This window comes from Triticum aestivum, chromosome 1A, assembly GCF_018294505.1.
Source record: "Triticum aestivum cultivar Chinese Spring chromosome 1A, IWGSC CS RefSeq v2.1, whole genome shotgun sequence".
Taxonomy (NCBI): Eukaryota; Viridiplantae; Streptophyta; class Magnoliopsida; order Poales; family Poaceae; genus Triticum; species Triticum aestivum.
This window is the reverse complement of record NC_057794.1, coordinates 551,257,033-551,327,576: the sequence shown is the minus strand read 5'-3', so window position 1 is coordinate 551,327,576 and position 70,544 is coordinate 551,257,033. Positions and strand designations below refer to the sequence as shown.

The 70,544-nt window shown below is 48.7% G+C and overlaps 4 protein-coding genes and 1 pseudogene across 5 annotated transcripts in view; 3 read left to right on the top strand and 2 right to left on the bottom strand.

Annotated features, from left to right (window-relative positions):
- Positions 1-784, bottom strand: part of LOC123066371 (putative disease resistance protein RGA3) — a 7,343-nt pseudogene extending 6,559 nt beyond the window's left edge. The window contains exon 1 of the transcript XR_006431326.1: positions 1-784. This exon is cut by the window's left edge and continues 3,612 nt beyond it. The product of XR_006431326.1 is annotated as a putative disease resistance protein RGA3 (transcript).
- Positions 785-34,879: 34,095 nt separating this feature from the next.
- LOC123066352 (phytochrome-associated serine/threonine-protein phosphatase) lies at positions 34,880-38,601 on the top strand. Its single transcript, XM_044489448.1, has 10 exons — positions 34,880-35,153; positions 35,325-35,471; positions 35,557-35,624; positions 36,158-36,215; positions 36,409-36,519; positions 36,601-36,651; positions 36,906-37,049; positions 37,125-37,220; positions 37,308-37,379; positions 38,152-38,601. Exons 1-10 carry the CDS (start codon positions 34,908-34,910, stop codon positions 38,233-38,235), a joined length of 1,077 nt encoding a protein of 358 aa, XP_044345383.1. The 5' UTR covers positions 34,880-34,907; the 3' UTR covers positions 38,236-38,601.
- A 594-nt stretch (positions 38,602-39,195) lies between these two features.
- On the top strand, positions 39,196-41,373 carry LOC123066339 (protein PLASTID MOVEMENT IMPAIRED 2-like). Its single transcript, XM_044489439.1, has 2 exons — positions 39,196-39,505; positions 39,579-41,373. The coding sequence occupies exons 1-2, from the start codon at positions 39,344-39,346 to the stop codon at positions 41,319-41,321; spliced, it is 1,905 nt and encodes a 634-aa protein (XP_044345374.1). The 5' UTR covers positions 39,196-39,343; the 3' UTR covers positions 41,322-41,373.
- On the bottom strand, positions 41,374-44,235 carry LOC123066362 (E3 ubiquitin-protein ligase MBR2). The gene is made up of 5 exons (XM_044489460.1): positions 43,615-44,235; positions 43,310-43,471; positions 42,038-42,133; positions 41,790-41,939; positions 41,374-41,695 (listed from the first exon to the last, which is right to left on the bottom strand). The coding sequence occupies exons 1-5, from the start codon at positions 44,122-44,124 to the stop codon at positions 41,564-41,566; spliced, it is 1,050 nt and encodes a 349-aa protein (XP_044345395.1). The 5' UTR covers positions 44,125-44,235; the 3' UTR covers positions 41,374-41,563.
- A 501-nt stretch (positions 44,236-44,736) lies between these two features.
- LOC123180601 (protein ANTAGONIST OF LIKE HETEROCHROMATIN PROTEIN 1-like) lies at positions 44,737-46,759 on the top strand. Its single transcript, XM_044592681.1, has 3 exons — positions 44,737-44,839; positions 45,353-45,849; positions 45,942-46,759. The coding sequence occupies exons 2-3, from the start codon at positions 45,373-45,375 to the stop codon at positions 46,203-46,205; spliced, it is 741 nt and encodes a 246-aa protein (XP_044448616.1). The 5' UTR covers positions 44,737-44,839; positions 45,353-45,372; the 3' UTR covers positions 46,206-46,759.
- The last annotated feature ends 23,785 nt before the right edge of the window (positions 46,760-70,544 follow it).

The window sequence follows — 70,544 nt, the reverse complement described above, 5'->3', positions numbered from 1 at the left end:
ATGTGTGCCACTTGTGATATCATTGACAATTTTCTCAAAAATGTCTCTCCTCCCGTGCAGTGTATCTTGTATAATTGTGGACCCTACGTGTGGCCGTTTTAGGGTGACGGCTGTGCTGCTGCTTGGAACTTTGTTGAGCAAATCAGAGATGGGATCACACAAAGAGTGTATGTCATTTATCACTGACTTAATTTTTCTGGACATGGTGACTCTGTCGAAATGTAACTTATCGACATCGCCATCATCATCAGCACTAGCAGTAACAGAGTTGGTTGCATAGTGGTGTGGGCTATTGGCAACAGCAGTAGGAGCAGAATCATCATCTTGCGCACGCGAGCAAGAAGAGCATGGGAACCAGTTACCGATGGTGTGGCGAGCAGCATGGCCACCATGGCGAGCATGGCCGCGGAGGCTATCGCCGAGATCCGGCGCCGCATAGTTGGTGCCGTCGAGCTGGTCCTGGATCTTGAAGTAGTGGAGCTCATCCAGCGAGTCCTCCGCCTCGTCGGCCTTCTTGCTCAGCTCCTCCAACAAGGCCTGCAGGGCGGTGACGTTGCTCACGTCCCTCCCCTCGGCCACTTGCAGCAGCCCTTGTGTGTGCAACAGTTTTGTTTTGATCTGCTGGGAGTTGTGGCCGAGCTCAAGGCTGTGGACATACGCGGCCACCAGGTCTTCAGACAGCTTCGTGAGCAACTTGCCAAGGAGCGAGCTCGCCGCGCCGACAGCCACCTCCATCCGCACTCCGGTTCACCTTGTCGAGGATTGGAGTGGTTGGGACTTGGGAATTGGGAGTAATCCGGAGGGCAGCTATATATGTCACCTATTTATACACTGGTCGTCAACCTATAAGTCTATAACCACGGAGCTTCTACTCTACCACTCCTCGCATGTCTGGTATAATCCACTAAAAAATAAACTACACATTTACTTTATGTCTAATTACAATCCCAGTGAGAGCACTCCATGCTTAATTTACCAAAAGCAGTGAGAAGATAAGATTTGGATCTCCTTGCAGATCAGGTAAGGCATCTACTTTAGCCACCTGCCATTCCACTTCCCACCCGCCAAGGCTTTATTGGTCGCAAATATTTAACTAACAAAAGCTTAAAATTTTCATATTGTCCATAGTTGTGTGTAGGACCAAGACGACGACTATAAGAGGACCTTTGGAAAACTTGTCTTTGCAAAGTGCTTGAAGCAGCAGCATATACGCGTGCAGCCAAATGATGTAGGGTAATTTAGCTTTGCTTTAATGATCAGCTAAAGTCACCAAAAGCAGGGAGGAACACTATAATTAGATTTTAGCCTTTAAAATAAACTACACTTTCTTTACTAAAAGCGGTGATGAGATACGATTTGGAGCTGCTGGTGCACTGCTAGCTACCTCCTTGCAGGTCAGGTAAGGCATCTGTCAGCTCCGCCACAGTGGGGATCAAACCCGCACAGCCGCGGCGCTCGCAATCCGCAATCCAACCGACCCAGCTCGCCGCCAACTCCCATCTCACCCCTCCACCAGGTTTCGCCGTTCTTCCAACCAAGCTTTGCAGTTGCCATAGCTATTACAACCGCAACATCAGCCACCATAGTCGTTACAGCCAAGATCTGGTTCACATCAAAGTATAGGAAAGCAGTTGCGGAGTAGCTGATCGTCCCAGCCTCTAGTAGCCGGATTTATCAAATCCGTCATTCGTGTCAAAAGTGAATGTCTAGAGTGTTGCGGGTTAATTCGCATGTTCCAAACTGTTGTGCCCTAGGAATTACTGCTACTTGTGTGCCTTCGAATATTTGATTGCATCAGGGGACATTAACATACGTAGAAGATGGAGTGAATTGCAAGAAACCACCACATTTGGGGCTTATCTTGCAGAAAACAACGTGGTCGCTAATCATTTGCAAAAGTCACCGCGGATTCAGTAACAGTTTTGCAGATTGCACTGAACATGTAATTCCACGCGGTTGAGGGCGTTTCCGACATGGGGGGCCCAATATGCGTGACGTGGCGTAACAGACGCGCTGACGGCGCCGTTTGAGCGTACATCTTGTCGAGCCGGACCGACCGACCGACGGCGCCCGACCAGACCAGATCTGCTCCGTCCTCTCCCTCCAGCTCCAATCCATGGCGACGACGAAACCTAGCGGCGGGGGAGTTGCTACCGGTGGGGATGCTCCGAGCGGCGGCGCTGGAGATCCACCAGAGTTCTGCGGGAGCTCCAATCCGTCGAGCGCGCTGCCTCTTCCCCAACCGCCGTCGCCGCCGAAGTCATTGGAATACGCGACGGCTACTGCGTTCGCCCAGGTGGTGAAGGCCAATCCGACGGGCAGCCACCATTTTGCCTCCTCCTTCGGCGGTGTGGAGTAAGTCATCCTCCTCCTCCTTTGTCATTTCCCCGGTTGGTATTCTAGGGTTAGGGTTGTAGTGTTAGGGTTCTATGGTTGGTGTTCTTGGGTAGTTGTAGTACGGCTAAGGTTGTAGTGTTAGGGTTCTAGCATTAGGGTTAGTGTTAGTTGTTAACTAAATTTTCAGTAAACTGTTAACTGTGTACTGAATTTATTGAACATTGTATATTGTTAACTGAATTTTTTGAAGACTGTTAAGTGGATTTTAACACTGTTAACTGAGTTTCTGTTGCCAACAATTTTAACTCTATTAACTGAATATTGTGAACACTGTTAATTGTTAACTGAATTTATTGATAATTGTATGCTGTTAACTGGATTTTAACACTCTAAACAAAATTTATGTTGCCACCAATGAGACCTCTTAACAATAATTGTGAACACTGTTAAATGCATTTTATCTGAATTTGTAGCTTGGATGATGAAGAATGGGAAGTGAGGTTCCATTTCCTAGACAGAGATAACTTGGAAAGAACAATCTGTTTATCAGACATAACCTTCTGGAATCTCATTGCCCTAATAGAGGTAGAAGGCTATAGTTCAAGGGATTTTATGTATTATGTTAGAGATCCATGAGTTGGTGTGTTAGGAATGGAAGAATTAACTGATGATGACAAGGTGGAAGAAATGTTGGATGACATAGCTAGTAAAGGAAAGAATGTTGTTAACATTATAGTTATGAGAAGTGATGCACCTAGACCAGTTGATTTGAACATTCGACATGCTTATGAAGAGCAGGTTCCTTTGTCAGAAATAGGTGTACCAGTTGTCTATGAGGTAGACAATTCAGGAGTTCTTTTCCCCAGTCCAGTGAAACCCCAACCACAGCCAGTCCAAGTAATGAACACACAGGAGAGCTCTTGTTTGTTGAAGCAAAAGGGCCCAAGTGAACCTGAGTTTGCTTTGGACAATGGTAATGAGAGGCATGAGTATTTCATGGAGATAGACTAAGAGCAAGAGCACATTGAGCAGATGATGGAGCAGAAAAGAAATGAAGAAATTCAGAGGTACGGGAGTAATATGATACAAAGAGAGAAGTACAAGGCAGCAAAAAGAAAACTCCCACAGCTGCTTGCTGAGGAGTTCACTGATAGTGAAAGTGAGGATGAAGATCTTGAAGATGAGGACATATTGGCTAGGTTGGAGGCAATGAAGAGGCATAGGGGTGATCCACTACATCACTTTGAAGGAGACACTGATGTAGAAGAGCTATATGGACCAGATGAGGAGGAGGAGAATGAAGGAAGAGATGAGGAGGAAGGACAAGAGGAGCCAGTACATGAGGGCTTGAGAGGAGGAAGCGGTGTAGGAGGAAGCAGTTTAGGAGGTAGCAGCAGCACAGGAGGAAGTAAGAGGAGGGGGAAGGGGCCAACAACAAGATCCCATGCAAGTTTGGATCAAATCATAGAGCAAGACTGGGCACCTTCATCTGATGAGGAGAGCAACCCAGGTGACTTAAGTCAGGAAGAGAATGATTGTGCTCGGCTTCCACCATTTAAGCTACCAAATGGTAGGAAGAGCAGGGCCAAAAAGAATAAAGTTAGGGTTTGGTATGATGAGGAGAGGGAAAACCCACAAGAACAATTTGTCAAGCAACTTTGTTTCCTAGATGTCCAACAGTTCAGGAGGGCACTCCTAACATTTCACATCTCACAAAATAGGAACTACTCATTTCATAGGAATTGCTCAGATAGAGTTATTGTAGTTTGTAGTACAGATGACTGTCCTTTTTTCATTGCTACTTCCAAAATTGCACATGAGAAGACATTTTGCATGAAGAAAATGAACTTGTACCACAACTATCCTGCTGTTGGAGAGAGCACCAAAGTCACTGCAAGATGGTTGGCACATGAGTGTGAGCAACAGTTAAGGTCTGACATAAACACACCAGTCCAGGCAATAATTGACAATTTGAAGAAGAAAACATGGAATTGAAGTGTCCATTCACATGGCCTACAGGGCAAGGAAAGCAGCTAAGGAAGTTGTCCAAGGAGATCAGAGGGCACAATACACTAGGATAAGGGATTACCTCCAAGTTGTGCTGGATACCAATCCTGGAAGTAGATGCATTGTGACAACAAAGTATTTAAAGCTTCATCCTAGCAAAAACCCTAGATTTCATGGCTTGTTCATGTGCCTCAATGCTTGCAAAGAGGGCTTCCTAAATGGTTGCAGACCCTTCATAGGTACTTGCATAATTATTTTCCCAACATATTTGCCATTGCTTTTGTTTATGTTTGGTGCTAATGTGTTATGTTTGGTTGTAGGTGTTGATGGTTGCTTTGTTAAGTTGACAACAGGGAAACAAATATTGGCTACAACTGGAAGAGATGGTAATAACAACATCTTTCCCATTGCATTTGCTATTGTTGACAAGGAGGACACTGTCAGCTGGTCCTGGTTTCTAACCCAGCTCAAGTATGCTCTTGGTGGTGAGTCAGGGAAGTATGACAAGTACACTATCATATCTGATAGACAAAAGGTACCTCATACATCATAATTCTTATTTTTACTGAAGTTTTACCATGCTTAGTACTGTCAAATAGTGTGTTGTTATACTATATTTTGAACACTAGTTATTTAAACAGGGCCTTCTTAAAGCCATAAACAATGTCTTCCCAAATTGCCCTCAAAGATACTTCCTTAGACATATTTATCAGAACTTTCAAACAGCTGGCTTTAGAGGTGAAGAGTTAAAGAAGTATATGGATCGGGCTAGTTATTCATATACTGAGCATGGTTTTGAACAAGCAATGGAAGGCATGAAAAGAGAGTGTGAGGCAGCTTGGAAATGGCTTAGAAAGATACCCAAGCATACATGGGCTAGACATGCCATGGACAAGAATTGTAAAACTGATTTGGTTGTTAACAATATTAGTGAAGTGTTCAACAAAATGATACTTGATGTGAGAGGGAAACCAATTAAAACCATGGTTGATGGCATCAGAACAAAATTGCTAGTTAAGTTCAATGCCAATAGGACCAAGACTGAGACAGCCAAGTGGCAGATATGCCCAACATATGCTGAGAAGTTAGAAGAAGCAAAACACCATGCTAGATATTGTCAGTCAATCAAAGCAGGACCTGATCTATACCAGGTTAGCAATGGAGAAAGCACATATGCAGTAAATCTGCAAGTGCACACATGTGGGTGTAGCAAATGGGACATGACTGGTGTTCCTTGCAAGCATGGTGTTTCTACAATTAACAAGGCAAAACTTCATCCAGAAGATTTTGTTAGTGATTTCTTCAAGAAACCAATGTACCAAGCAGCCTACAATCCAATTGTGTATCCTGTGCCTGGGCCTGATCTATGGCCAAATACTGGGACCCCTGACATAGAGCCACCAGTTTTCAGAGACAAGCCAGGAAAGAAGCAGACTAAGAGGAGAAAGAATCAGTTTGAGAAGCCAGCTCCCAAAGATACTTCAAGGATGGCAACAATAACCTGCAGTAATTGCAACTTGACAGGGCATAGGTACACTAGCTGCCATAAAAATCTGAAGCCAGCCCTAGCAATGAGAAGGAACCAACACCAGGTTAAATCTTGTTTATATATGTTGCCACTGCAGGTTAAATCTTGTGTATATTTAATAATATGTTCTAATCTGTCTATATGTTCTCACTGCAGGAAAACAGGAGAGTTGATGCACCAATGGCAGCTCCATCTGCTCCACCAGCAGCAAGGGCAAGAGCTCCTGCTGCAACCAGTGCAACACCAAGGACAGCTGAAAGGATCGATATGGTTGACTAGAGGGGGGTGAATAGGCAACTAACAATTTTTAGCTTTTCTTTAGCAATTTAAACTTTGCATCAAAGTAGGTTGTCTAGATATGCAACTAGGTGAGCAACCTATATGATGCAATATGGATAGGAACACAAGCAAGCAAGATATATGAACCAAATAAGCTTCCACAAGTAAAGGCACGACATAACCAAGAGTGGAGACGGTGGAGGCGAGGATGTGTTGCCGAAGTTCCTTCCCTTTGAGAGGAAGTGCGTCTCCATTGGAGCGGTGTGGAGGCACAATGCTCCCCAAGAAGCCACTAGGGCCACCGTAATCTCCTCACGCCCTCACACAATGCGAGATGTCGTGATTCCACTATTGGTGCCCTTGGAGGTGGCGACCGAACCTTTACAAACGAGGTTGGGGCAATCTCCACAACTCAATTGGAGGCTCCCAACGACACCATGAAGCTTCACCACAATGGACTATGGCTTCACGGTGACCTCAACCGTCTAGGATGCTCAAACACCCAAGAGTAACAAGATCCGCAAGGGATTAGTGGGGGGAATCAAATATCTCTTGGTGGAAGTGTAGATCGGGGCCTTCTCAACCACTCCCGAGCAAATCAACAAGTTTGGTTGGCTAGGGAGTGAGATCGGGCGAAAATGGAGCTTCGAGAAATAATGGAGCTTAATGGTGGAAGAGTTAAGTCAACGGGGAAGAAGGGGACCCCTTATATAGTGTGTGGAAAAGATCCAACCGTTACCCACCAACCAGCCCACGGCCAGCGGTACTACCGCGCCTGGCCAGCGGTACTACCGCAAGGCCGCACGGTACTACTTCTTGCAACCAAGCGGTACTACCGCACGGCTGTGCGGTACTACCATACCGACCCACGGTACTGCCGCAACCCCAGCACAGAACCGATAAACAGATGCACAGAAGCTGGGGGCGGAACTTCCGCACGCGCGGTACTACCGCGCCCCCCATGCGGTACTACCGCGAGGCAAAAGTCCCAGCTAGGGGAGAAGGGAAACTTCCGTGCCTACTTCCGCAAAGAAACGGAAGTAGCAAAAACCCGACACAGTAGTACTGCCGAGGGGCGGTACTACTGCCTGACCGCATAGCGCGGTACTACCGCACGGCGAAAGCGGTACTACCGCGGTAGGTGCGGATGTAAAAAGATTACATCCGCTCCTACTACCGCAAAGGGGCGGCACTAGCCTGGTGGGCAGCGGTAGTGCGGCTCCAGGGGAGTGGTACTACCATGGGCACCTGCGGTACTACCGCGCCACCGTGCGGTACTACCGCAGATGCCTACAGTACTACCTTTGACCCAGGAGCAGTACTACCGCAACCAACAACGGCAGCCAGACAAGGGAGGCAAGAAAACAGAGAAAGCTCCAAGGAAGAAGGAGGGGATAAGAAGGAGACGTGTGCGTGATGATTCCACCCAAACCTTTCCAACACGGACCCCCTCTTAATAGTACGGCTTTCCTATGACTCAAATCCACCAAAAAGAAATGTAGAAAAGACGCCGTCTTCGTCAGTCTTCGAGGGGCACCCAATCGTCTTGTGCCTAGCAAAGAAGTGTCTGGAATACTCATGGCACACGATTAGTCCGCAAATGCGTTGTCATCAATCACCAAAACACTTAGGGATAAATATGTCCTTACAATCTCCCCCTTTTTGGTGGATTGATGACAAAACGGGATTTGCACAAAGAAAATACTATTAAGTAAATGCAAACCCCTCCTCTCTATAATATAGACGGGCTCCCCCTAGATGTGTGCCACCTAGATGAGTGCTATGGACTGCATGGCACATGAATAATAGGAACATAGCTCCCCCTATATTATAGAGACAAGGCATATCTATCACTAGACAAGATAGTACAAACATAAGTTAACTAAGATAGATAGAGTGCATATGTCTTACACCATATGTAGGATAGGTCTCGAAGGCACAAACCAAACAAAAGCAAACGAGGCAAACGAGGTCCAAACGACAAAGCAGACAAACACTCCAAGCACGACACAACGCAAATCCCTACACTCTCTCCCCCTTTGGCATCGAGACACCAAAAAGGCAAAGAGGACACCTACACAAACGGGGTGGCTCAGGCAGAGAAGTCGTCCCACTGCTCCTCGTGCTCCTCGTCAGACTCAGCGGCGGGGATAGTCTCCTCGAGGTCATCCTATGAACTGGTCCACTTGTATCCCTGCTTTGACATCCAGGCAGCCTCAGGTGTGATGACGTCCTCAGACCCGCCAGACACATCCTCTCCAAAGAGCCTCAACCTTCTTGTCACGGCGGCGACTCTCCTTGTCAGCCACGTGAGCCCTGTACTGTCCCTTCGCCTGCATGCAGAAGAGAGTCTTCATCTTGTCCTTTAGCTTCTTGGCCCATGACGGCTCAGAGGAAGAAGTGGTGGACCTAGCAGCACGGTCCTTAGCAACATTCTCAGCAGCAGCAGCCTCCCCCTCACCAACAGCCCTCCTAGCAGAAGAGGCCTCAGCACGGGTAGTGGTGTTGGCCCAGTTGGGCTTGACGCGGAGGCTGATGGACTCATGGCGAATCCAGTCTGGAGCAAGGAACTCATCACCTGGGTACATCTTCTCCCAAGTGGTGGAGAGCAGCAGAAACAGGTACAGTCCATAGATAGGTACCTTGCGAGTGAACACCGCAAACCGAAGCTCACACCACATGATGTGTGAGACATCAAGTGGCTGAGTCTGAGAAGAACGTGCCTCTGCACATAAGAGCAACATGTCCACTAGATATGCATGTACCTTGTCCTTGTCGCTAATGCGTGGGAACAGAGTGTTGCGGAAGATGCGATGCATGATATCCAGAAAGGAGTTTAACACCCAAGATGACTTGCCATTGGGGAGTACCTTCTCAACAAGGAAGGGCTGAAGCAGGTTCTTGTTGGCAGACTCAGAGTTGGCATGGGGGCGAACGCCAACGGGGGTGTGAAGCCCGTCATCAGGAATGTGCAGCAGATCCATGAACTCTTTCCATGTAGCAGACAGCTGACGGCCATTGGTCATCCAGGTCATCCTCCGCTCCTCCCCGGGATGAAAGTACACTGAGGCAAAGAACTAACAGATGAGCTCAGGGTCATAGTCAAGGTGAAAGGAGATCACCGGCTCAATAGCAAACTGCTCCACCAAGTCCAGAGCATCTCCAAAATAGTCACGAAACTTGTCCTTCCGCAGGTGATGCATGTCTATCCACTTGACATCCACGTAGGTATTCTGCTTGTTCTTGATCACATCCAGATAGATGAGAGCCTGTTGCTTGGTCCAGAACAACTCGGTGCCTCTGAGGATAGCCCGAGGATTCACATAGGGATTGATCTTCTGGTGCTCGACATACTCAGTGATTGAAATCTCGTCCATGCCCTTAGCAGGTTCCTTTTGCTTGCTGGCAGTGGTCTTGACATTGCGCTTGGGGGCATTGGAGCCCTCTAGGGCTTCATCTTGGGGGTTGCGCAGACGCTTGGAGCCAGTGTCACGACTGGGATTGGAACGGCGAGAGCCACCACCTGAGACACAGAACGCAAAAACACCCACAACAGCCAAGAGAGATTAATGCAAAGACCACAACAACGTAAGTGAAACAAGCAGAAAGCACACATGATAAATGCCTAGAGAGAGATTTGATCCCTGCGGTAGTACGGCCAAGTGCTGCGGAGCTAAGATAGTAGTACGGCTCTTAGACGCGGTAGTACCGTGCAAGATCACGGTAGTACCAGGTGTAGGAGCGGTAGTGCGACCTTAGCGCCGCGGCCGGCGTGGTAGTACCACGTCTGCAGAGCGGTAGTACCGCACTGTATGGTAGTACCGCACCTGACGGGCGGTAGTACCGCAAGGGCGGTAGCACCGCACATTAGGCACGGTAGTACCGCACCGCGTCAGATCTGAACGGGTTCAAATCTGAAAAAGCCCGCGAAACCACGACGGTACTACGGTTGGACAAAGCTACCACAAGACATCATATCAAGTATGTTTCCTACGCATCACGACTCTCCTACATCCTACTCTTGCACAGATTTGGCCTAAAATCTCAAGAACAACAAGTTTCTCCCCAAAAACCTAGAAGCAAGAGAACAACCAAGAAAAAGAGGTATTTGGGGAAAAACCTTGGTCCATGGCAAGAGGAAGTGGTGGGGAACGATCCCACCGGTCGGAATCCGAGGAGAGTGGCCGGAGACGGAGATCCGGTGAGGGCCTCCGGCGCCGTTCTTGAGAGAGAGAGAGAGACGTGGAGAGAGAGACAAATGAATGGGTATGGGGAGTTGGAACTCCCCTGCCCAAGTCATAACCCCCACGCGCCCTCGACGGCACGGTAGTACCGTTCCCAGACACGGTAGTACCGTGAGCTCAAGAAGATGCACGTTTCGAGCACACGAAAAACTGGATCTTTGCACAAAACACTCCGAGCCAACACAACACCACAAGACCACGCAACACACAAAACCAGAAAGGCACACGACAAACAAACCAACCACGAGACACCACCTCTCCAAAAGAGAGGGTGGTGGCCGTAGCCACCTATGTTTGAGTCAATTGGTATGGCACCGCGAAGAATTATCCTTGGGTCCATGACCAAAACTCGTCTTTGAAGCACAAGTACCATCAAACATGGCTAATGTGAAAGACTTGACAGATTTATGCATAATGGGGGGAGGGAGAGTTCATTGAGAGAACATCACTCCCCCTATGTCCATGCCTACATCTAAATAGGACAACACGTCGAGTATGGTGGGGTGTGCAAGGGTTCAAGCAACATTGCTTGAATCGATGATATTTACCTCATGCCTTAACTCGCGAAATCTTGCTTCATCCAAGGGCTTCGTGAAGATATCTGCAAGGTTATCATGAGTGTTGACGTAGTTGAGCTCGATCTCTCCTCGCCTAATGTGATCCCGGATGAAGTGATACCGGATCTCAATATGCTTCGTCTTGAAGTGATGCACCGGGTTGAGAGAGATCTTGATGGCACTTTCATTGTCACACCAAAGAGGCACTTTGTCACAAGTGACACCGTAATCCTTTAAAGTTTGCCTCATCCATAAGAGTTGTGCACAACCACTACCGGCCGCCACATACTCCGCTTCGGTGGACGAGAGAGACACACAACTTTGCTTTTTGGAAGACCAACTTACCAAAGAGCAACCAAGGAATTGGCACCCTCCGGAAGTGGACTTCCTATCCACTTTGTCTCCCGCCCAATCGGAATCCGAGTACCCTACAAGCTTGAAGTTTGATCCTCTTGGGTACCATAAGCCAAAGTTTGGGGTATGAGCCAAATATCGAAAGATTCGTTTGACCGCCACATAGTGACTTTCCTTATATGCGGCTTGAAACCGTGCACAACACATGATGTCCAGTCTAGATGCACAAAGGTAAAGCAAGGATCCAATCATGGAATGATATACCTTTTGATCCACCACTTTACCATTGGGATCTAAGTCAAGTTGGCACTTGGTGGGCATTGGAGTGGAAGCCGGCTTGACATCACTTAGCTTGAATCTCTTGAGCATGTCTTGAGTGTATTTGGATTGATTGATGAATGAGGACATCTCGAACTTTGAGGTCATGAGAGCGGCAAATTCCTCATTGAAAGCTTTGTTAGGAGAACCAAAGATAATATCATCAACATATAATTGGCACACAAACAACTCCCCTTTGACCTTCTTAGTAAAAAGAGTGGGGTCGATTAGCCCAACTTCAAAACCACGGTCTTGTAACAACTCGGTAAGGTGGTCATACCACGCACGTGGGGCTTGTTTAAGGCCATAGAGTGCCTTATCGAGTTGATACACATGATCGGGAAAGTAGGGATCCTCGAACCCCGGGGGTTGCTTGACGTAAACCAATTCATTAATAGGACCATTAAGAAAAGCACTCTTCACATCCATTTGTTGTAACTTAAAGTTGTGATGAGAAGCATATGCAATCAACATGCGAATGGATTCAAGACGAGCTACGGGAGCAAAGGTTTCACCGTAGTCGATACCCTCGACTTGGGAGTAGCCTTGTGCTACCAGACGAGCCTTATTGCGAATGATAATCCCATGGGAATCTTGCTTGTTCTTAAATATCCACTTGGTTCCTATGACACTGTGATTCCCGGTTGGTCTTGGCACCAATCTCCACACTTTGTTGCACTCGAAGTTGTTGAGTTCTTCATGCATGGCATTGAGCCAATCCGGATCTTCTAGCGCCTCATAGACCTTGTGGGGTTCCACACAAGAGACAAACGCGTGATGCTCATAATAATTTGCTAATTGTCTACGAGTGCTTACCCCTTTCTTAAGCTTCCAAGCACATTCTTCATGAGATGATCCTTGGTGGAGAGCTTGGAAGCAACCTTGGCGGCACGACGCTCTAATTCCTCCTCGGTGGTGAGTTGAGGAGCGGTTACTTGATCATCTTGTGCGCCGTCATGAACTTGTTCTTGATCTTGAACTTGCTCGGGGGAGAGAACTTGACCTTGGGCATCACTTGGTGTGTCCACACTGTCTTGAGTATGATCTTGCCCTTGGTCTTGTTCATGAGGTTGAGGGCCTTCACTTTGTTCTTCGGAAGCGTGTGGGCCTTGGGTTGGTGATGGCTCCACTTGAGTGGAGCATTGTCCTTCTCCTTCGGCCACAAGGGGTTCCTCAATGGGTAGGATAAAACCAACACCCATTCTTCTTATGGCTTGAGGAGGAATTTCATCACCTACATCACAAGTGCCACTTTGCTCCACTTGGGAGCCGTTATTCTCATCAAACTCCACGTTACACGTCTCCTCAATAAGTCCCGTGGATTTATTGAGGACACGGTAAGCATGAGAGTTTGTAGCATAACCAACAAATATGCCCTCATAAGATCTAGCCTCAAATTTAGACAACCGAACACCTTTCTTGAGAATGAAACACTTACACCCGAATACCCGGAAGTACTTGAGGTTGGGCTTGTTACCGGTGAGTATCTCATATGGAGTCTAGTTCAAGCCCTTGCGGAGGTAGAGCCGATTGGATGCATGACATGCGGTGTTGATGGCTTCGGCCCAAAAGTTGTACGGAGACTTGAACTCCGCCATCATGGTCCTTGCCGCATCCATCAACGTCCGGTTCTTCCTCTCCGCAACACCGTTTTGTTGAGGGGTGTAGGGTGCGGAATATTGATGTTTGATTCCCTCATCACTAAGAAACTCATCCAAGGTGTAGTTCTTGAACTCGGTGCCGTTGTCACTTCTTATTGTCAAGATCTTTGCATTGTGTTGAGGTTGAGCTTCATTTGCAAAGTTAATGACAGTTTGTTGGGTCTCGCTCTTCCTCTTGAAGAAATACACCCACGTGTACCTTGAGTAGTCATCCACAATCACCAAGCAATACTTCCTACCTCCAAGACTATCGAAGGATGGAGGCCCAAAGAGATCCATGTGAAGGAGCTCCAAAGGCCTCTTTGAATAAATGATAGTCGTGGGAGGGTGAGCCTTCTCATGTAGCTTTCCTTCGATACAGGCACTGCGAGCACGATCTTTAGCAAAACTAGCATTCGTTAGTCCACCGACATGGTCCCCCTTGAGGAGACTTTGCAAAGATCTCATATTGACATGGGCTAAACGGCGATGCCAAAGCCATCCCACATCAACTTTAGCCATTAGGCACATCGCGGTCTTAGTGGGTCGCTCCGAAAAGTTAATCACATAGAGACCGTTCTCGACATGCCCAACAAAAGCTACTTTAAGAGTCTTGCTCCACAAGAGGGCCACGGTATCGATATCAAAGAAAGTGGCAAAGCCCATGATAGCAAGTTGACGAGCAGAAAGTAAATTGTATGCAAGGGACTCAACAAGCATGACCTTCTCGATCGTGAGATCATGAGAGATGGCCACTTTGCCAAGTCCCAATACCTTAGAAGATGAGGCGTCACCCCACTCGACATTGGTGGGCATAGATGGAACTTTGTGCACGTCCACCACTAAGTCCTTGCTTCCGGTCATATGATTTGTAGCTCCGCTATCGAGCAACCATGATCTACCACCGGAAGCAAACACCTACAAGAGATCAATGCTTGGTTTTAGGTACCCATTTTGTAATGGGTCCTTTGATGTTAGTAACAAGGGTCTTAGGAACCCAAATAGACCATTCAATGTACTCATGAAGAGAACCAACAAATTTGGCATAAACATGCCCATCACTAGCACGACATAATACATAAGAAGGGTTAAAATCGCCGGCTTTGTTGAGAGGGGTGACATTGCCCTTCTTGACATTGTTCTTCTTCTTCTCCTCGGGGGCACTCTCTCCCTCCCTCACAAAGGTTTGCATGAGGGGAGGAGGTCGTTTGGTCTTGTCATTCTTCTTCTTGTTCTTGGAGTCGGGCACGTACCCAACCCCTTCCTTGGCCACACCTCCCTTTTGGTTGATCAAGAGATCGTTGAGGTTCTTCTTGCCTTGTATGCAAGTTGCAAGACCTCTCTCAAGTTGCTCCTTCAACTTAGCATTTTCCTCAACAAGATGTATATGCTCACAACACGGGTTAGTAGCATTTGCATTATCAATTAGAACCATATGAGGAAAATTTGCTTTCTCATTAGTTAGCTTCACTTGGAGTTGATCATGAGACTCCTTGAGACTAGCGTGAATACCCTTCAAGGCCTTGTGGGCCTTGTCAAGTATATCAAACTCCTCTTTGAGTCTAGCAAGATCAACCCCGAGTTTGGCCTTCTCGGAATTTAGCACACGAGAAACAATGAGGACATGATCATAATATTTCTTTAACTTAGCATGATCAACGTTGTGTGACTCCTCAAGAGCCAAACGAAGACCACGCTCTTCCTCAAGAGCATTGGAAAGATCCGAAATCTCATTGGCATAGTCACGACTATGCCCTTCCATCTTAGAGATGGTGTCTTCGTGAGCCTCGATCATGTCATTGGCTTAACCAAGTTGTTCCAAGAGAGCAACAAAGTGCTTCTTGGATTTTCCCTTGAGTTTGCCCATAAAGGCCTTAAACTCGTTAGCCTCCACATTAGCTCCCTCAAGTTCATTAATGATATCCGTCGGGGAAGGATGATTAATGATGGTAGTTTTGATGTTGGAGGTTACCTTGTTGGTGGCTTTAGCCATGAGGCACTTGGCGGTGATGCTCTCGTTGGGTGAGTCGAAGAGAGACACCCGTGACGTCGTTGCAATGGCAACGGAGGCCATGGCAACCGACTCACCATCTTCATCATCGTCATCATCCTCATTGTACTCTTCTTGCACAACCAAAGCCTTGGGAGGAGTCTTCTTGGTGAAGTTGTTCTTGTTGGGGAACGACTTGTCCTTGTCTTTTCGGATGAGCTTGCCACCATTGTCTTCCCTCTTCTCATACGGGCATTCCGCAACGAAATGACTCACGTTGCCGCAATTGTAGCAAGTCCTTACATGTTGCTTGCCCCTTGTGCCACTCGAGTTGCTTTTGCTAAAGTTTGGCCTCGAGTTTTTCTTGCTCCAAAATTGCCTTGAAGCAAGTTCCATGTGTTCATGATATGCATACTTCGTATCTTTGGGGTTGCTCTCCTCTTCTTCCTCTTCTTCTTCTTCCACGGTGAGCTTGGCCTTCAATGCAAGGTTAGGCTTCTTTGCCCATTGAGAACATAGCACCGCATTGTCGGCGGTCTTGTCCAAAATGTTCATGGCCACAAACTCATCCAACACTTCGCTTGAGGTCAAAGTGTGGAAGTCTGGTCTTTGACGAATGACGGAGGACATGGCCTTGTGATAGGGCATCATTGCCTTGAGGAATTTGCGCTTGATCCAATTGTCATCCGTGTCCTTGCTCCCATGATCTCGTAGTGAGACCGCGAGTTTGGTCACTCTCCGATAAAGCTCACGAGGTTCTTCATCTTCTTTCATTGCAAACTCATCGGCCTCATCTTGTACCACTTCATAATTGGAGCGTTGAATGCTTGCACTTCCCCGGTAGAGAGAGACAACACAATGCCATGCATCTTTGGCCAAGGCGAAGGGACGAAGATGAGGTAGGTCTTCGGGTGGAATTGCATCTTGAATGATGAAGAGAGCATTCTCATTGAATTGATTATCCGCGGCTTCTCGAGGAGTGAAGTTGCTTGGATCATGCGGATAAAAACCTTCTTCAATGATTCTCCAAAGGTTAGTGTTCACATGATTTAAATGACGTTTAAAGCGGTAAACCCAAGAATCAAAGTCCTCATTTTTCACAATCTTAGAAGGAGGACCGGCATGATTCAAATGAGTGGAAGGAATCGGTCCACCATAAACAAGTGGTGGTTCCACATGGGCAAAGATGTCGGTGCCATTCTTACCACTAGAAGAAGGAGCCTTTTCACTACTAGCTTCCCCCTTGTCGGGGATAGCATCCCTCACCTTGTTGGCGGGATCACCCACTTTCAACGGTGCGGTGGATAGTTTAAGCCCCTCAAGAAATTTAGTAAACATGCTCTCAACTTCGGTCGTCATGGAGGTTTTCAATGTCTCCAAGGCCACATTGAACTCCTCACGAGAGACCGAGGTTCCCCCATCGCCCGTAAACGAGATAGGATTCACACCGGAGTGTTCCTCCACACCGTCTACGGTATCAACCATACATTTTGGATGGTAAAGTCCTTAATAAAGAGACGAGGCTCTGATACCAATTGAAAGGATTGATATGGTTGACTAGAGGGTGGTGAATAGGCAACCAACAATTTTTAGCTTTTCTTTAGCAATTTAAACTTTGCATCAAAGTAGGTTGTCTAGATATGCAACTAGGTGAGCAACCTATATGATGCAATATGGATAGGAACACAAGCAAGCAAGATATATGAACCAAATAAGCTTCCACAAGTAAAGGCACGAGATAACCAAGAGTGGAGACGGTGGAGACGAGGATGCGTTGCCGAAGTTCCTTCTCTTTGAGAGGAAGTACGTCTCCGTTGGAGCGGTGTGGAGGCACAATGCTCCCCAAGAAGCCACTAGGGCCACCGTAATCTCCTCACGCCCTCACACAATGCGAGATGCCGTGATTCCACTATTGGTGCCCTTGGAGGCGGCGACCGAACCTTTACAAACGAGGTTGGGGCAATCTCCACAACTCAATTGGAGGCTCCCAACGACACCACGAAGCTTCACCGCAATGGACTATGGCTTCGCGGTGACCTCAACCATCTAGGATGCTCAAACACCCAAGTGTAACAAGATCCGCAAGGGATTAGTGGGGGAGAATCAAATATCTCTTGGTGGAAGTGTAGATCGGGGCCTTCTCAACCACTCCCGAGAAAATCAACAAGTTTGGTTGGCTAGGGAGTGAGATCGGGCGAAAATGGAGCTTGGAGCAATAATGGAGCTTAATGGTGGAAGAGTTAAGTCAACGGGAACAAGGGGACCCCTTATATAGTGTGTGGAAAAGATCCAACCGTTACCCACCAACCAGCCCGCGGCCAGCGGTACTACCGCGCCTGGCCAGCGGTACTACCGCAAGGCTGCGCGGTACTACTGCTTGCAACCAAGCGGTACTACCGCACGGCTGTGCGGTACTACCGTACCGACCCACGGTACTGCCGCAACCCCAGCACAGAACCGATAAACAGACACACAGAAGCTGGGGGCGGAACTTCCGCACGCGCGGTACTACCGCGCCCCCCATGCGGTACTACCGCGAGGCAAAAGTCCCAGCTAGGGGAGAAGGGAAACTTCCGTGCCTACTTTCGCAAAGAAACAGAAGTAGAAAAAACCCGGCACAGTAGTACTGCCGAGGGGCGGTACTACTACCTGACCGCATAGCGCGGTACTACCGCACGGCGAAAGCGGTACTACCGCGGTAGGTGCGGATGTAAAAAAATTACATCCGCTCCTACTACCGCAAAGGGGCGGCACTAGCCTGGTGGGCAGCGGTAGTGCGGCTCCAGGGGAGTGGTACTATCGTGGGCACCTGCGGTACTACCGCGCCACCGCGCGGTACTACCGCGGATGCCTACGGTACTACCGTTGACCCAGGAGCAGTACTACCGCAACCAACAACGGCAGCCAGACAAGGGAGGCAAGAAAACGGTGGAAGCTCCAAGGAAGAAGGAGGGGATAAGAAGGAGACGTGTGCGTGATGATTCCACCCAAACCTTTCCAACACGGACCCCCTCTTAATAGTACGGCTTTCCTACGACTCAAATCCACCAAAAAGAAACATAGAAAAGACGCCGTCTTTGTCAGTCTTCGAGGGGCACCCAATCGTCTTATGCCTAGCAAAGAAGTGTCTGGAATACTCATGGCACACGATTAGTCCGCAAATGCGTTGTCATCAATCACCAAAACACTTAGGGATAATATGTCCTTACAACAGCTCCACCAGCAGCAAGGGCAAGAGCTCCAGCTACAGCTAGGACTGCAACTAGGGTTGTACCTAGGGCAGCTCCTTCTGCTCCTGCTCCAACAAGGCCAAGTTCATCTTCTGCTGCTGCTGATAGGCCTAGTTCATCTTCTGCTACTGCTGCTAGGTCAAGGGGAAAGAAAACATTCATACCACCAAGACTGTCAGGTACTGGAAGAGTGAGAAAGCCATCATACAAGATGTCTGAATGGTTCAATTGTTCTCAAGGCAGCAAGAAGTGATGTAATGTTGAAACATGTTTAATTCAGCCTTTTTTGGCTAGTTTGTGATGAAGAATATTAAGAATTTCATGTTGAAACCAGTTAGTTCAAGTCCAAGTGGTGGACTATGTAATGTACCTAATGGTTGTGATGCACTATGATACTCTGGTTATGATAATGTGATGATGAACTTATTAGTTATGATGTTTTGCAACAAGTTTTCATTCTGTTGTTGTGATGATGAGCATAGTTTCATTGTTGATATGATGATGATCTTAGTTTTCATGATGTTGATATGATGTGTTATGATGTGTTGCAACAAGTTGGGTGCCTCGGCGTCGGCGTCGACAAGACCCAAAATGTCTCCACTTGGGCATTTAGGGTGCCTCGGCGTCCACAAAACCTAAAATGTCTCCACTTGGGCATTTAGGGTGCCTCGGAGTCGAAAAAACCTAAAATGTCTCCACTTGGGCATTTAGGGTGCCTCGGCATCGACAAAACCCAAAATGTCTCCACTTGGGCATTTAGGGTGCCTCGCCGTCGACAAAACCCAAAATGTCTCCACTTGGGCATTTAGGGTTCCTCGGCATCGACAAAACCTAAAATGTCTCCACATGGGCATTTAGGGTGCTTCGGAGTCGAAAAAACCCTAACAAGTTACTGACATGTTAATTTTTTTAATCCAAAAAATTGCACAAAAATAAAAACCCTAAGAAGTTACTGACATATTAATTTTGTAAATCCAAAAAAATTGCACAAAAATAGTTTGGCCTAGGGATCGAACCCAAGACCAGTGGGTAGTAACCAGGGGTTCAATACCAATAGGATAGTGCTAATGATGTTGTTTTAGTAGCATCCGCAATATTACTTATATTTAGTTAGGCACGCACTGTGTTGAGAGTGCGTTGAGGCCGCCAGCGTGGTGAACGTCCATTTAGTATAACTAGTCGTTTCGGTTTCTGCCTTTAATACGTGTCCACCTACCGCTCTCTTCGATCACTCGACCACTCGCCACCCGCACCGCCCACTCCTCTTCCCCCTCTCTCCCGTCGAAACCACCGCCGACAGCCACCCCAACCGCCGTCGCCATGGACTGGCAGCTGGCCATCGAAGAGCTCGCCGGCAACAACCGCGAGCTGCGCGCACAGTACAGGGAGATCGCGCACTGGTTCCCCAGCGCGGCGATGCTGAGGAACCATGCTCGCGGCCTGGTGAAGGTGATGACACCTGCCGAAAGGCAGCATGCATTCCCTGTCGGCTGCACCGTCCCGCCGGCGACCATTCTCCTGTGGGCGATGCGTGAGGTGCAGCGCTCCCCCGACCCCAGGCAGCGCGCCCGTTGGTGGATGTACCGCTCATCCACCACGCCGCCGACCGCCGTGGATGACATCACCGATGCCGTCCTCGCTCTCCCATCCCCCATCAACAACGCCTACTGGGAGAGGCGCAATCCATGGGTGTTCGGGCCAGACGACGACTCCGACGTCGAGTCCGAGTCCTCTGACGACTACGACTCTGACGAATCTGACGGCTACTCCTCTGACGACGAGGTGGACGAGGTCGTCGTACTCTCCTCCGACTCCTCCGACGATGAGCCTGATGTGCAGCTCCTGGCGCCCGTCCTCCATGTCGTCGAGGGGCAGAAGAACATCCCAATTGACGTGGATAAGCTGCCAGAGGTCGCCGACAACCCAGAGCTCGTCGTCGTGAAGCAAGAAGAGGAGGGCGGCGGTGAAGATGTGGTGGAGCCAGCGCCGGCCAAGAAGAAGAGGGCGGCTGTCGGTGTCAAAACCGGCATATCTCGGGTAGGGGGTCCCGAACTGTGCATCTAGGCCGGATGGTAACAGGAGACAGGGGACACTTTGTTTTACCCAGGTTCGGGCCCTCTCGATGGAGGTAAAACCCTACTCCTGCTAGATTAATATTGATGATATGGGTAGTACAAGAGTAGATCTACCAGACTACCACGAGATCAAGGAGGCTAAACCCTAGAAGCTAGCCTATGGTATGATTGTTGTGTATGGAGTTGATTCTGTCCTACGGACTACAACCCTCCGGTTTATATAGACACCGGATAGGGTTAGGGTTACATAGAGTCGGTTACAATGGTAGGAGATCTTGAATATCCGCATCGCCAAGCTTGCCTTCCACGCCAAGGAAAGTCCCCTCCGGACACGGGACGAAGTCTTCAATCTTGTATCTTCATAGTCCTGGAGTCCGGCTGAAGGTATAGTCCGGCTACCCGAACACCCCCTAATCCAGGACTCCCTCAGTAGCCCCCGAACCAGGCTTCAATGACGACGAGTCCGGCGCGTAGATTGTTCGGCATTGCAAGGCGGGTTCTTCTCCAAATCTTGTGTACCTGTAGGAATAATGTCCGATTTTTGTAATGTAGCGCTCCTCGGCTTCCACGTCCATTCCACGTGTCAAACGAATGCGAAAAGCCAGGGCGTTTTTTACACCTACACCCCTGGCCGTATAAACGAGTCGCCTATTTAACGGGATGGGGATTTAGGTCCAAACCACATCTCTTCCCTTCCACGAGTTATCATCAGAGCACTTCCAGCAAAGGTCCATTCCAACATGGCCAACCTTCCCAGCTCCTCCTCTCGCCCTTCCAGCCCTAAACCTGGAGACTGGGAGAGGTGCTCCATCCCGCACAGCGAGCTAGTGTCGCTTCAGGCCAAGGGATTTCTCCCTCAGGCCTATATGGTCCCGGTCTGAGCCGGACTCGCCACCTATAACGGTGGAGAGCAAGCAGAGAGCACCCCCAATCCCTCTAAAGGAGAGCGGGTGTGCCTCGTCCCCTATCTAATAAGGGGACTGGGATTCCCAATTCATCCATTCCTCCGCGGGCTTCTGGAGTTCTACGGCCTCAAGCTGCACAGTCTCACGCCCGCCTCCGTATTGCATATTGCGGGTTTCGTCGCCCTTTGCGAGCTATTTTTAGGCGTTGAGGCTCATTTCGCGCTATGGAAGAGGTTATTCTGCCTGGTGCCCCGTTCTCAAAAGGGGTCCATATACCAAGTGGGCAGAGCCGAAGTATGGCTTGCCGGGACCGGATACCTATCCGGAACCCCAAAGGAAGCATCCGAGGACTCGACCTCGAAATGGTTTTATATAGATGACGTCCCGCTACCGGACCCTATCCGGGTCGGTCTCCCTGAGTTCAACAGTGCTCCATTGAAGAAGCGCTTGAGCTGGCGTGCGCGGAGCTCTCAGAGAGAAAGTGACAGAGACGTCCTTTACCTGATGGGCCGAATAAGATTGTTGGCTCATTCCGGACTAAAAATGATTGGAGTCATGGCCGCATGCATTATGCGGGGGGTGCAGCCGCTTCAATATAGAGGCCACCCAATGTGGGAATTCAACGGGGAGGATGACGCCACCCGCTACGGTCGTAAAGGGCCGGACTCAGCCGCTACTCTCGAAAAGATCTTATCCTCTCTGTACAAGGGCGAAAAGGAGGAATTCCTCTGCGTCAACCCGCAGGACGGATTTAGTATGTACGATCCTCCGAGTTGGGTAAGTGAACAATTGCGCTTGCCCGTCTGTTTGATACTCCCGTAGTTAGATAGGTAGTCTAACGACTTCACTGCAGGAATTGCGACAGGAGGTAAAGAATATAAGCAGCCGCCCTCCACAGCCCGAGGACCCAGAACGGTCCCTCGATCCGGACTTCGAAGAGGATCCGGACATATCGATGGAGCTTATCGATGGGGTGTTTTATCAGCTAAGCAAGGACAATACCTTGGTAGCCATCACGGCTGATTACCCAGGGTTAATCCCGGCCTCCCAGGTGACAGAAACCGGAGTCTCATTCCCTTGAGAGGGATTCCACTCTTGCGTATTTTGGTGTTTCCGACGTCAACCGTGTTTTGCCGGGCAGATTTCCAAGGCAGGAAGCCGAACCTACGGCGGCCAGCCAACGAGGGGCCGCAGAGCCCCGTAGGGCGAAAAGGAATGAAGTCCGGACTGAAATGCCGGCGCAAAGGTATAATGCACCCTCTGCTTCGCTGGAGTTATTCTATCAGGGCATATTAACGCTCGTGCTATCTTCAGGATGAAGAGACCTCGCCGGACTACATCCGGAGAGGTTGCCAATCGCGCCTCCACCAGCCAGGCTCCAACGTCTGGCCAGGAAGCGGAGGCGAGTACAAGGCGCGCACCGGACGTTCCTCCGACAGAGGATGCGAACAGGCTGTCCGCCACAAATTCAGAAGTGGAGAGTGCCATGAACCACAGGCGTCGCCGGACAATTCTACGCGACGCTTGTTTCTCCCGAGAGGCTTTAGATGCCTTTAATTCGGGAGATGCGTACCTCCGTGCTGCTCAAAATGGTTTAGCCAGAGCCACGGAGCAGTATGTGAAAGACATACGGGTAAGAAAATTTTGGTTAATTATTTATATATATGCCAGTAGCCCCCGAGACTTGAAATAGTTAGAGCAATTGATTTAAGATCATTTAATATGCAGGTTCTTACAGAGAAGAATACTGTACTGTCCCAGGAGCTGGAAAAGTGCAAGGCCCAACTAGAGGCCACACTAGCCGCAACAGGGGAGCCCAAAGGGACCCCCTCAGGTAGAATACACTTCGAAAGATTAGTATTGTGCGGTGTGGGCGTAAATCTGACAAATCAAATTGCAGATGGCGCCGGACTTGATCCGGACAAGCAACAACTCTTACGCCAGCTAAAGGCCGGTGAGAGTATGTTGACGAGGGTGAGGCGAGAGAGGAATGATCTTCAGGATGCCAACACCAAGCTGGACGTCGAACTTAAAGATGTTCGTGGCCAGCTTTTGGACTCCACGAAGGAGAATCAGCGGCTTCGACGCGGCATTTTTAGTAAGTGCTTGAACGAACTTTGAAAAAAGTTCGGCGAGGGAGTCGACTAATAGAGTAATGTCTGTAGGTATGCTCACAGATCGTCCTGCAGAGGAGATGCCCGATTCTACGGGTGACCTTCTTCCCGAACTCATGCAACTGCACAAGCGAGTTCGGCAGGCGATGTGAGGCGTTGCCCGAGCCTTATGGCCTGCCCACTCCGTGCTCGAGGGCCTTGGAGAGCTTGTGGAGAAGCTGAAGGGAGCTCGACGGCGCTTCCGTTTTTGGAAGATATCGGCCTGCCGACAAGGCGCTCGGGAAGCCTGGGCCATGGTGAAGACCCGTTTTACGAAGTCTGACCCAAACCACATGGCTGAGGTTGGACCAGTGGGGCCTGACGGGAAGGAGATCCCTGTGAGCTTGGTATACGGCCAAGTAGAGTTGGCCGCGAAGTATTCCCAGCAGGACTGTAAATTAGACAGCCTGTTAGATGGTATAGAAGAGGAATACAATTAGTCAGAATGACTATGTAATTTTGAATTGACATGTGTAATGCCTTCTAGCCGGATTGTAGATCGTTTGTCGTTGCCGACCTTTCCGCTTCAACCTCGGGACCTGACGGTCCGGAGTGTGTCCGAATACCATAGCGGTTATATAAGAACCGTGGTATGCGTGGAGACCAGGCGTAGGGGTCATTAGTGCTTTATCAGACAAGTGCCCAACTAGTTATGTTATATTACATGGTTAGTAAGAAACATCTTCCAGAGAGAATAGTTCCGTTAGGGGTTCCTTTCGCTGGGAGGCATGCCCTAAAGTGCATGTCCGGACTGCGTAAAAGGACGCAGAAAAAGGCATCTGGGGGCGCATAAAATGGGTAAAAAGATCATCTTTTGTCTCACCGACCGAATATTCCCTTAAGAACGCTAGCTTTCGGTTTCACCCAGTCTGAGGTACACATCCGGCTGACCCGGCAGTAACAATCGCAGAGGTGCTCCCTTTACCTCCTAGCCGAACAATCGGGAACGTAGGGGTAAGCACAGGAGCCAGGCAACCCAGCTTGGCCAAAACTTAAGTCATATCGATGCATATAATGGTGAAGAAAAAGGTACATGCGGAAGTTTGACGCATGCGTTGGGCATGAAGCCCGTATGAATAAGCTTCTGTTAAAGAAGCCCCCAGGTTTAGTGAGCGTGAGTGGCGCGGCACTAGATAAGCCTTTAAGGGCTGTAAAAGAAAATAGAGGAAGGAGAGAAATGTAAGACAGAAAAATACAAAAATGGACAGAGGAAGGAGACGAACACAGAGTCCGACGCTAGGCATAGAATCTTCGGAGACGGGTGGTGTTCCACGGGTTCGGCTCGAGTCGGTTATCCGATGCATCTCGCAGGTGGTACGCCCCGCCAGTCAGGACTTGGTTGATTATAAATGTACCTTCCCACTTGGGCTTGAGTTTGTCCTTTTTCTTATCCGGCAGGCGTAGAACGAGTTTGCCAACATTGTAGTTTTTGGCCCGTACTTCTCTGCTTTGATATCTTCGGGCCTGCTATTGATAAAATGCGGAACGGGCTTTTGCCACGTCACGCTCCTCCTCCAAGGCGTCCAAGTTGTCCTGCCGATCAAGCTCGGCTTCTCTTTCTTCGTACATGCGCACTCTAGGTGAGTCATGAATTATATCGCAGGGCATTATTGCCTCTGCACCGTACACCATAAAAAATGGTGTGTATCCGGTGGTGCGATTTGGCGTGGTCCGCAGTCCCCAGAGTACGGAGTTGAGCTCCTCTACCCAGTGCGTATTAGATTCCTTAAGGGACCGCACTAATCTGGGTTTGATGCCGCTCACAATAAGACCGTTTGCACGTTCGACCTGGCCGTTGGTTTGTGGGTGATAGACGGAAACATAATCGAGCTTGATGCCCATGTTTTTGCACCAGAGTTTTACCTCGTCTGCGGTAAAGTTCGTGCCGTTATCAGTTATGATGCTGTGGGGGACGCCATAACAGTGTACAACCCCGGATATGAAGACTATCACAGGTCCGTATTCGGCCGTTTTAACAGGCTTGGCTTCTATCATTTGGTGAATTTATCCACCATGACCAGTAAGTATTTCTTTATATCGGTCCCGCCTTTAAGAGGTCCGACCATGTCAAGCCCCCAGACCGCAAAAGGCCAGGTGATTGGTATAGTTTGGAGTGCGATGGGTGGCATATGGCTTTGGTTGGCAAAAAGTTGGCAACCAGCGCAGCGTTGGACTAAGTCCTGAGCGTCTGCCCGGGCCGTCGGCCAATAAAAGCCTGTACGGAAAGCCTTGCTAACAAGGGACCGAGCAGCGGCGTGGTGACCATCGAGTCCGGCGTGAATTTCAGCCAGAAGGTTCCGCCCTTCCTCTTCGGAGATGCACCTTTGAAGGACTCCGGTAGTGCTTTTCTTATAAAGCTCTCCCTCATGGACTCTGTAGGCTTTAGATCGCCGCACGATGCAGCGGGCCTCGTTTTGATCCTCCGGGAGTTCCTGCCTAGTAAGGTAGGCTAGGAATGGTTCTGTCCACAGGGCGATGATCGCCATTATTACGTGGGCTGAAGGTGTAATTTCATTGGCAGAGCCTCCAATTGTGTCAGATTGTTCGGCGTTAAGTGGTGCGGCTGGGTCCGGGCTGTTATTTGCGGGTTCCCCCTCCCATGCTACGGATGGCTTGAACAATCTTTCTAAAAATATGTTGGGGGGGACTGCATCATGTTTTGCTCCGATGCGTGCTAGGACGTCCGCTGCTTGATTGTTTTCTCGGGCTATATGGTGAAACTCCAGCCCTTCGAACCGAGCTGACATTTTTAGGACGGCGTTGCGGTAAGCTGCCATTTTAGGGTCCTTGGCGTTGAAGTCGCCATTTATTTGGGATATCGCGAGGTTCGAATCCCCGCGTACCTCTAGGCGTTGAATGCCCATGGATACTGCCATCCGGAGGCCATGTAGAAGGGCCTCGTATTCGGCTGCGTTGTTGGAGTCCGTGTACATAATTTGGAGTACATACTGGACTGTGTCTCCTGTTGAGGACATCAAAACGATGCCAGCCCCCAGTCCGGCCAACATTTTGGATCCATCGAAATGCATGATCCAGTTTGAGTATGTGTCGTACTCTTTAGGGAGTTCGGCCTCCGTCCATTCTGCGACGAAGTCGGCCAAAACTTGCGATTTGATAGCTCGGCGTGGCTTATAGGTTATATCGAACGGGAGGAGCTCGATGGACCATTTTGTGATCCGGCCCGTTGCATCGCGGTTGTTGATAATATCGTTAAGTGGTACTTCCGAGGCTACTGTTATGGAACACTCTTGAAAGTAGTGTCGTAGTTTTTGGGATGCCATGAATACCGCGTATGCAATTTTTTGATAATGCGGGTACCGTGATTTGCGGGGCGTGAGGACAGTGGACACGTAGTAGACCGGCCTTTGAAGGGGGAATTTGTGTCCGTCCGTTTCTCGCTCGACAACGAGCACTGCGCTGACAACTTGATGTGTTGCTGCAATGTACAATAGCATTGGTTCACCGGTGTTAGGCGCAGCCAGGACTGGGTTTGTTGCCAATATGGCTTTTATTTCATCGAGTCCGGCCGTGGCGGCATCCGTCCACTCGAAGTGTTCGGTGCGCCGGAGTAGGCGATAAAGGGGCAGTGCCTTTTCTCCCAAGCGGGAGATGAAGCGGCTTAGAGCCGCCACGCATTCGGTTAATTTTTGTATTTGTTTGAGGTCCTTTGGGATATCCAATTGTGACAAAGCTTGGATCTTGGCTGGATTTGCTTCAATTCCTCTACCGGATACAATGAAGCCCAAGAGCTTTCCGGCTAGAACGCCGAAGACGCATTTTTCCAGGTTGAGCTTGATGTCGTATTTTTGGAGGTTATCGAATGTGAGCCTCAAGTTGTCTACTAGAGATTCGACATGTCTTAATTTGATGACCACATCATCCACGTATGCCTCCACTGTTTTGCCGATCTGATTTGCCAGACATGTCTGGATCATGCGCTGATATGTTGCGCCGGCGTTTTTTAGCCCGAAGGGAATTGTGTTGAAGCAGAATGGGCCGTATGGTGTGATGAATGCTGTTGCAGCTTGGTCTGATTCTGCCATCTTGATTTGATGGTAACCGGAGTATGCGTCGAGGAAACACAATGAGTCGTGTCCTGCGGTGGCATCGATAATTTGATCGATACGGGGGAGGGGGAAGGGATCCTTCGGGCAAGCCTTGTTAAGGTCTTTAAAATCGACACACAAGCGCCATGATTTGTCCTTCTTTGGTACCATCACCAGGTTTGCTAGCCAGTCCGGATGTTTTATGTCTCTAATGAATCCGGCCTCCAATAGCTTGGCTAGCTCTTCTCCCATAGCCTGTCTCTTGGGTTTGGAAAAATGCCGAAGGGCTTGTTTGACTGGTTTGAATCCTTTTAGGATATTTAGGCTGTGTTCGGCCAGCCTACGTGGGACCCCTGGCATGTCTAAAGGGTGTCAGGCGAAAATGTCCCAATTTTCTCGTAGGAATTCTCGCAGTGCGGCGTCTACATCGGGGTTCAGTCGTGCCCCGATGGAAGCTGTTTTATTGGGGTCCGTTGGATGGCCTGGAATTTGATTATTTCATCGGCTGGCTTGAAGGATGTGGATTTAGATCTTTTGTCGAGTATCACATCATCCCTATTAACCGTGGAGCGCAACGCCGTCAGTTCCTCGGCCGCTAAGGCTTCGGATAGTGCCTCAAGGGCTAATGCGGCCGTCTTGTTTTCGGCGCGGAGTGCTACATCCGGATCACTAGCTAGAGTGATAATTCCATTCGGCCCGGGCATCTTGAGCTTCATGTACCCGTAATGGGGTATTGCTTGCAAGATTGTGAATGCTTCCCGCCCTAGTAAGGCGTGATGTCCGCTTTTAAACGGGGCCACCTGAAACGTGACTTCTTCGGACCTGTAATTATCCGGCGTGCCGAACACCACATCTAGTGTGATTTTTCCCGTGCAGCGCGCTTCCTGACTGGGGATTATTCCTCTAAAGGTTGTGCTGCTTCGCTCGACGCGGTTCCAGTCTATTTCCATTTTTTGAAGGGTCTCCTCATAAATGAGGTTCAGTCCACTGCCTCCATCCATGAGCACCTTGGTAAGGCGAAAGCCGTCCACTATGGGACTGAGGACCAATGCGGCTGGTGCTCGGGCTGTTCGGAATCTAGGTTCATCACTTGTGTTGAAAGTAATGGCAGTGTCGCTCCATGGATTTATTGTTGCAACTTGATAGACTTCGGCGAGGTTGCGGAGTGTTCTTTTTTCGCATATTGTTTGATGCGAAAGTCTCGAAAACTGTGAGAACGGTACTGGTGTCCTCGGGCTAGCTTTCTGCGGCCTCCCGATTTAAGAGGTCCTCGCCAATTTTGGCTACCTGTCGGAGTATCCAACATGCTCTAAGGCTGTGAGTTGGTGTGGCGTCCTCTGTATTGTGAATTCTACAGGGTCCATCAAGCCGCCTTTCCAGTACGGTTCCATGCCTTGTAAAGGGTTTTGGCTTTTTGCTATTTATTCCGGGTGTCTTATGATGATGCACCCTCTTAGTTCGGACGGGATTATTATTCAAGGCCGGATTATCCCAAAATTTTGTTTCAGTTTTCCAGGCACTTTCCATCGCACAGTACTTTTGTACTATGGACGCCAAGTCAACGAAGCGTGTAATATCACGACGACTTATGGCATTAAGGATTCCCTCGCCCGTGCAATTACTGCAGAAGAGTGATATTGCGTCTCCCTCACGATAATCCTTTATCCTGTTCATAACCAGGAGGAATCTGGGCCAGTAATGATGTACTGTTTCGTCGGGCCTCTGCCTGACTTGGGAGAGATCGCTTATGTTCGGGTGGGCGGGTGTCGTTGAATCCGAAACCTCACCCAATCCAAGTTTCAGAGGCCGAAGAGTTTCCGAACTCTGAAGTTCGGATTCCTGGACGTTATCCAACGAATCCGGCCCGTTGCCTGATCCTAAGCTCAGGTCTTGAGTTACATCCTCCCCTCCGCGGGTATCCGGCTTGGAGGGATCGGGAATTCAGACGTAACTAGTCCTTAGAATAGATGAAGGGTCGTCGTACTGCGCCTCTACCACGGCAACGTGGTGGGTGACTTGGGGAGAGTTAATTTCTCTTAGATCGGGTTTAAGCCCAACCTGGTCGTAATCCGTAGCGACCCCCAGGGCGGCGATGCGATCCAAGAGCTCGTTTACGGAAGAGAACTCCATTGGATCTAACTGCTCGACGAGCTCCGAGCTGACGTGTAGGTTGCTTTTGATGACCCGAGAGGTCACCGTCGGCGCAACAGCCGAACAGGCGGTCATGAGGAAACCACCTAGCTGGAGGGTTTGGCCGACAGCCAAGGCTCCCTTAGCAACGGCGTCGTCTTTGAAGACGGGAGAAGGCATCCTTCCTGATTGTGACGGCACAGAGGAACTCTCAATGAAAGCACCAATGTCGGTGTCAAAACCGGCAGATCTCGGGTAGGGGGTCCCGAACTGTTCGTCTAGGCCGGATGGTAACAGGAGACAGGGGACACTTTGTTTTACCCAGGTTCGGGCCCTCTCGATGGAGGTAAAACCCTACTCCTGCTAGATTAATATTGATGATATGGGTAGTACAAGAGTAGATCTACCACGAGATCAAGGAGGCTAAACCCTAGAAGCTAGCCTATGGTATGATTGTTGTGTATGGAGTTGATTCTGTCCTACGGACTACAACCCTCCGGTTTATATAGACACCGGATAGGGTTAGGGTTACATAGAGTCGGTTACAATGGTAGGAGATCTTGAATATCCGCATCGCCAAGCTTGCCTTCCACGCCAAGGAAAGTCCCCTCCGGACACGGGACGAAGTCTTCAATCTTGTATCTTCATAGTCCTGGAGTCCGGCTGAAGGTATAGTCCGGCTACCCGAACGCCCCCTAATCCAGGACTCCCTCAGCGGCGATGAACAACAATGACGTGTGGCGCTCCCTATGCCTGAAAATGCTGAAGAAGGAGGAGTGACATGCTGTCTTCAGTTTCATCAGAAGAAGAAAAGGTTCAATTTCTTCAGAAGAAGTAAAAGTTCAGTTTCGTCAGTATGTTAGTTTGCCAGTTCTATCTATGTCAGTTGTATCTATGCAGCTACTATCTATGTTAGTATGCCACTATCTATGTAAGACTATCTATATTAGTATGCCACTATCTATATCAGACTATCTATGCAGCTATTATCTATGTTAGTATGCCACTATCTATGTCAGACTATCTATGCACTATGAACTTGCTATCTATGTTCACTATCTACTTGCTATAATCCAAGCTGTTAATTCATCACAAACTAAACTTAATAAAGCTGATAATTCATCACAAACATAGTACTCTCACAAACAACATACAATCCAAGGTTTACTGCTACAGAAATAATAGAGTTCACCACAATAAAGCTTAACACATTACAACTTTCCTTCATAGCTACTACAAAAGACATCATTGACACGCATGGTCAGACAGCAACACAAATTAGTCCTCATCACAAATAGCCTTAATCTAGTGAAGCTTCCTCTTGTTGCTATCACCTGTTGTCTTGAGCTCAACAATGCAGGAAGCAAGAGTACTCTTCTCCATGGTCAACTTCTCCTTCACTTTCATCAGCTCAGCAATGCAACAATCCAGCTTATCCTTCTCTTTCTTCAGGTCATCCTTCTCTTTCATCAGGTCAGCATAGCAAATCTCCAAAGTCCTCTTATCAGAGCTCAACTTTTCCTTCTCCTTAAGATGGCTGAACTTCAAATTCCTAATGACAGTGGCTTGAGCTACATGAATTTGCTTTAACTGGTCAACAACAGTCTTTAATTTTTTGATCTCAGCATCCTTTGTCATGCTGCTTTCCACACTAACTGAAATGTTGTCAGCATCATTCTTCTGGTTTACCTCAGGCTGGCTATCCTTATAATCCAAGAGGTTGTTCACATCTTCAACAAGCTTCTCATATGTCTCCTGCAACTCTTTTTTCTGTTGTGTGAGATTGTGTACAGTGCTTGAATGCTCCAGGCATGCCATCCTATTTTCATGCTGGCTATGCTCATACATAAGCCAGAGCTTATGAATAGCATTATGCATATGCTCTGGCCAATGCTCATCTACCCACTGCACTAATCCACAATTTGCAACACCCTACAATAGAAAAAATCAGTTCAAAATTACAGACATTAATTACAGATTCCATTAAATAGCTGATTCAGTTAATGTACCAGAATCACATTCATTTAATGATGAATAATTATGAAAACTACAGCTAAGAACACTACCTATGAACCCTAGAACTAAATTCAGTAACTATAAACCCCAGAACATGAGCAGTAACTATGAACCCTAGAGCATGAACAGTAACTATGAACCCTAGAACAGGAACTGTTACTACAAACCCTAGAACAAGAATTGGAATGCCACAAACACAACTTAAAACTTACTTCAGTGGCACAAGCAATGAACCTCCTACCAGTGCTTATCCCCTCAAATGCAACATACTTCCTCCCTGGATTCCCATGCTCACAAATCACATTCAAGTCGTCAGCAAGATCCTCGAACGACGGCTCATCAATTGTAGCTGGGATCTGAGAAATCCAACAAAAACTTGTTCAAATCGAGCAAATGTTCAACCCTACAAACCCTAGAACACAAATGAGGAATACAATGTTCTGACCTTGAGAGGGGAGTTGTCGGAGGAGATGTACTGCGCGGCGGAGCCATCAGTGCTCTCACTGTCAGTCCAGGACACCATGGCGGCCGGCGGCCGGCGGCGACCGAAGAGGAGAGGAGCAAATGGGAGGGGAGCGAGCGAGCGTGGGAGCAGAGAGAGCGAGCGTGAGAGCAGAGAAATCGAGCCAGATGTGGTCGGGCGCGGGCGGTCTGTCTCTAGCGACCCGACCGCGTCTGTCTTAAGCAAACGGCGCCGTCCGCGCGTCCGTTAGGACACGTCAGCGATTTTGGGCCCCACCTGTCGGAAACACCCTCAACCGAGCCAAATGACATGTTCAGTGCAATCTGCAAAACTGTTACCGAATCCGCGATGGGTTTTGCAAATGATTAGCGGCCACGTTGTTTTCTGCAAGATAAGCCCCAAATGTGGTGGTTTCTAGCAATTCACTCCAGAAGATGACACAGCTAGGCTAGCAAAACAAAACAACTAAACAAGAGCGTTGTGAAGAACTGAGGACGTACATACAGAGTTTGCCACCAAGGATGTGGGCGACGTCCTCCAGGCGGGGTGCAGGACGCGGTCGGCGCAGAGGTCCCTGCCGGAGGCCTCCGCCGCCTCGGATACCCGGCGGAGGGCAGGCGGCCAGACTAGCAGTGGAGGTGCGGCAGTGATCGGAGGAGGGAGAGGCTCGGCGCAGGGTCTCTTGCGACTGGGGGGTGGCGGCGGCCTCCTAGCGGTGGAGGAGTCTCGCGGCGGCAGGAGCGACGGCCTAGGCGGCGGCGTGTATCGTGCCGGAGAGGGTATCGAGCCAAGCCAGCGCTGGCTATCTGGCTCGTTTATGTCTGTAATGGCTGGGCTCGCAAGCCGTCCCTAGCCGACTCCGATTTTTAGAATTTATTTTTCGCAAGCCGAGCCACAGCTAGCCTCTGCTCGAATTTTCCCGAGCTTCGCCGAGTCCAGCCGTCGATTCCATATAGACGGCACCGGTTCTCTAAAGTAAGAAATGGCCAAGTATGTTAAGAGCATCTCCAACAGATGCGTTAGATAAGGAACGCGTTGGAAAAAACGGCTATATAGCAGCGTGATCGGAAGTAGCGCTCCAGTAACCGCATTATAATCCCGCGTGTGGTAGATAAGGTTCGGCGTGCTGGAGAAAACTGTATCACGCGTTGCATATTTGATGTGCCCGCTCACGGGCGCTGTAAAATCTGGGCTGCTCCAGGTGGGGCTATCGGATTGGGAGTCGTGTTTTTTGCGCTTCTGGTGAAGCAAAACACCAGCCCAACACGCTAAAAAGCTATTTTAACGCTGTAAAAAAGATTAGGGCTTGTGCAACCGCGCGCCTGTCGAAGATGCTCTAAGTTGCACTCGATGATTAGTTTCAAAAATAAAAGGTGCACTTGATTATCACTTTGGTACATTAAGTTGAAAAATACACCAACTCTATGCTCAAACTTGTCTATCGGTGCAAATTCCGCCTATGACGCTTTTGCATGGCGTGCTAGTGTAACGTCGGGTCCTGGCTTCTGGAAGCGGACGGGAGGGACTGGAGCATTTTTTAGAAAAAGAAAAACTTAAATTGCGCTAGCCAGGTGACAGCGATAGTGTGGGATGTCTGGCAGGCGACTGGACCACGACGATGACCCTCATGAGTGAGGAGAATGTTTGCGGAGGTGGGTGGCACAGACAAACGCAATCTCGAGGTGGTGTGCGACACCCAACTCTCAAACCCCCGCTAAGATGGGCCGGCAAAACAAAGCTTGAGAAGGAGAAGCCATGGTACACAATCACATCAGAGGTGTACTGTAACTCCATGAAATCCTCGCTCGTGCTAAATTCACACCTCCTCTATCTTGGTATTTTGTTTGATGGTGGACTATAAATGAATGGGGAAGATATGTTTTTTAAGACAATGAGCTCCCCAACTTCGACTTTGGGTTGTTGCAATACTAGTTTGATCTCTATTACAGTGAAGTAGAGTGTGGTGTGGAGAAGTCCGCCCACCTGCTAGACCGAGCGCATCTTGTGTGCAATTCCTGGACGCGACGGAGGCATACGAGGAGCCAACCATGTTAAAGCAGAAGAAAACCTTGTATTGGCACCCCAAAAACCTTCATCGACCGTCACCGGCACATTTGCTAAAAAAATGACATTACATCACTTCACTGAAAGAAAAAAAATAATGCCATCACACAACAATTTGTCGTGCCGTAGGAAGAACGGTATGCTATACACCCTTCATTTTGCTACTACCGCCTCATCCACTCATTCTACCTGGCCTTCATCTTTGATTTGCTCATCCATCGACACACATCACCTCCTCTATGTCTGGCCATCATCGGTTACCATCAACCATCTAGATCGTTGGCCAACCCTTCTTCGTGCCCTCATTCTCTACCCTCCCTCCTCATATGTTTCGTCTTCATCCTCATCATTGATGATTTGCCTCGCGTTCAATCCCCAAGACTATGGACCAGGACCACATGTTTGAAACATATTTTTCGAAAGGAAATTCATCACATCACATGGGTATTTGAAGAAAAAGCAAAAATGAAGAAGGAAGTGACTGGCCTGACACGTGGGGCCGAACGGGAAAATCCCTATCCAAGATTACAAGGCTTAAAAAAATCCAAAATCAAAGGGGAATTGAAAATTCATGCTCCTCGTCCTCGAGCCCATTCCCTTCCCCTCTCTCGCCGCCTCCTTTGATTGGATCGAAAACAAAATCGTCGCTCCCACCAAAATCCAATCCCCAATCCGCCGAAACCCTAGCGGTGAGGAACGGGAGGCCGTAGCCGGGGGATTCCAGCGCTCGGGCGAGATGGATTTGGATCTGTGGATCGTCAAGGTCAAGGAGGGGCAGCACCTCGCCGAGCACGAGCTCCAGTCCCTCTGCGAATACGTACAGTCCCTCTCCCCCCTTCCGGTGCCCCAACCCCGCCGGCTTCCCCTCCGGCGTTTCGCTACTGTCCGGCGCCGCCGCCTGGCCAGTGGTGCGGCTCTACGCTGCTGTTCAGTGAGCTGAGCAGAGTGGCTGATGCTCTTGTGTGTGTGTGTGATGAAATCATTTCAGGTGAAGGAGATCCTCATCGAGGAGTCGAACGTGCAGCCGGTCAACAGCCCCGTGACGGTGTGCGGCGACATCCACAGCCAGTTCCACGACCTCATGAAGCTCTTCGCCACCGGGGGCCATGTCCCGGACACCAACTACATATTCATGGTCTCTGGCCCTGCTGTCGGTTTGGTGTCTTAGGCTGGATTGACCCTCCCGCTGATTCAAGAACTGAGTTTGTGTTGACTTGCAGGGCGACTTTGTGGACCGCGGGTTCAACAGCCTTGAGGTCTTCACCATTCTTCTGCTTCTAAAAGCTAGGTATGGCATTGAATGTCTGCTTGAGCAATTGAATGACTGTACTTGCTCTGCACATTTAGGGATATCATGTATGCTACTTGAGTCTCATTAACATACTTTATGATGTGCTGTTTAATTTGCTCCTTTTCCCAAACAGCACCTTTGTAAAATTCTAGTGGTGTTTTAGCTTGCTGTCAAATTCAGTAGTATGCTGTAGTTACTGATTCAGCACATGGGAGTTCATATGTAACGTTGCTAGGAGGGTTGTTTCTACCTAAGGGAAGTTAGAAAGTTCAGGGGGCTATACTTGATACTCCTTTGCTGTAGAATGGAACCATTGCTTTATGCTTAATAAAATTTCTCAGGATTAACATACTTGCTGAATCCATATTGGACAATGGTTAACATTGAATATTTCTGTTCGAACCCAGTTTATTTTCTTTGCACTCGAAGAGTTATTTCAATTCCAAAACAAAAGGAGGACTTGCTTTCAAATAGATTGGTATCACGACAAATTTATTTTTCAATTTATTTAGTTTCATGATTATCATTAGGTATCCTGGCCACATAACCCTTCTGCGTGGAAACCATGAAAGCAGACAGTTGACGCAGGTACAATCCTTTTGTAATATTCAAATGCTATTTCTTTTCTCAATTTTTAGTTTGTGTCACATGCTTCCTTTCTAACTGGAACTAGAATCTCTCTTATTCTATTTGCTTTGAAGCTTTATGCTGGTTAACCAATACTATCTGCAACTAAACCAATCTGTCATGTGTGTATCCTAAGGTTTGTATCTTTTTTTAGGTTTATGGTTTTTATGACGAGTGTCAGAGGAAGTACGGGAATGCGAATGCATGGCGGTATTGCACTGATGTTTTTGACTACCTTACTCTTTCGGCGATCATTAATGGCACAGTAAGTTACTTTGAGTAAACATGTTAAGTCCTAGGTTCACATGATGCTAAATCATACTTAGTGACATACTGAAATATTTAGGTCCTCTGTGTTCATGGTGGCCTTTCACCTGATATACGTACAGTTGATCAGGTTAGTCATTCTATTCACTTTTGGCTCATATTCCTGAAATGATGCTTTCATTTACTCTGCTGTGGTGAAATCATAATTTAAGATATAGTTATCCACATTTCATGTGTCAAATTAATTTGTGAACTTCATGTATTCAATTAGCTCAATCCAATGTCCCTTTGAGTAGACTGGATTGTTTAAGACAGTGCCCAGTGAAATACCAAACCAAAATTGGAAATCTCATGAGTAATTTCAAATGTATTTGTTGTGTCCAGATGCGGACAATTGATCGCAACTGCGAAATTCCCCATGAAGGACCTTTTTGTGATCTGATGTGGAGTGACCCAGAGGAGATAGAGACATGGGGTGTTAGTCCCCGTGGAGCAGGTTGGCTTTTTGGATCACGGGTGACAACCGAGGTATGGCATATTGCTCTTTTCATTTCAGGTTGTCTCCATATAAGGTTTTTACTGATGCTTGTTGCTCTGATGCAGTTTAACCATGTTAACAATCTTGAGTTAGTTTGTCGGGCTCATCAACTAGTCCAGGAAGGCCTAAAGTACATGTTCCCAGACAAGGGTCTTGTAACTGTAAGCTCTCCATTTACACATGTCGAATTGTCCGAGAACTTGCATGTAGTTCCAGATGCTCACTGTTTATTTGTGTACTTTTTCCAGGTGTGGTCTGCACCTAATTATTGTTACAGATGTGGGAATGTTGCTTCTATACTAAGCTTCAGCGAAACTATGGTAGGTCACACCATCATCACTACCAGACTTAGTTCTTCAATTGTGTTTTATGTACGTTATGCCTACTGCTGTCTTCGCCTGCGATAATTTGCTAGACATGCTTTATTGGCTTCAAAACTTTCAAGAAATCGTTCCTACTCAGGCTTTGATAGGTTCCATTGGAAACCTTCTTGAGTCTATCGGTGAGGTATATAGTGATAATTTCACTGTTTTGTGTATGAACTCCGGAGCTCCTGATGGCATATCCAGATAGAGAACAGAAGCTGCGATTTGATTTTCAGGCTGTTTTGATCCTTGTTACATAGTAGCATTGCAGCGCAAGTTGCAACAGTTCCTGTTATGATTGATGAAGTCGCTCCTGTATTTCTGTGCACTCTTAATATTAACAAACTAACAGTAATAAGAGTCTTGAAAAGAAGTTAGCCCAGAGTAAGCAAGTTAATATGACCTGAGATTCTGAGAAGGAACATACCATCCCAGCTTCCAAGCTGTAGACTTACCAATAAACAGGCGAATGTGGCTTGGTTGGTAACAAATGAACTGGTGCCTTCTATCTTTCCTTGATAAAGAGAAGTAGACAGCATAATAATTACAACAATCTCCATTCAATTCCCTAATGTTGCAGTACCTGATACTCCTGCGTTTTATGCATACCATGTTTTTCAGTTATTATCTTAAAAAAGGAGATTTGTTATGTCATTTTTTGTGGGGACTGATTATGCCACCTTTTGTATTTTCATAATTTTATCGAGCCTTATAACTCCGTTGGCAGGAACGAGATGTCAAGATCTTCACAGAGACGGACGAGAACAACCAAATGCGAGGGCCGAGAAGTGCGGTCCCGTATTTCCTTTGACCTCCTTTGTACATTATTTTTGGTGTTCATTGTTGTAGCTTCAGCCCACAGTGCAATCTGATCATCTGATGCATTTGATTTTTCACCGCTTGTCTTAACCTGCTGTATACAATAGATTACTGGGAGCATAGCTGCCAATGGCCCTGGTTTTGTCCTTCATCGCCTGTCCACACCTAAGTTCAATTCTGTATTTTAGAACCAACTTGGAGTGTGCATTCTAGAAGATATGATGTATGAACACATGGAGGAAGAGGAAATATTGTTGCGTGTGCAGGGCATCATTGTATCTTGCTCAGCAGTCAGCTGGAGAACTCTATCGACGCAGCTAAATTTAGCGACCAACGCAATTAACATTTGGAGGCATGACATGTTTTTCTCCGAAGCTTGTTCAATTTCTTATGCGATGAAGCATAATAATTTGGTAGCATATTGGTCTTTTCCGCATTGGAAAGTACTCTGATCTGTCTGGCAACATAGATTCACTGTCACTTGAAATTTTAAACGGTATGCCAAACTGAAAAGCCATACGAAACTCTTCGACCGAGATGCGAATTTGCCAATTCAATTCACACCTCGCGAAATCTTTGTGAACTACGACAGATTGCTAATTTGTCCCGAGCTGCTTCATTTCCAAACGCAATCTAGTTCTCTCCACCTGATGTCATTGGACCAGGAAGAGCAGAGAACTCCCATGTTCTTCCGGACCATCGAAAACTCCATGTTTAGACGCTGTCACCAATGTAAAATAGCATCATTTTCATGTAAAAAATCACCGCAGCTGCACACTGTCGTCTGACTCCACGAGAAACCCCCCACCCCACCCCGAAGCCGGATCCCCCGACGTACGGCCACCTGACGTTGGGCCACTGACGCGTGGGTCCGGGTCCACACGTCAGCGAGTGCGCCGTACGTGAGGTGCGTCCCCCCACCCCACCCCCCGAGCTGGAGACAAACCCCGGCCAATCACATTCACGCCGCTTTCAGGAGTGAGGCTGTGGCGAGCTGGCGCGAAGGAAGGCTTGGAGTTGCCATGCCTCGGTTTGTTACCACGCACCAGCAAGAACGTATTTAACCTGGAATCCATTCGTTCAAGGAAACTATAGCGGCAATGGAGGGCGCGAGGATCCGAACGGCGCGGGGCTACGGCGGCAACGAGTCGGTGTCGGTGGGCGACGGCATGAGCATCTTCGGCCAGAGCCAGAGCCAGAGCATCGACGTGCGGCGCCGCGGCAAGCCCCGGCGGCGAGCCACCCTGCCCAAGGTCGTCAAGGTAGACAGAGTTGCCCTCAGAGGCTTTGTCTTTGCCGTTCTTGGTGTACTGACGTCGACCGTGGTGACTGCAGAATGTGTCGTATGATGTCAAGCAGGTGGCCAGGTCCGGGTCCGGCACTGACAGGCTGCCGCACCGGCGTCCGCCCGCCACGCCGGAGAGGGAGAAGGAGAAGGCGCGGGTGGGTCCTGAGCTGTTCGCGGGCAAGACGCTGGAGCAGCTGGTGGAGCAGGCCGACGCCAAGGCGGCGGGGTCGCACGGGCCGGACAAGGAGAGGGCGCGCCCCGTCGCTGCCGCGGAGCTTGAGCCGCCGGCGGTCGTGGCCAAGAAGCAGCTGGAGCGGCAGGGGTCTCGCACGTCGGAGCTCCTCAAAGGACCGCGCGCGAACGTCGTCGTCGAGGCGCCCGGCGGTGGTGCTCGGCCGCTGGAGTCTAGCGGCGGCACCACGTACGCCGAGGTGATGCGGGAGCTGGACCGCGTCAAGAGGGAGCTGCGGGAGCTGCAGCGCGAGGTGAAGGCCGCGAGGGAGGCCAAGGGCGGCACGGCCATGGCCGAGGAGGACGCGTCGTCGAGGAGCCCTGGTTCGGTCGTCGCCCACGGCGTGAAGGAACGGGGTGCCGACCACGAAGCGAAGGAGGTGCACGTCGCCTTTGAGCTCACCGGAGCCGGCCGGTCGTCTACCAGAGAGACAGAGGAGGAGGTGACGAGGTGGACGCCGCCGAGCATGGGGCTGCAGAGAGGCGCGATCATGGGCCGCCAGAGCGTGTCGAGCGAGCTCGAGGCGTGGCTCACCGCGGCGAGCTCCGACGACAGGCGACTCCGCCACGGCTTCGGCCACTCCTCGGACTCGGAGATCACCGACGAGGGGCACGACAGCTCGCCGTCGCTACAGGCGGCGGAGGCCAAGCTGGACATGGCGCGGGCGGAGCTCGAGTCCGCCAAGGGAGAGAGCCTCCAGTTCACGGCGTCCATGGAGCGCACGCGCACGGAGGCGGCGCGGCTGGCCGAGGAGATCGGCCGGCTGGAGGAGCAGGAGAAGAAGGCCGGCGCGCAGGTGCGGCAGCTGGAGGCCGCGCTGCGCGACGCCAAGTGCCGCCTGGGCGCCGTCACGGCCGCCGACGAGATGGCCGGCGAGATCCTCGCGGACCTGGAGGCGACGCTGCGGCAGCTGGAGGAGGAGACCGAGGCGGCGGAGAAGGAGAAGGCGCTGATGGAGCAGGAGGGCCAGGTCGTCCAGGACGACGCGGACAGCGTGGACGCCGAGATCGCGGCCGCCGAGCAGCGGATCAGGGGCTCGATCAGGGAGCTGGAGGCGGCGAGGGCGTCGGAGGCCGCGGCGACGGAGAGGCTGAGGGCCGCAGTGGAGAGCGCGGCGATGGAGAGGGCGTCCATGGCGCCGCGGAGGTCCGGGAACGTGACGCTCCCGAGGTTCGAGTACGAGTACCTGACCGGCCGCGCCGAGGTGGTCCGCGCGGTCGCCGACAAGAAGGTGGCGGCGGCCGAGGCGTGGGTGGAGGCGCGGCGGGCCGGCGAGAAGGAGATGATCATGCGGGCCGAGGCGATCGAGAAGGAGCTCGGGCTTGAATTACAGGCCGTGGACGACGAGAGCGCGGCGGGGCAGCAGAGGCCGCGTGACGGCCTGCAGCGCGCGCACACGTCGAGGAGAGCCGCGATGGTGAAAGGCTCATCGGCGGCGACATCAAGAAGGAGGACGCCATCGCCGCCGCCGTCACCTTTGGCACGGCACCCGCGGGGGCAAACGCTCGCCATAAGAAGCTACCTGAAGCTCGTCGGCGGGAAATGCACGAGGCCATAACTGAGACGCATTGCAGCGCAGGAGAGGTGCAGCTCAAATGGCGATCAGACGATGGGGACAAGAATATCATTTCTATATAGCATGTGTGCCTGTGTTATCTTTTTTACAACAACAGTGTGTATATGCAGAGCATCAGAGGGGGCTGTACAAGCAGAACTACGTATACAGAACAACCACCCTTTCAGATATGATATGAATACAAGTATTCTACCAGAAAATACAAACTGTGGCGTAGGAGCCTCTCATGGTTTTGAGATGGCGACCTTGCAAAGTGGGCAGGCGTTCTTCCGGGAGAGCCACTGCTTGATGCAGTGCACATGGTAGCCGTGGCCGCAGCTCAGCCTCCCTATCTCTTCGCTTGCTTCAAACTCTTCCTGAAAAATTGCAATAAGTTCATGTTAACTTGTGAAGAGCCGATGCCGATGTGACATGGGGACTGAATCGAAAGGAGCAAGTTCATCGTCATACTTGACAAATGCTGCAGCTCCGCTCCATCTCTGTTGAGAAATGCTTGCGGTCGAACGCCAGGTGTTTGCCCACCCTAAGGCCGCGGACGATCTCGTCTTCGCGCAGCCCTGTGCTTACATAGCCGATCCTGTCCTCGAGGGCGAGTAGCTCCTGCCAAATGATGCGGTTGAGAGACAATGTAGATTTGAGTAAGATGGTAATGTGCAAACTGAAATCTGCTGCACATGGTGAAGGGCGGAAGGGGGTACCTCGTAATTCATGTTATCAACATCAAGGCGCCAATCCTGGTATTGATCATACATGCCCATTCTTCCCAACAGTAGTCTCGTTCGAAACATCATTATCTGAATGTTGTAAAGGATAATACTGAATGTTATATAGTAGTAACAAATAACATGGGTTCAAAGTGCATGCCACATATATCCATTAGCAGAAGTATTCAAGGGATCTAAAGAGCTTGTGGCAGTAGTGAACTGGAACAACCTATCAAATGACCTGATGCCAACAACTAGTGTAGAACAGATGAAAAACAACTTCAGAACTGATCAGCACTAAAGTGGCACAGCACATTGTGCTCCATGAGCAGGAAACTAGCAAAAAAATAGTACAGTTCTCTGATCAAGAACAACTAGGTAGGAGTATTTTGCTGTATCTTAAGTGCAGAACCCAAAGTCAGAACTACCACCAAAGGCCACCTTTTGACTCACAAACATGCCCGTTCATATCCTAAAGTTCACTTGAAGGAGTTGAGGTCAGATTCTTATAATCCTAGCTCAGGCATTCGGATCATTCATCGCGCTCACCCCATTCTAAAAGATCACATTAAACAACGAACCAACCATCCACCCCAGCAGCATGGCAACTAGTTAACCAAAAGAATCAGCAACATGGTTGTTCAGTTCAGCCCAGCACAATGATTCATCATCTGTGTGTGTAAACACAGCAGGGAAAGGAAAGGGAAATCTGCATCTACACTCAAAGGGCTCTCTGCCTCTGCACCTAACATATCTACCACCATCACCTGCTCTCATGTGCCTCCATCCAATCTGCCGCGTGCTTGCGCTGCGTTGCGTGTCGTATAAACATAACTACTACATACCAGCTAGGGGTGATAAACTACCATACTGTACCAATCCTAGAGCTGCAACCAACCACTCCAGTATAATAGAACGTGTGAGGATCGTTTTGTAGGGTGGTACCATGTGAGTGAGTACATGGCATCCGAACAAAAAAATGCCAAATCAGCATGGACCATGGGCTACAACATATGATGGCTGCTAGTAGAGTAGTATAAGATTGAGCATGGACCCCCTGAAAGTCTGAAACCACCTACGATGGCTGCCATGAGATTTGCCCAATCAGAATGATTCTTGCGGAATGTGGAGGACCGACCTATCGTGTACCAACAATGATGAAATGAATGCTGGATGGAAGTGCTGTGAGGTGAGGTTTTGTCGGTGTGGTTCACAGGGTGGGGGGAATGAAATGGTGCGTGGAATGGAGCAGGTGTTGGAGTGTACCTCTTGGTCGGTCCTGTCGTAGGGGTGGGCGTGGCGGTGGCGGCCTGAATGCAGGAGGTCGGCGTCGTGGAAGGGCATGTGGAAGCGCGGCGGCGAGTCCATGAAGGAGGAGGATATGTGCTCCCGCATGGTGACCCTGCGCGCCCGCTGCTCGGCGGTCCTCTGTCAAACGGAAATCGGAAGTCAATTGGACAGAACGAGATGGAGATTCAGTTGGACTTCAATTCGTTCAAAGTTTCAGCTACACAAACTAGCTATCTCCACATCTGAAAATGAACCAGGAGCAAGGAGAAGCCGGTACAAACCTCCCGGTGTCGCCTCTCCCCGTCCCCGCGGCGGCCTGGAGCTGCCGTGTGGTGGCGCGCGACGACGCAGTCCACGGACGACGCCTCGGCGGCGAAGGGAATCCCCGGGGTGCAGGTGCACCACACGTCCCCGGCGACCCCTCCGCCCGCCCCCGCGAGGCCTCCGCCGCCCGCGCCCCTCGCGCTTCTCCTCTCCCTCCGCCTCCGCCGCCGCTGCTGCCGGGCCCCGCGCCACTCCTCCTCCCCCTCTTGCTCCTCGCCCTCCTCCAACGCGTCCGGGGCCGGGCGCACGGAGGCCGAGGCGGCGACGGGCGCGTGGGCCCGGGAGGCGGCGGCGGACGCGCAGCCGAGGTCGCGCAGGCGGAGCGCGAGCCACTGCTGCTTGCCCCGCCGCGCCTCCTCCTCGGGCCCCCGCGGCGGCGGGGAGGACGACGAGGAGCCCTCGCCGCGCGCGAGCAGGACCCGCAGCGCCACCCGGCGCCGCTCCGCCGACGCGCCGTCGCGGGCCATCGGAGCGGGCCAAGCAAGCAAGCTCTCTTTGGCCGCGGCGCTCGTGCGGCTCTGACGCTCGCGGTAGGGTAGGTGCGGCGAGCGGGCGGAGGCAGTAGTTGGTTATTCGGGAGGGACGAGAACAGAGGCCGGTCCGATGTACAAATAGGGAGAAGAGGTCGTCGACCCGTCGGGGTTAGCGCAGGGCCGTGGGATCATGATCGGGCGGCCGGGGGCCGGGCCCTGGGGCGCTGGGCGGTCCACGGGGGGTCAGTGGGTCAAGGAAAGCGGGCGAGGCGGGGAACACTTGAAGGGAACAGTAGGCATTGGACCTGCTTTGGTGGATAAGGATTAAGGGCTCCTTTGATTCATAGGATAGGAAAAGTGGAGAAATAGGAAAAATGGAGGATTGGCATGCCCTGTCCACATGAATCCTATGGGAATGGAAAACACAGGATTTGGCACAAGTGCGTGTTTGATGGGAGCATAGGAAAAACATAGGAACTCAAGGCATTATAATATTACTATTTTGAAGGCTGTGCATTCAAACAAGTAGCCGTTGGTCACTAAACTAGCCGTTAGGTTGCAGCAGTACATATACAAGCTCTGCACTTCATACAGCTCTAAGAACAAGTTTCGATTCATATGCACCAGAACGTTACAAGCAAGTCTTTGCTATAGCTGAAGTTTTGCTGAAGTTTTCCTCGTACTTGCTTGACTGTCTCTGAAATCTGAGGTTAGTTCTTCTAATGTACATATTCCCTTTGCTGCACTTGCTTGGTTGTCTCTCAAATCTCAACTTAGTTCATCTACTGTACATGTTTCCTTTGCTGTCGCTGGCCATCCGAAATCTAGAAAATCGATAGCGCCATGTCTGTTTTAGTTTCGTGGTTACAATTTTCAACCCACCCGGCCACCCCATAGCATCATGTCAGCAACAACCATCACCATCAGAAGCTATATTCTTTTTTGGTTTCTGCATGCTCTAACTTATTCAAACATATACGTAGAGGTAAAATGCAAGAAAGAATCAAATCAGGTGTCCTAATATCATCACCCAGTTCAATGATCTGCACTAAGCTGTATCAATTATCTGCCAAAAAAATCCAGAGTAACACTAAGTGACTAGCATGCCAGAATTAGTCCTTGTTGATCGACCAATAAATTACTAGTACAAGTTTTGACTAGACAAATTAAGTAGTTTACATTTAAACTTGTGAAGTCATGATAACACAGTAATTTTCCACAGGCTTGTTTTCATAGCGTCCAATGGATCCTAGCTACTGTCGCAGATCAAAGAGTGAGGATGAGTTTGCTCTTTTTGTTCTTCCTACTTTAGGAGAACACTCATATTCCTCAAGGAGACCTATGCACACTTCAATACTCACAGGTGCACGGCGTGTAAATAAAATTTTAAATGGACATGAAGACCTATGCAAAAGGCATTTCAGAATGGAGACTGTTATATTTCAAGCTTTGGTTCAGAAATTGCGCGAGAATGATCGCCTTGTTGATGGAAGAGATGTCTCAGTAGAAGAACAAGTGGCTATATTTTTGTATGCATTATCTAAGAATGCAACAAATGATACTTTGGCAGATTGGTTTCAGCATAGTGGACAAACAATCAATTACTATTTTGGTGAAGTGCTCAGTGCAATTACCGAACTCTATTCTGTATACATACGTCCACCTTCCCTACACCCGCATCCAATCTTGAGTAAAGAAAAGTTCTACCCTTTCTTTATGGTATGTATAAATGCTTATGATCAAGTTAGAGTAACATAATTTCAAAATTTTACAGAGAAGATTATATGGCTTATGTACTTGTATTTATGCAGAATTGCATCGGCGCTATAGATGGTACACATATTCCATTGAAACTACCTGCTGATGAGCAAGAACCATATCGCAATAGGAAGCAAACATTGTCGCAAAATGTTATGGTAGCATGTGATTTTGATCTGAAGTTTGTGCATGTGCATGCTGGTTGGGAGGGATCGGCTTCAGATGCAAGAGTCCTACAGGATGCACTTAACCATGGTTTTCAAGTACCCCTCGGAAAATTTTACCTTGTAGATGCTGGTTATGCAAACACACCATAATTTTTGGCTCCATATCGTGGTACTAGGTACCACTTACAAGAACAAGGAAGAGCTCGTCAAAGGCCAAGAAATTACAAGGAATTATTCAACCTACGACATGCACAACTCCGAAATCATATCGAGAGGATTATTGGTATACTAAAAATGAGATTTCCGATATTGAGAGTGGCTTCACATTACTCGGTGACCAAACAAATTGACATATCAGTTGCTAGTTGTGTGCTGCACAATTTCATACGTTTGCATGATGGAGATTTTTCATGGCCTGAGAATACTACTGTGGAGATTGATCAAGAACAATTTGTTGATGTGCCAAGTGGAGACCACAACTATCACAATGATATACATGCTTTTAATTACTCTAGAGAAGCTGGGAATCAAAAACGAGATTATATAGCACAGCAAATGTGGGCACAATATGTATCACGAAGATCTCAGAATATGTAATATTTTATCCAAGTTCTGCTACCATTCATGTACTTGAAATATGAGATGCAAGTTGTAATACCATTCTTGGACTTCATGCTTATGATCAAGCTAGTTTTGCTGCATGCCTAACCAAAAGTCTCTCGACATACCTATCAAAATATACTAAACCATCATGGTCAGTTCTATGACCAATTTAACTAGACAAAAGTATATGACACCCACAGACCAAAAGCTTGCCTAAAATATGACCTCTGATCATAGTGGATCACCACCAGTCCACCACAATGGCTAATTTTGATCATTTGTTTGGGCAAAGAACCAGAGGAAAAGTAAAAATATGGGTACCATCAGGATACAGTCGTGCAACTCAATTGCTAAATAAACGAGCTAGACATTAGCAAATACATAGTGAATTGAGAATTTAGTCAAATCTGAGACCTCTTATTTTTTTACCTAATAGCTGCAAAGAAAATCCCCAAATCCTGAAATAACAAGCTCGATCTAAAAAATCAGAGAGAATCTACAGCAGGTTGCAAACTAATACTAAGCAAATCAATCTAATCTATGTGTATAATACCTACAAATTCATGGGAAATCATGGGAAGCAAAGGAGGACCGGATCTGGCTTTTGGAGTTGCCTCGTACCTTGTTGCTGGACTTCCTATACGGAGGAATAGAAGCAAGGAGGCCGGCCGAGGAGCTGACCAGCTGAGCAGAAGGCCAGGCAGCAGGCCGAGGACCTGGGCAGAAGGCCGGGCGGCCGGCCGGCTGTGGCGGCGCAGCACGACTAGGTCGATGCTGAAGGAACTGGGGGGCGGTGCTTCTGTTTGCGATGTGTCTTGTGAGAAGTTACGCGAGCGTTTATTTACCGCGAAAACTGAGCGCGCGGTGAGCGAGCGTGCGCGCTTTTTTTCCCGCCAGGATTCTTTCCGAGAGCTTCGACCTCTTAGAAACTTTCCTGTAAAATAGAGAAGGGGGAAATCCATAGGATTGATTCCCAAGGTTTCTATTCCTGTAAATCAAACGATTACCAGAGGAAAAAATCCATAAGATTAGAATCCTATGAAAATTCTATAAAAATCCCATGAATCAAAGGAGCTCTAAGGGGGAAGATTCATTAATTAGGCTCGTGTTCGTGTGTGTGCGCGCGCGTGTGATTGGGGTGATTGAGCCGTCCTTGTCACCTCGCCTCTCCCTTTCGTCGACCATACCTACCGTGGCAGGGAAGCGTCGATGATCGGCAGGGAAGCCAATCAATCAGTCGATCGGCTTGGCTCTGCATTGCATTCGCATGCAATCATCGGATGGCATAGGGGTGGCATACGGATACATATATCCCTTGACAAAAAGTAATTTAAGGGTCTCTTTGGATTGAAGGATTTTCATAGGAATATTGGAGGATTCCAATCCATTGGATTTTTTCCTAAAGAAGCCCTTTGGATCAAAGGAACCACACCTCCAAAATTCCTATGGATGCATTCCTACACCTCAATCCTATAGGAATTTCAACATCCACTATAACCTCTTTTTTACACTGATTCGCGTAGGATCGAGGCACTTTTCCTGTGTTTTTCCTGTGTTCCATCCAAATGACCATTCTTATAGTTTTTCTCTATTTTGTAATCCTCTGTTTTGCACCTACAATCCCGTCAAATTCCTGTGTTTTTTGAATTCTTTTGTTTTCTAATCCTGTGATCCAAAGAAGCCCTAAGTGTTCCGACTATATGTTGACGTTTTGTCCCGACGGTGAGATGAGGCGGAAGAAGCTTGGCTTTCTTCCTCTCGGCTCGACTCGCGCGTCCAGGATAAACGGACGGGGACGTCGCGGTCGAGCATTGGATCGTACTATGGGCTGCGGCAGCGTTCCTTTGCGCTGCGTGGATTTGTCGCCCGTGCTCTAGATTGGCTCTACGTATTTGGCGCCAACGTGCACGCCGCGTATCCCGTGTGCCCGTCTGTTGCCCCGCTTCATCTATGCCTACCAGCTGCGTTTCTCCGACTTTTTGTTCCATTCACCACATTATTTTCTTTGGTACCGAAATCTGAGGTGGTACTAAAAAAAAAAAATTCGTCCACACATAGATATTTTTTTGTGACAGTCCAGCAACAACAAGAGAGCAGAGATAGGAAGTATATTCTGCATGACATCATGGAGATGAGTGCTGGTTTCTCTCGTTTTACCCTGAGCTTTATTGGGAGGGATGCTAATGTTGCGACGCATCTTTCTGCTAAAAGAGCGAGTGAGTCTAGGCGTAGATGCTTAGGCTTAATTATACCCTTCCTTTCCTTGCTGACATTTTACAGCAAGATTGTAATACTCATCTTTGATCAATAATGCTCATTGATTCCAAAAAAAAAACGCACTGGGAAGTTCACTCAAGGGGCCAGGTCAACTTTTTTTTTCTTTCAACTATAGGCCGTAGAGAGCCAATCACCTACGTGGGCCAAGAGGCTGGAAAACCCCTATTTGAGGCATACTGCGTTAAACAGTCAACGTATCCCATGTACGAGCGATTTTTGGGTCGGCCCATATGTACATACGTACAGCTTTCAGTTCTGGTTTCGAGAACCTTCTACAATGTTCTCAGCCGGTTTACCCGTTAAAGGTTCCTAAACAGGTTTCTTATATTTAATTCTCCTTTTCCTTTTCTCATGTTTATTTATTAAAAAGAATGTTCAGAATTTTTTAAAAAATGTTCATGATTAAAAAAATTCAAAATGTTCTCTTTTTCCAAAACTGTTCACATATTGAAAAATTGGCTCGTGTTTTTCAATTTTGTTTGGGAGTTTCAAAAAATGTTTTTGTTTTATCACATATTCAAAAAATGTTCATGATTTTGAAAAAAATGTTCTCTTTAGCTCGTGTTTGCATTGAATTTTTTTTAGTTTCCAAAAATATTTCCGTTTATGTTTACTAACAAAAATTGTTGGCATTTTCAAAAATTGTTCGGGATTTTATTTTTTTGTTCAGGGGTTTAAAAATTATTCACATTCTAATTTTTTGTTTGGGAGCTTCAAAACATGTTTGAGTTTTTAAAAAATATTCAAAATTTTAAATCTGTTTGTGATTTTTGAAAATGATTGGCTTCGAAAATTAAAAAAATTGTTCGGGGTCTGCCGATGCCGCTTAGCTCTCTAACGTTTATCGCTGCTTTGTATTCATAAAATGGTCATTAGGTAAAGTGGCTAGCTATGTGCACACACGAGCTAAAGGTCTAGTGTTCAGTTCCATTTTGCGCTACATTGACTGTTTGTAGAAAAACACAACAAACAGACGATTTTTGGTCGTGGGCACATGAAAAGAATGGAGTTTTTACAGTACGCTCGGCGTACCGCATGCTGGTTACTACAAAGCATAGCCGGAAAGCTTGGCTGGAAGGACATTCAGACTCCTCCAATTTTGAAGGTGAACAGAAATCCTGGTCTAAACTATGGAAGGTAGATGTGCCTTCAAAGGTCAAAATCTCCTCTGGAGACTAGCCCAACAATTCATCCCAACAGCGGACTTGTTACACCACTGGAAGATGTCTACTGTCGACAGTTGTGGGCTATGTGGAGCTATAGATTCCTGGCAACACTCTTTATTGCACTGTCACGTTGCTCGATCAGTGTGGGCACTGCAAGCCCCTGAACTCTTTCATGTCTTATCCGAAACGACCGAACCTGACTCAAAGCGCTATTTGTTCACCCTTCTGGACGTGCTCCCTCGGCGGAGTTTACCCAGGTGCTGGTAACCCTCTGGCCTATCTGGTTTTCTCGACAGCAAGTATTGCATGAAAATATTTTTCAAAGCCACCACTCACCACTTTGTTATGAAGTACATCCGAGAACTCAACGATTGTAAACCAAAAGAGGTGCAACACACTCCCGCCACCAGATCAACCATCAGGAAACCTAGGTGGATCCGACCACCAGTGAACTTTGCCAAGATAAGGGTCGACGGGGCTGTAAATAGAGCAAATGAGGAACGCGCTTACAGTGCGGTGTGTAGGGACTACGATGGGAATTATCTAGGGTCATCGGTGATCAGATGCGCCAACCTCACTGACCCATCAACACTTGAGGCACTGGCTTGCCGGGAAGCTCTTGCACTAGCTCAAGACCTATCATTGTCTCATGTTGTTGTTGCCTCAGACAACAAGGGCGTGGTGCAGGACATCAATCTTGGTATAGGAGGAATGTATGCACCTATCGTGAAGGAGATCAGAGATACTGTGGAGCTCTTTCAACAATGTACCTTCATCTTCTAAGGCCAGAAAACTAATCAAGAGGCACATGGCCTTGCTAAGCACGCTTTTGGTCTGGAATCGGGGCACCATGTGTGGCTGATAACCCCCCACCCCCCCCCCCCATCTGAATTGTATCCCTATGAACATTAGTAATCAATAAAGCAAGTGTGTTTAGACTCAAAAAATGAGAGGAAAACACAACAAATAGGAGCTCCTATTGGGCTGCATCTTTTTGCGCTACAAATGGGAGTTAATTCCTTTCTGCATCTTTTTTTCTTTGATTGAGCCGCAGGAAAAAATGCTATATGTTGGGGTTCGAACTTAGGATCTCCCCTACCAAACGAAGGCTTCAGCCGACCACTGTGTTACAAGAGAAGGTTTATTAGCCGATTAGTAGTACCCCCTCAGATTCTTTACACCTAATCCCATAAATTTATATACGTTCACGAATTGTCTGAAATATCAGCAAGCCTTCTCTCTCACATCCACCATGCCGCTAGTCTGCAAGGCCAGTTGGTGCAGCTGAGAGCTTTCTGGAGTGAGCGGAGCCTGCTCTCGGCCGGCGGAGCTACATAGATGTCTCTCCCATAATGTTGGGGACAATTTATCGGCGTCATCTGCCTTGTCCCATGTGTTGCCTACCACCAAGGGCTAGTCCATCGCCGTGCTTGTGGCCCGGTGCTATAGATCTTGCTTGAGCTTAGAGAACTATATGTCTGAGCCTTGCCTCGCATCTGTCAGTGGAGCATATGAAGGTGGGCTCGTCGGTAACCTCGTGTGAGGGACATGCGTCGCCTCTGTCATGCGAGAAACTGGAGGTGCTTGAGTCCGTCGTGTCGGTGGTTCCTGTGGTTGATGATGTCGATGCAACTGGTGTTTTGGTGCTTACTCCTAGGAGCCTCTTGGTTGATGACAACTCTACACCAATAATACAATGAGTTCTACAATTTCTTGGACAAATGGGCGACTGAGCACCTTGGATCGATCCGGCAAGACAAGTGGCAGCCTCCTGAAGGAGAAACCAGCCAGGAAGAAATCAAAGAGGAACAAAAGCAAGATGGGTGGTGCCACCGGGAAGGCGTATGCGATTTCATGATGGAGGGTGCCGTGTGCCTTTGGTTGTCTAAGTTGTTGTTGCTAGTGTTCTCGTCAAGGGTTCCGATGTGTTGTACAAGTGTCAAGGGTTGATGTTTCACACTTTGTGAGTAGTCCGCTTATGGGTTGTTTGCATTAGTTAATTAATATACAAGGCAAATATTTTGCCATTATTTCAGAAGAAAAACTATACTTTGTAAAAAATGATCACCCTCAGCGATTTGGCCTTGGTTTCATATCTATCCACACTGGGCAGTCGATGTTTACCTAGGGTATGAAGGGCCTCAGTCCATCTATCCCTGAATCCCTTGTTGAAACACATGGTTTAGGGTTTTGCGTGGGTGGTTGACATCCAGCCTCACGTCTCAATATATAGATGATCACAATTACAATTACATACGTATACAAATACGTGTACAAGAACAATATACTAGACCCTACTTTACATGCCCCCTCAATCTGAACTACATACAAGATTCAGATTGGTTCTAAAATGGTCTAGCATCTGTCTAGTAGCGGGTTTAGTAAATACATCCGCTAACTGATCATCTGTAGAAATAAACCTGACTTCCAGTTCACAAGCAGCTACTCGTTCTCTCACAAAATGAAAATCAATCTCAATGTGTTTAGTCAGAGCATGAAACACCGGGTTCGCCGTCAGGTAAGTTGCCCCTAAGTTATAGGACTGCGCTGCCGTGGGACTCCAAGTTCTGTGAGAACTGAGTCTATCCAAATGGCTTCAGCTGCGCCATTGGCCAATGCCTTATACTCTGCCTCGGTGCTTGACCTCGAGAATGTGGGTTGCTTCTTCGAGCTCCAAGATACAAGATTGGGTCCAACAAATATAGCAAAACCACCAGTAGAGCGCCTATCATCAACATAGCCTACCTAGTCTGCATCGATGAATATACTCACTCCAGTAAATCTGGACTTACGAATCCGTAGTCCCATGTCTAGCGAACCTTTGACATATCTTAGAATACGCTTGACTGCTTCCCAATGATCCTCCGTTGGCTGAGACATGAACTGACACACTTTGTTCACTGTGAAGGAGATATCAAGACGAGTGAGGGTCAAATACTGAAGTGCTCCAACCACACTGCGATACCGAAAGGAGTCATCTCTACCCAGTAGTGCACCACTATGACGTGAGAGACTCTCGGATGTAGCAAGCGGAGTGGAAATGGCCTTGCAGTTCTCCATGTTGACGCGATGAAGAAGATCCAAAGCATACTTTTTTGCGTCAAGGTCATGCCCCCTGAATAAAAGGATGCTTCCAAACCAAGGAAGTACTGGAGGCGACCCAAATCTTTGATGGGAAATCTAGCAGCTAACGACTGCACAAGACGATCCACCACGGCGGGGGTAGAGCCAGCAATCACAATATCATCAACGTACACCAGCATGTATATCTGTATAGTACCTTGAGAGAAGATGAACAGAGATATATCTGATCGGGAGGCAACAAAACTGGGCTGCGAAAGGCGTTGACTCAAACGAGCATACCAGGCACGGGGCGACTGCTTGAGACCATAAATAGACCGCTGAAGTTTGCAGACATGAGAGGGATACGTGGCATCCTCGAACCCGGGTGGCTGCTGCATATACACATCTTCGACCAAGAACCCATGTAAAAAGGCATTGCTCACATCAATCTATCAGAGGCTCCAACCACGAGACACAACAAGAGACAGAACCAAGCGAACTGTGGCAAGCTTCACTACCGGGCTAAATGTATCTCCATAGTCAATCCCATGCTGTTGAGTGAAACCGCGAGCAACAAGACGAGCTTTGTGCTTATCAACAGACCCATCCGGACGATGCTTGGTTTTGAAAATCCACTTGCAGCTCACAATATTAACACCAGGTGGCCGAGGCACCAAGACCCAGCCGTTAGTGTGACGGAGAGCAGCAAACTCCTCGGACATGGTGGCACGCCAGGCAGGTTCACCCAAAGCATCAAGATGGGAAACTGGTGCGGCGGAGAAGGCACGGCGGCGAGAGTCATACCCAACCGTGCCATCAGTGTAAGTGAGGGAGTCCTGGATTAGGGGGTATCCGGACAGCCGGATTATATCCTTTGGCCGGACTGTTGGACTATGAAGATACAAGATTGAAGACTTCGTCCCGTGTCCGGATGGGACTCTCCTTGGCGTGGAAGGCAAGCTTGGCAATACGGATATGTAGATCTCCTTCCTTGTAATCGACTCTGTGTAACCCTAGCCCCCTCCGGTGTCTATATAAACCGGAGGGTTTAGTCCGTAGGACCAACAACAACAACCATACCATAGGCTAGCTTCTAGGGTTTAACCTCTTCGATCTTGTGGTAGATCAACTCTTGTACTACTCATATTATCAAGAACAATCAAGCAGTACGTAGGGTATTACCTCCATCAGGAGGGCCCGAACCTGGGTAAACATCGTGTCCCCTGCCTCCTGTTACCATCTGCCTAGACGCACAGTTCGGGACCCCCTATCCGAGATCCGCCGGTTTTGACACCGACATTGGTGCTTTCATTGAGAGTTCCTCTGTGTCGTCATCGTTAGGCTGGATGGCTCCTTCAATCATCAATAGCGATGCAGTCCGGGGTGAGACTTTTCTCCCCGGACAGATCTTCGTATTCGGTGGCTTCGCATTGCGGGCCAACTCGCTTGGCCATCTGGAGCAGATCGAGAGTTATGCCCCTGGCCACCAGGTCAGGTTTGGAAGCTTAAACTACACGGCCGACATCCGCGGAGACTTGATCTTCAGCGGATTCGAGCCCCTGCCGAGTGTGCGGCACGGTCACGATGAGCATGATTTAGCTCTACCATCGGACAGTGTTCAGGAGACCGCACCGGCAACCGCTCCGAACCTCAATTCGGAGCCAATTGCGCCATCCATGGACGGGTGGATAGACCCCGCCACGGAGACCGCATTATCAGCGGCGATCGGGCCGAGTATTGACCTTACCCTTCACGAGAGCCATGACGCCAAACTGCTGGATTCTTCCCCAGCCACGGACTCCGAACCGCCTGCGCTCATGCCTATCGAATCCGACTGGGCGCCGATCATGGAGTTCACCTCCGCGGATATCTTTCAGCACTCGCCCTTCGGCGACATACTGAACTCATTAAGGTCTCTCTCCTTGTCAGGAGAGTCCTGGCCGAACCATGTCCGGCAGGATTGGGATGCGGATGACGAAGAAATTCGCCGCCCACCGACCACCCACTTAGTAGCCACTGTCGACAATTTGACCGACATGCTCGACTTCAACTCCGAAGACATCGACGGTATGGACGACGATGCAGGAGACGAACAAGAACCACTGCCCACAGGGCACTGGACAGCCACCTCATCATATGATATATATATATATATATATATATATGGTGGACACACCCAAAGAAGGCAATGGTGACGGGACAACAGAGGATGACCCCTCCAAGAAGCAACCCAAGCGCCGATATCAGCGGCGCCGCTCTAAGTCTTGCCAAGGCAAAAGCGGTGATACCGGCACAGGAGATAATAGCACTCCGGACAGTGCCGAAGATGACGACAATCTCCTCCAACAAGATTTAGAGCAGGAGGATGGAGAAGCCAACCCTCCCGAGAGAGCGGCAGATGGAGAGGCGGAGGATGATAACTACATGCCTCCCTCCGAAGACGAGGCAAGCCTCGACGATGACGAATTTGTCGTGCCTGAGGATCCCGTCGAGTAAGAGCGCTTCAAGCGCCGACTTATAGCCACGGCAAATAGCCTTAAGAAAAAGCAACAACAGCTTCGAGCTGATCAAGATTTGCTAGCTGACAGATGGACTGAAGTCCTTGCGGCCGAGGAATATGAACTCGAACGCCCCTCCAAGAGTTACCCAAAGCGCAGGTTGCTACCCCGACAGGAGGAGGAAGCATTAAAACCTACATCTCCAGCGTATGGCGCGGCTGATCGGCCACCTCATGGCCGCGACAGAGAGGCATTTCAGCCAAAAGCTCAGCCCGCACCCTGATGGCACTCAAATAAAAATGTCAAGGCCCGGGGAAACACGCTAGACCCGCGAGTCGTATTGGAGGACAAAGCAAAACACGCAACATCGATCTACGGATCACGAGGGCGCGCCACTATGCGAGACGATAACCATCACGCCGGATACAGTAAAAGTAAATCTGGCCGGGCCGAACACAGCGGACAAGACTTATTTGAGCTGCGTCGCGATATAGCCCAGTACAGAGGCGCCGCACACCCCGTATGCTTCACAGACGAAGTAATGGATCACCAAATCGCAGAGGGTTTCAAACCCGTAAATATCGAATCATACGACGGTACAACAGATCCCGCGGTATGGATCGATGTGACGCCCGGATAGTTACACTACAGTAATTCCCTATTAACGATGCCACGTCACCACGATTACTGTTGTTAACCTCTAGATGCATCAAATCCCGTTCGAATTCAAATTCAAAATCAAGCAAATAATAAAAAATTTCAATTGTCAAAAATTAAATGTTCTAAGGTTGACCAATAAATCCTAAGTAATTATGGTGGTGAAACCACATTTTTATAATATGATTAGATGCACTAAATAAACTAAAACAACGATAAAACAATTATCTAAAATGATTTTAAAATAATAAGCACATGCAAAACACTTTCCCCAAACCTGGGGCGACCGAAACCTAGCGACCCCCCTCCCCACTTTCCCCAAACGATCCCCACCTCCCCCTCGTCTCCCTCACCCGCCGCCACCACACAACACACACACACAAGCACGCACGCACGCATCGTGCCGGGGAGAGGATCTCCCCGCGCCCGATCCCCTCGCGTGCAGTGGGCGCCTTCGCCTCGCCGTCCTCCTCGTCGCCGCCTCTCCGGCTCGCCTTCCCCCTCGCCCCTCTTCCCCGACCCGATCTGGATCGGGAAGGGGCAACAAGCCCGACGCCCTTGGACATCGGCGCCGTCGTTGTGTGCCGCACCGCGACCGCCCGGAGACCTCCCCGCCTCGACCTCTCCCCTGTAGTCGACCCCGCCACCATCGCCGACCCGTCCTCGTCCTCCCCGAACGGCCTCCACGAGCTCGCGCCGCCGACTCGCCGGACTGCCTCCCCGTCGCCCTCGCGTCCCCGTCGTCCTCCCCACGCCCCACTGCCTAGACCCCACGGCCCCGTGGTGAGGCCCCGACATATCCTCCTCCCCCTGTCTCTGTACGCACGCGCACGCGCTCGCGACCACCGCCGCTGTTGGCATCGCCGTCGGCCACCGCGAGCCATCCTCTCCTCGTCCGGCCACTGCACGCCCGTGCCGTCCCGTGCCCGTGCACGCACCGTGGCCGCGCCCTGCTCCCTACGCACGGCGTGCCCGCTGCGAGGCCGAGCCCCGCGCTGCTCCGCTCAACGCCGGCGCCCCTGCAGCCCACCTCCAGTAACCCTCACGGCCACCATCTGGTGCCCGTCGTCGCGATGCGCCTGCCGAGCCCACCCATAGCTCCAGCCGTCGCCGGAGATGGCCGGCCGACGAGCTCTGCCGCCCCTGTTTAGCGTCGGCGGTTAGCCGCCGTAAAATGCTGACGTGGCCACGTGGTTAAGCCACTAATGGCCCTAATTAATCTAACCCTAGCCCTATGACAAACGGGGCCCGTGCCCCAGAATGTTTTATAAAAAAAAGGAATTAAAATAAATAAATAAGTAAACAGATAGATAAAATTAAATACTAATTAATTAATTAACTAAATAATTAACTTAACTAATTCTGTTTAAAGTAACTAATTAAGATTAATTAACCTAATTAACTAATTAACTTAAATAACTGAAACAGTCAATGACATGCGGGACCCACATGTCAGCTTGACCCAGTCAACACCTCTGTTGACTGATGATGTCATGCTGATGTCATGCTGATGCAGTAATGCCATTTTCGGATTAAATTAATAATAATAATTTATAAGTTGATTAAATCTTTAAAAATGAATATAAAATAAACCGTAACTCGGATGAAAATACTTTGTACATGAAAGTTGCTCAGAACAACGAGACGAATCCAGATACGCAGCTTGTTCGTCCGCCACGCGTCCCTAGCATAGTGAACCTGCAACATTTCACCTCCGGTTCGTCTGTCCGAAAACGCGAAACACTGGGGATACTTTCCCGGATGTTTCCCCCTTCACCGGTATCGCCTGTCCCTACGTTAGGACACCCCTAGCACAACGTATTGCCGCGTCTTGCTTTGTGTTACATTTGATTGCTCTGTTATTTATTGTGTTCCCCCTCCGTTACTCCTTTCCGGTAGACTCCGAGACCGATGCTGATGCCCCTGTGGTCGACTACGTCATCGACGACCCCTCCTTGTCTGAGCAACCAGGCAAGCCCCCCCTTTGATCACCAGATATCGCCTACTCTTCTCTATACTGCTTGCATTAGAGTAGTGTAGCATGTTACTGCTTTCCGTTAATCCTATTCTGATGCATAGCCTGTCATTGCTGCTACAGTCATTGATACCTTACCCGCAATCCTAAATGCTTAGTATAGGATGCTAGTGTTCCATCAGTGGCCCTACACTCTTGTCCGTCTGCCATGCTATACTACTGGGCTGTGATCACTTTGGGAGGTGATCACGGGCGTATACTATATACTTTACACAGTTACATTACCTGTGATACTGTTCGGAGATGGGGGCTGAAGGGGCAGGTGGCTCCATCCCGGTAGAGGTGGGCATGGGTTCCCGACGGCCCCCGACTATTACTTTGTGGCGGAGCGGCAGGGCAGGTTGAGACCACCTAGGAGACAGGTGGGCCTGGCCCTGTTCGGCGTTCGCGGATACTTAACACGCTTAACGAGATCTTGGTATTTGATCTGAGTCGGCTACGAGCCTATACGCACTAACCATCTACGCGGGAGTAGTTATGGGTATCCCGGCGTCGTGGTATCAGCCGAAGCCTTCTTTACGTCAGCGACTGAGTGGCGCGCACCGGGTTGGACTGCGTTAACGCAACTTCCTTTGTAATGGAGGTTGCCAGGTCTGCTCACCGGCCGCGTACGCAACGTGCAGGTGTGCAATGGGCGATGGGCCCAGACCCCTGCGCGCATAGGATTTAGACCGGCGTGCTGACCTCTCTGTTGTGCCTAGGTGGGGCTGCGACGTGTTGATCTTCCGAGGCCGGGCATGACCCAGGAAAGTGTGTCCGGCCAAATGGGATCGAGCATGTTGGGTTATGTGGTGCACCCCTGCAGGGAAGTTAATCTATTCGAATAGCCGTGATCTTCGGTAACAGGACGACTTGGAGTTGTACCTTGACCTTATGACAACTAGAACCGGATACTTAATAAAACACACCCTTCCAAGTTCCACAGACAACCCGGTGATCGCTTTTCCACAGGGCGACGAGGGGAGGATCGCCGGGTAGGATTATGCTACTGGAGATGGATACTTGGAGTTGCTACTTGGAGATTCTACTTGGAGGACTTCAATCTACTCTCTTCTACATGCTGCAAGACGGAGGCTGCCAGAAGCGTAGTCTTCGACAGGATTAGCTATCCCCCTCTTATTCTGGCATTCTGCAGTTCAGTCCACTGATATGGCCTCCTTACACATATACCCATGCATATGTAGTTTAGTTCCTTGCTTGCGAGTACTTTGGATGAGTACTCACGGTTGCTTTCTCCCCCCTTTTTCCCCCTTTCCTTTCTTTCTGGTTGTCGCAACCAGATGCTGGAGTCCAGGAGCCAGACGCCAGCGTCGACGACGACCTACTACACTGGAGGTGCCTACTACTACGTGCAGCCGCTGACGACGACCAGGAGTAGTTAGGAGGATCCCAGGCAGGAGGCCTGCGCCTCTTTCGATCTGTATCCCAGTTTGTGCTAGCCTTCTTAAGGCAAACTTGTTTAACTTATGTCTGTACTCAGATATTGTTGCTTCCGCTGACTCGTCTATGATCGAGCACTTGTATTCGAGCCCTCGAGGCCCCTGGCTTGTATCATGATGCTTGTATGACTTATTTTATTTGTAGAGTTGTGTTGTGATATCTTCCCGTGAGTCCCTGATCTTGATCGTACACATTTGCGTGTATGATTAGTGTACGATTAAACCGGGGGTGTCACAAGTTGGTATCAGAGCCGACTGCCTGTAGGAATCCCCTTTCCAACTCCTTGGCCGAAGTTGAGTGTAGCGATTGCAAAACTTTTACTAACTTGGTTGTGTGCCTTACGGGCCCACGTCGCCATTGGGTGGTATTAGGATCTTTTATTCCTCGAGCTATACTCTGGGACTCTTATTTCTCTTCTATTCGGGTTAAATGATTTTTGCTAAATCTAACATTAGGATCTCGTTATCACTTTCACCCGGAGAGCCCCTTATTAATGATGATCGTCTGCGGCACGTGAAGACCCTGAAGATACTCTCCGTTGTTAACCCGAGAACTTATGTTCATCGCATTTACAATTCCCCTTCCACCGTCAACCCTTATGGATAACTACTTGCAGTTGTTATTCTTACATTCATCCCCAGTTGGTCTTGTTATTACCAGATACCTCGAAACACTCGTCGTTGTCTCGATAATCCTTTGAGCTTATCGCCTTGCTGTTCCTTGTCACCTGAATACCCCTATGGAAAATTCTCGCACTTATCGAGTATCCGCTCATCCCCCAGTTGTTCATGTGTTTCACAATGGTCTTCGAAATACTATTTGATCCTTCAAAAATCCTTAATAGCTTATTGCTCTGCAATACTTGTCTGCTTGCATTATGGATGCTTTCCATATGTCTGGCAATATTCGTTAGTATCCTTAGGCATCGTCATTTTGATCCTATTGATTCAGCATGTGTGCGAATGCACACAATCATCTATCAACCCTTCTAAATTATCCTTCCGGCTCAGACATCATTTTTGAACATGAGCTGGTTCTCGACCAAACTATTTGTCGTCAATTGTGCCTCTGGTATATCCAACTTATCCATCCTTGATCAGAGCGACTGCTTCTGATCCTTTGTTTTGGAAATCGAAATTCCTTTATTATCTAAGCATCGAATCATTCCGATGTTCTATAGTATGATGCCCGTGCATTCTTCTTCCTCTGGTTGAGTACCGGTGCTCACCTCAGATCCCTTGTGGACCATCGGTTCCTTTGTTGGATTTTATCCGACAGTGTCCTTCATATTGAATAACCTTGAGAGCCTTTCCATGGGTATATAATGCCTTGGTAAATTGTATCATCTGCTTTTGAACAATGCTCTACTTTCGAGCTTGTATTATTTACCCCGAAGTTGTGGTATATGTTTGTAAGACGCCCTGATGGGTTGAACCTATGCCTTCCTTACTATGTGTGAACTCGGAAGTTCTCACGGGTCATACTCATCTGGTATTTCACCAGGTATAACTTTCAACACTAATGCCATTATCGAAACGAGAAGTGAATGTAAGGTTATGCTTTGGAGAAGTGGGAGTCGACCTCGAACCTTGTGTTCATGCCCATGGACGCGATGTATATCCTATCATGGAAGCTTCTTGTAATAATAACTATTTCCTTGATAACTAACATATGGTATCTGTGAATTGATCCCTTGCAACCGTGGTTCCGACCATGATTGTTCTTCCTTGATTCCATTTCTCGGACAAGTTAAAACAATTGTCTTCTATGGATTAATACACCCGTCCAATCTTTACTTTGATCTTGTGTCGAGTATTACCCCCTGGTATCTCAAGATTATCATGGAACTGCATAACTTCTTATGAGTTCTTCATCAAGTGCTACCTTTCCACTGATTCCAATTTTTCACGGGCTCTGAGTTATTATACACTCAAAGACACCAATAACTGAATCGAGTTCGCATTGCGATTCAACAAGTATTTGAACCCATCACTGCTTACAAATTTATTAATCCTTCAAGTCATTCCTAGCCTGATCGGCTATATCATTATCGAGCTAATTTTAACTGTGCTACCCGGTCCTTCTTCCCGGAGCACAATTTTCGACGATGAACTAACCTTACGTCGATCATCATCGTCATATCATTTCGCCTTGAACAACAAGCTTGGTTTCGAGTTTGTGTCGTACCCTTGGTTCCAATAACCTTTCACTTTATCATTACTTTGACATGATGTCATCACCGATCGATTACATCTTCATGAACTCTCGCGACAAATGTGTCGTGAATATCATCAACATTCTGAGCTCTTCCAAGAGATCAATTGAAATCATGATGAGAAATACCATCCTTGCCCTTGATGATTGGTGTTATCAGCGACAACATTATTGCATTCCCTCCAACACAAAACTTGTTCCTGTATTGTGTTGTACCTTGAGTTACTTGCTATCCAACTTATGTTATATTCTACCGCGGAGTATTACCATCTTTGATGTTAAGAATGTTGTGAGGATTGCTCCACCTCTTAAGAATTCTTGCTATAATGATACTTCTCACCCTCACCATTCTTTCTTGGTCCTCGTGTTGATTCCAACCGGGGTACCCACAAGTGAACGGTGTTGTTTGGATTATGCACTTCTAGCAACCCTATTGCTTTGAAGTTAATGATCGATAGTTCATTCTAAGTCCTTCGCTAATTGAATCACCATTCTGACATTGGTCGTGCAACCCAATCCACATTTCGGGCGCACCTTTCAACCAATGTTTAATTGTGTATGTTTTCCTCGAGAATACTTCCTTATATCATTTGATCTGACAAATGTTATCTCCTTGTTCACCTAATGGTGGAAATCCATCTTTTGGGAATATCGGTGAATTGCCGTTGAGTTCACCAGACACCTCCTTGTCCTCTCCTTGGTTTAATGATGAACTATTGTTTCAGGAACCCGCTCCCATAGTTCATTTCCCGAGAATCTTACAATGTCATTTCGTCGATATGTGCCGCAGCTTTTCTTCTCGGACATCCTGAGTCTGAGGTATCCTGACACCAATCGGATCTGAATCTCGGTCAGATATGATGGTTGGGACATTTTCCAAGAGTTATGATGTTGATCCTTTGATGACCCGGTAACATGATGTCATGCCTAGCACCCCCCCCCCTCGGCTGGAGGACCTATCACTATAGATTCCTTTTCAGCAAGGTTATCCGTTCATCCATGGGGAAATTGTAAGACTTATTCTACAAGTTATTCCTGATGGATCCTTCGTGTTTCCAAAGTTTGATCTTCACCTGAAGACCATGTCAATTCTATCTCGAAGCATGTCTATGGTACTCCGATGTTTCAACAAGAACATTTGAAGCCCAATGCTAAACGTTTCTTGCTCAATTATCCAAACACCGCTGTATGGATAATGTCATGAAAATTTCTCTCACCTCACCTAGAGGCTTTTCTACTTAATATCATGTCATGGTTATCATGTTCTGCTTGTCCTTGGTAAGGATATACCCCTGAAATAGGTGTATAAACATATTTTCCATTCCATTGTTCTATTTGATCTGATGATCACCTTTTCCTTTCCATTGTTTTGTTTAACCTTTCTTGTGATCTATATGATCTAAGCAGTAATGTTCTCCTGCTTATGTAAACACCTCGGTGTACAACTCTGTCAGCAAGACCCTATTACTATTGTTGAAAACATTCCGGTAACCACCGATGGACGAGAACTTTGCCTATTGGCCCGCCTCGTTCAACAAGCAGGAAAATGGTTCTCTTCGTCCCTCGCCCTTGGTATCGATGTTGTTGCCGACATATCTGACAGGCTACCCTTTGACACACCTTACTATCATGACCGTGCAAAATGTCGGCCCCCTTCCTACTTTAACCACATGGTGGGCCCATAACCCACAGTTCCACAGGATCGAAACCTGACTCTCCCTGCACCCCCTGTTACTAAGCTAATCCTCACGCTTGGCTTCGTATGAAATCACGAGCCACCTTCCTAGTGATCCTCAATTCTGGTATCAGACGCAATGCTTATTCCCGTTGCTTTGAACCCCCTTCACACTCTGTTTTAGGCAACGAACGATTGCCTACCCGCTTGAAACTTCTCATGGTACCTCCTTACTTGCTCTCAATATTTTCTTAAGTTTTAGTTCGAGAGTTACTTTTCGCCACCTTCCCCGATGTTAGCTACCAGGTTGCAACCTTGTAGAGGTCTGACCTTTTGAAGCTACCCCTTACCCTTTTCGTAAGTACGATGGAGATCCCGAAGAAAGGACGTCGACTTCATCATGATGACCTGCAACAGAGAAATTAAGACATCAACGTAGTGGATCTACCTCTTCGAGAAGAGTAACCAAGACCAAGAAGGATCGTTAGAATTTCGTAACCTAGTCTTTCCCCTTACTCCCCTCTTAAATCTCGGGACGAGATTTCTTGTAGTGGAGGAGATTTGTGACGCCCGGATAGTTACACTACAGTAATTCCCTATTAACGATGCCACGTCACCACGATTACTGTTGTTAACCTCTAGATGCATCAAATCCCGTTCGAATTCAAATTCAAAATCAAGCAAATAATAAAAGTTTTCAATTGTCAAAAACTAAATGTTCTAAGGTTGACCAATAAATCCTAAGTAATTATGGTGGTGAAACCACATTTTTATAATATGATTAGATGCACTAAATAAACTAAAACAACGATAAAACAATTATCTAAAATGATTTTAAAATAATAAGCACATGCAAAACACTTTATTTAAGGTGCCAGAATATTTGGGGCTGTGACCTATTTAATAACACCAAATTAGTTGTCGCTTTTAAATTTTATAAAACTAAAATAAAAGAAAACTGAAAAGAAATAGAATAAAAAAAAGAAGAAAAGGAAACAGAAAAAAAAGGGAAAGAACCCCCCCCCACTGGGCCACAGCCCAGCTGGCCTCTGGGCCAACCAGGCCGGCCCAGCCGGTGCCTATAGCCCCCTGCGGCGACCGAAACCTAGCGACCCCCCTCCCCACTTTCCGCTCACGATCCCCACCTCCCCCTCGTCTCCCTCACCCGCCGCCACCACACAACACACACACACACACAAGCACGCACGCACGCATCGTGCCGGGGAGAGGATCTCCCCGCGCCCGATCCCCTCGCGTGCATCGGCGCCTTCGCCTCGCCGTCCTCCTTGTCGCCGCCTCTCCGGCTCGCCTTCCCCCTCGCCCCTCTTCCCCGACCCGATCTGGATCGGGAAGGGGCAACAAGCCCGACGCCCTTGGACATCGGCGCCGTCGCTGTGTGCCGCACCGCCACCGCCTGGAGACCTCGCCGCCTCGACCTCTCCCCCGTAGTCGACCCCGCCACCATCGCCGACCCGTCCTCGTCCTCCTCGAACGGCCTCCACGAGCTCGCGCCGCCGACTCGCCGGACTGCCTCCCCGTCGCCCTCGCGTCCCCGTCGTCCTCCCCACGCCCCACTGCCTAGACCCCACGGCCCCGTGGTGAGGCCCCGACATATCCTCCTCCCCCTGTCTATGTACGCACGCGCACGCGCTCGCGACCACCGCCGCTGTTGGCATCGCCGTCGGCCACCGCGAGCCATCCTCTCCTCGTCCGGCCACTGCACGCCCGTGCCGTCCCGTGCCCGTGCACGCACCGTGGCCGCGCCCTGCTCCCTACGCACGGCGTGCCTGCTGCGAGGCCGAGCCCCGCGCTGCTCCGCTCAACGCCGGCGCCCCTGCAGCCCACCTCCAGTAACCCCCACGGCCACCATCTGGTGCCCGTCGTCGCGATGCGCCTGCCGAGCCCACCCACAGCTCCAGCCGTCGCCGGAGATGGCCGGCCGACGAGCTCTGCCGCCCCTGTTTAGCGTCGGCGGTTAGCCGCCGTAAAATGCTGACGTGGCCACGTGGTTAAGCCACTAATGGCCCTAATTAATCTAACCCTAGCCCTATGACAAACGGGGCCCGTGCCCTAGAATGTTTTAAAAAAAAGGGAATTAAAATAAAAAAATAAGTAAATAGATAGATAAAATTAAATATTAATTAATTAATTAACTAAATAATTAACTTAACTAATTCTGTTTAAAGTAACTAATTAAGATTAATTAACCTAATTAACTAATTAACTTAATTAACTGAAACAGTCAATGACATGCGGGACCCACATGTTAGCTTGACCCAGTCAACACCTCTGTTGACTGATGATGTCATGCTGACGTCATGCTGATGCAGTAATGCCATTTTCGGATTAAATTAATAATAATAATTTATAAGTTGATTAAATCTTTAAAAATGAACATAAAATAAACCGTAACTCGGATGAAAATACTTTGTACATGAAAGTTGCTCAGAACAACGAGACGAATCCAGATACGCAGCCTGTTCGTCCGCCACGCGTCCCTAGCATAGTGAACCTGCAACATTTCACCTCCGGTTCGTCTGTCCGAAATCGCGAAACACTGGGGATACTTTCCCGGATGTTTCCCCCTTCACCGGTATCGCATGTCCCTACATTAGGACACCCCTAGCACAACGTATTGCCGCGTCTTGCTTTGTGTTACATTTGATTGCTCTGTTATTTATTGTGTTCCCCCTCTGTTGCTCCTTTCCGGTAGACTCCGAGACCGATGCTGATGCCCCTGTGGTCGACTACGTCATCGACGACCCCTCCTTGTCTGAGCAACCAGGCAAGCCCCCCCTTTGATCACCAGATATCGCCTACTCTTCTCTATACTGCTTGCATTAGAGTAGTGTAGCATGTTACTACTTTCCGTTAATCCTATTCTGATGCATAGCCTGTCATTGCTGCTACAGTCATTGATACCTTACCCGCAATCCTAAATGCTTAGTATAGGATGCTAGTGTTCCATCAGTGGCCCTACACTCTTGTCCGTCTGCCATGCTATACTACTGGGCTGTGATCACTTCGGGAGGTGATCACGGGCATATACTATATACTTTACACTGTTACATTACCTGTGATACTGTTCGGAGTTGGGGGCTGAAGGGGCAGGTGGCTCCATCCCGGTAGAGGTGGGCCTGGGTTCCCGACGGCCCCCGACTGTTACTTTGTGGCGGAGCGGCAGGGCAGGTTGAGACCACCTAGGAGACAGGTGGGCCTGGCCCTGTTCGGCGTTCGCGGATACTTAACACGCTTAACGAGATCTTGGTATTTGATCTGAGTCGGCTACGAGCCTATACGCACTAACCATCTACGCGGGAGTAGTTATGGGTATCCCGGCGTCGTGGTATCAGCCGAAGCCTTCTTGACGTCAGCGACTGAGTGGCGCGCGCCGGGTTGGACTGCGTTAACGCAACTTCCTTTGTAATGGAGGTTGCCAGGTCTGCTCACCGGCCGCGTACGCAACGTGCAGGTGTGCAATGGGCGATGGGCCCAGACCCCTGCGCGCATAGGATTTAGACCGGCGTGCTGACCTCTCTGTTGTGCCTAGGTGGGGCTGCGACGTCTTGATCTTCCGAGGCCGGGCATGACCCAGGAAAGTGTGTCCGGCCAAATGGGATCGAGCATGTTGGGTTATGTGGTGCACCCCTGCAGGGAAGTTAATCTATTCGAATAGCCATGATCTTCGGTAACAGGACGACTTGGAGTTGTACCTTGACCTTATGACAACTAGAACCGGATACTTAATAAAACACACCCTTCCAAGTTCCACAAACAACCCGGTGATCGCTTTTCCACAGGGCGACGAGGGGAGGATCGCCGGGTAGGATTATGCTACTGGAGATGATACTTGGAGTTGCTACTTGGAGATGCTACTTGGAGGACTTCAATCTACTCTCTTCTACATGCTGCAAGACGGAGGCTGCCAGAAGCGTAGTCTTCGACAGGATTAGCTATCCCCCTCTTATTCTGGCATTCTGCAGTTCAGTCCACTGATATGGCCTCCTTACACATATACCCATGCATATGTAGTTTAGTTCCTTGCTTGCGAGTACTTTGGATGAGTACTCACGGTTGCTTTCTCCCCCCTTTTTCCCCCTTTTCCTTTCTTTCTGGTTGTCGCAACCAGATGCTGGAGTCCAGGAGCCAGACGCCACCGTCGACGACGACCCCTACTACACCGGAGGTGCCTACTACTACGTGCAGCCCGCTGACGACGTCCAGGAGTAGTTAGGAGGATCCCAGGCAGGAGGCCTGCGCCTCTTTCGATCTGTATCCCAGTTTGTGCTAGCCTTCTTAAGGCAAACTTGTTTAACTTATGTCTGTACTCAGATATTGTTGCTTCCGCTGACTCGTCTATGATCGAGCACTTGTATTCGAGCCCTCGAGGCCCCTGGCTTGTATTATGATGCTTGTATGACTTATTTTATTTGTAGAGTTGTGTTGTGATATCTTCCCGTGAGTCCCTGATCTTGATCGTACACATTTGCGTGTATGATTAGTGTACGATTAAACCGGGGGCGTCACAATCGAGGACTTCCTCCTGCACATCCACATGGCTCGTGGTGACGATCTACACGCCATCAAATACCTCCCACTCAAACTCAAAGGACCAGTTCGGCATTGGCTCAACAGCCTGCTAGCAGAATCCATTGGTTGTTGGGAAGATCTGGAAGCTGCATTCCTCGACAACTTCCAGGGCACTTATGTGCGACCACCAGATGCTGATGACTTGAGCCACATAATTCAGCACCGGAGGAATCGGCCAGGCAATTCTGGACACGGTTCCTGACAAAGAAAAATCAAATCATCGACTGTCCGGATGCAGAGGCCCTAGCAGCTTTTAAGCACAACATCCGCGACGAGTGGCTCACCCGGCACCTTGGCCAGGAAAAGCCGAAATCTATGGCAGCCCTCATGACACTCATGACCCGCTTTTGTGTGGGAAAGGACAGCTGGCTGGCTCGCAGCAATAATATATCAAAGAACCATGGTACTTCGGATACCAAGGATACCAATGGCAGGTCACGTTGCAACAAACACAAGTGCCGCATCAACAGCGACAATACCGAGGATACGGCAGTCAATGCCGGATTCAGAGGCTCTAAACCCGGTCAGCGGAAAAAGCCATTCAAAAGAAGCACTCCGGGCCCGTCCAGTTTGTACCGTATACTCGATCGCTTGTGTCAAATACACGGCACCCCCGACAAGCCAGCCAACCACACCAACAGGGAATGTTGGGTGTTCAAGCAGGCCGGCAAGTTAAATGCCGAAAACAAAGAGGGGTTACATAGCGATGACGAGGAGGAGCCCCGGCCGCCGAACAGTGGGGGACATAAGAGGTTCCCCCCACAAGCACGGACGGTGAACATGATATATGCAACCCACATTCCCAAGAGGGAGCGGAAGCGTGCGCTAAGGGACGTATATGCGTTGGAGCCAGTCGCCCCAAAGTTCAACCCATGGTCCTCCTGTCCGATCACCTTCGATCGCAGGGACCACCCCACTAGTATCCGTCATGGCGGATTTGCCGCACAGGTCCTAGACCCAATCATCGACATATTTCACCTCACTCGAGTCCTTATGGACGGCGGCAGCAGCCTGAACCTGCTTTATCAGGACACGGTGCGCAAAATGGGTATAGACCCCTCAAGGATCAAACCCACAAAAATGACCTTCAAAGGCGTCATACTAGGTGTAGAGGCCCATTTCATAGGCTCAGTCACACTGGAAGTGGTCTCCGGATCCCCGGATAACTTCCGAAGCGAGGAGTTAATCTTTGATATAGTCCCGTTCCGCAGTGGCTATCACACACTGCTCGGGCGAACCGCATTTGCAAGATTCAATGCAGTACCTGCTACGTCTTGAGCTTGCGTTGGTTTTCCCCGAAGAGGAAGGGATGATGCAGCAGAGTAGCGTAAGTATTTCCCTCAGTTTTTGAGAACCAAGGTATCAATCCAGTAGGAGGCCACACTCAAGTCCCTCGTACCTGCACAAAGCGATAGCTACTCGCAACCAACGCGATTAGGGGTTGTCAATCCCTTCACGGTCACTTATGAGAGTGAGATCTGATATATATAATATTTTTGGTATTTTTGGTATAAACATGCAAAGTAAAAAGTAAAAACAAAGTAAAAAAGCAAAGCAAGATTAAAGTGATGGAGATTGATATGATGAGAATAGACCCGGGGGCCATAGGTTTCACTAGTGGCTTCTCTCAAGAGCATAAGTATTCTATGGTGGGTGAACAAATTACTGTTGAGCAATTGACAGAATTGAGCATAGTTATGAGAATATCTAGGCATGATCATGTATATAGGCATCATGTCCGTGACAAGTAGACCGAAACGATTTTGCATCTACTATTATTACTCCACTCATCGACCGCTATCCAGCATGCATCTAGAGTATTAAGTTAAAAACAGAGTAACGCCTTAAGCAAGATGACATGATGTATAGAGATAAATTCATGCAATATGAAATAAACCCCATCTCGTTATCCTCAATGGCAACGATGCAATACGTGCCTTGCTGCCCCTTCTGTCACTGGGTAAGGACACCACAAGATCGAACCCAAAGCTAAGCACTTCTCCCATGGCAAGAACTACCAATCTAGTTGGCCAAACCAAACGGATAATTCGAAGAGACTTGCAAAGATAACCAATCATACATAAAAGAATTCAGAGAAGATTCAAATATTATTCATAGATAGACTTGATCATAAACCCAAAATTCATAGGTCTCAACAAACACACCGCAAAAAGAAGATTACATCGAATAGATCTCCACAAGAGAGGGGGAGAACTTTGTATTGAGATTCAAAGAGAGAGAAGAAGCCATCTAGCTACTAACTATGGACCC

What these genes read in the sequence shown, in the direction of transcription:
- LOC123066352 (XM_044489448.1), top strand. Translation starts at nt 34,908, where the DNA reads ATGCTCCTCGTCCTCGAGCCCATTCCCTTCCCCTCTCTCGCCGCCTCC. An exon ending in TCCAGTCCCTCTGCGAATAC is followed by an intron (nt 35,154 to 35,324) that starts GTACAGTCCCTC and finishes AAATCATTTCAG; the next exon opens with GTGAAGGAGATCCTCATCGA. An exon ending in CGGCGATCATTAATGGCACA is followed by an intron (nt 36,520 to 36,600) that starts GTAAGTTACTTT and finishes TGAAATATTTAG; the next exon opens with GTCCTCTGTGTTCATGGTGG.
- LOC123066339 (XM_044489439.1), top strand. Translation starts at nt 39,344, where the DNA reads ATGGAGGGCGCGAGGATCCGAACGGCGCGGGGCTACGGCGGCAACGAG. An exon ending in CCCTGCCCAAGGTCGTCAAG is followed by an intron (nt 39,506 to 39,578) that starts GTAGACAGAGTT and finishes TGGTGACTGCAG; the next exon opens with AATGTGTCGTATGATGTCAA.
- LOC123066362 (XM_044489460.1), bottom strand. Translation starts at nt 44,124, where the DNA reads ATGGCCCGCGACGGCGCGTCGGCGGAGCGGCGCCGGGTGGCGCTGCGG. An exon ending in GGGAGAGGCGACACCGGGAG is followed by an intron (nt 43,472 to 43,614) that starts GTTTGTACCGGC and finishes TCCGTTTGACAG; the next exon opens with AGGACCGCCGAGCAGCGGGC. An exon ending in ACGACAGGACCGACCAAGAG is followed by an intron (nt 42,134 to 43,309) that starts GTACACTCCAAC and finishes TACAACATTCAG; the next exon opens with ATAATGATGTTTCGAACGAG.
- LOC123180601 (XM_044592681.1), top strand. Translation starts at nt 45,373, where the DNA reads ATGGATCCTAGCTACTGTCGCAGATCAAAGAGTGAGGATGAGTTTGCT. An exon ending in AGTTCTACCCTTTCTTTATG is followed by an intron (nt 45,850 to 45,941) that starts GTATGTATAAAT and finishes GTATTTATGCAG; the next exon opens with AATTGCATCGGCGCTATAGA.